This window comes from Taurulus bubalis, assembly GCF_910589615.1.
Source record: "Taurulus bubalis genome assembly, chromosome: 2".
In the NCBI taxonomy this organism is placed as follows: Eukaryota; Metazoa; Chordata; class Actinopteri; order Perciformes; family Cottidae; genus Taurulus; species Taurulus bubalis.
The window spans coordinates 30,383,966-30,456,054 of NC_136590.1; the positions used below are offsets into that span (position 1 = coordinate 30,383,966).

Consider the following 72,089-nt stretch of genomic DNA (forward strand, 5'->3'; position numbering starts at 1 on the left):
CCAGGTGGTGCGGTGCAGTGGGCCCGTAAAGGTGTATCTTCTCACTACCCACTGCTAAACTGACCTGAGAGTTTATTTGTCCTTTGAAGTCCTTCAAGAAAAGAAAAGAAAAGCATTGGAGGAAAAGTATTTGGGAATATTCCAACCATTCTATAAAAAGAACTGTTGAAAAGGAGAGTGATTCTCTTTACTTAGTAATGAGGGAGCCACGGTTCAGTAGCCCACATACACACAGAGACCCAACCGCCACCAAGAGCAAGCCTCCCCATAGCTCTCACATTGCATCAAGTCACTGAGTGACGGGTACATTGTCCAAGGCAAGAGGGGAAAGAGTGGTGGAGAATGTTTCTCCCAGAGAGCTCCTCCGTCAGGCCACCAGCCCACCACAGCCGGGTGCGGAGCACCTACACAAAATATATTTCTGGGACGCACCAATTGGTTGAGTGCACTCTACGAAAACAGGGTTCTTCAGAAGTTCTTCGGGGGCTGAATGGTTTACAGAGTCATTAATCTTTGAGCAATCACTTGAACTTCTAAACGTTTCTTGCATTGCTATTTCTGCACGCACATAAATAAAATAATACTGTTATCGTGCATGTTTCCTCCTTTTCCTAGTGAAAAGTAAACAATCAACTGATTACAATTTCAAGAATCATTTGACCTTTCCTGTTTTTTATTTATGTGTTGACTATTCATAATCAACTTTGCAAAATCTATTTTGAGTTCTTTTTTAGGTAAATATGACTAATTTTCTGCATTTCTGGAACACTTGATTAAGTGACACACTCATCCATTTAAGGGCAATGAGATTTATTGTTACTTTCACCTTCCAATTATATTCAAATGCTGTTATATATATCATTACAATGCATGTTATTCAAATATATCCAACAGTCATAGCTTAATAAATCATGTTAAATACAGTTAACATGTAATAAACAAGCATATATGATAGCATTCAGACCACAACAACTTCCATGTTGTATTTCTCTACTTGCCGTTGCTAATTTTGGATTATTGTTGTTTCTCTGCTGGACACAGTGCTTGAGATGTTACACACATTTGGGAAATCCAATTTTAAAACCTGTACTTGTCCCCACCTGTAGTGGCTTTTCACACTTCACCTGAAAGACAAGACTTCAACAGGTCATAAGTGCTTCATAAGGAGTTTTCCACAAAGCTCCAGTTCTTATGTCTCTGTTATTATTATACATCTTCAGGGTTCTCTCAAGGTCCTCCTTTGCTTTGACAGAAGTCTTCCTGGTTCTGCAGGATATTATGCACTATGCAGAAGAACTCTTCCTGTATGGAACACAAGGAAGAGTATTATTATGTGCAAAAATGTGAGTTGATCATTGCTACGATTAATACAGTACAACAAACTATTTAATTGCCAATCAGAAAATGTATAGACTAACCCAAAGAGGGCCATAGCTTTCATTGAGGACACTGTAAGTATGCAGTAATATTTCTGGGAAGTATTTTAAACTAAATATCTTATGTCAATATTTTTAGGCCAAAAACTACAGACAGTGGTTTCTGTTATAAGGGAATTTGGACTCATGACCTCAGTATTTCTAATGTCATGGGCTGTGCATGCCAAGCACTAAATACTGGTGCTACTTAATAACTATAAGTTCCTATTCCTTTACCAAACAGGCACATGAATTACAACGGCTGCCTTCAGTCAGATGAGATGCATCTTCCACAAACAGTTCCTGCACCACACGATAAGTTCAATTACTACTAAAGCTGTTTGTTTTTCCTCACATAAAATGTATTTGAAAGGTGATGCATTAATAAATGGAAAAGTTCTCAAAAAAAAGAATACAGTTCTCATCTTAGTGATGGATGCTTGGCATTTCTCAGCCAGGTCGTATATCCTGTTTAGATTTTGCTGATCAACAAATCATTGAGGATGTGAAGAGGACTGGCAACAGCTGCGTTGACCAACCACATCAATATCTTTATGATACTAGCTCGATTGTTGACCTCGACAAGAAGCCATTTCAAGAAGCCTTTAAACTGATTACTCAGCTTGTTTCTGGCTGAGAACACAAGGTGTATACTTGCTTTGCTCAAACCTTTGCCATGTTTGTCCACTCATTCAAAAAAGACGATGTCGTCACTCTATAGTGTAAGATAAGATGTGACTGAAAATGTCATGGCTGATGAGCAACTTCACCATTCAATCAAACCATTCCAGCAACCACCGCCGACCGGTCAGAGATTCAGGAAACCAGTCAGAATTAGTAAAACGGGAATAAATGGCAGAGCGGCTGACAATTTTGACATGAAAATGACAAATCAGAGTATTATTTACCTTCTTATGGCATGAAACATCTTTTTTATTTTCACCATTTTGCTCTCAAGCAGTGGAGGTTTATGAGAAAGTTTTGTGTACCGCAAGGCCTTTTGGGTACCTAGTAATACACCCGCCAATTGTTAAGTGGAAAAACGGTTTGCTGTATATCAGTTTCATTGCTTTTACAGTTAAATAGATATCAGGGCGTAATCACTACCTCGCAGAATCGAAGCCACTTGCATGCATGCGGAAACGTCCTGTAAACAATTAATTTTGGATTGCTGTCCAATGCAAGTGGTAAACGTAGTTACCGTAGTCAATTCAGTCAAAAAAGTTATATTGATCAAAGGAAATTATCAATCAATCAGATAGATTAGCAGCCAGTGCTCTATCTATCTGAGTCATTTGGCCTATATTTAAAATTATGCAACGCTCGATGTAAATTGATTGCAAACATCCAGGTTTAATCCATCTTGAAACCAACAAATATCTATTTAAATGCCACTTATACAAGGTCAATACGCTGCATTCATAATACGCTTTTTAAATGGGATTCAACACATTTCAAGGCTTTACTTTTGTATATGACAAGTTGTCAAAGGCGTGAAGCAAGTGGATTAAAGAACTAAATGAGAAAAGATGATTTGTCAAAAGCATCCCCAAAAAGCTATTCAATACATCAAAAATAATCGTGATGAAAAGATTTTTTCTGCAATGGTTTATTAAAATATAGAACAAAGCATTTCCATGCACACTCCACTCATGGGCATTAGGATTTATTTTTCTGTATACATTATTTTTAACACTGTATGGTATTATTACAATAAATATGGAATTCATATATTTAGGAACCTTAACTTATTATAAACACAATGGAAACAATGAAATAAATATGCAGGTGTATTTGGAGACTCGGATCTGGGAATAACCTTTTATCAAGTCGCTACAGTGACCGCTGTGCTGAATAAAAACATAGCTGTTAAATGACTAATTCTAACATTGTGTTGTAGTTTACTACAGTATGGTCTTGAACCGTGCTGGCTGTGCATTGTGCCAAGGAACTGCAGACATAAATTTGCTTGAAAATAATACAATGAAATAATCTTTGTAAATTTACTGTATATAGTTGCCCGTAAAACAAAAAAACTATCAATAAAGTATAAAAGACATAAAAAAAAATAAACAAACAACTTATTTTACCTGTAAAATAAACTAACATAGATCATTATATGTATCTATAATCATATACCCCAATAATGTGCTTCTTATCAACTTCTTCTCAATTAAAATATCATATTTCATTAATTAAGTACTTATTAGGAAAATAAATCAAACACTCAAGGACTCAACATTGACAGTTCGGTGGCAGGTGTGGATGGCATTCAGGGGTTGCTTTTCATTACCCTTTGAAGTTTATTGTCTGGATACATTTGACGAGAGAATTCAGAAGATCGGGAATTTCTGTTTCGCGGCCTGAAGCTGGCAGGTCCTTTTGTAACTCAGCACAGTTTTCCTGAAAGACAAGAAATCAAATTGGTTCAGCGCGAAATTTGACATTTCATTTTGCAAATGTGATGTCAAAAGGGAAATTCTTACCTTTGTCCCACTGATATAACTTTTCAGGTTTTTCACAATCTTCCGCTCGTTTACCCTTCTAGAGAAGTTTTGATGCATTTCCAGGATATCGTGCACTTTGCAGAGGAACTTATTCTGTATGGAAACATAAGCACGAATACATTAGCTATTAAAAATAAACCAGGCACACACATTTGGGTGATATTATGAAAAATGGCCATTGTAATTTGTCTTCTTCAGTTACTGCATTTGGTGGCAATCAGAAAGCAAATATTAGACGAACACAAATAAGTCAAAATACCTGTGTTACTGTCTAACTCAGAGGTGGGCAAACTACGGCCCTTGGGCCGGATCCGGCCCACGGGGCATTTTAATCCGGCCCGCCGAGTATTATAATTATTATAACATTCCAAAAAAAAAAAAAAAAAAAAAGTTATAGTAAAGACCGCTGTAGCGCTTCTCCGTTACAAAGTTCATTTTCCCGAAGCACGATCGTGCTTCGGGAAAATCAAGTCGGGAACAGAGAGGCGTTACAGCAGTTTGTACGCGCCGTGCGGACCGCTGCCTGCCGTGTTCTGCTGAACTAGAGCGACACACAACACTTGCTGTGCTGCGCTGGTCAATTCCACCCCTCCCCCACTGATCCCACAGACAAGGGCGACGATTTTTTATTACCGTAATATACCGCAAACCACTGAAAAGCTCCACTTCTTAGCGGTCAGAATCCTTTTTAATTATGTCGTGAAGCGTTAACTTTAGAAGAATTACGGTAATATGAGTCACTTTCTGTCGCCGGAGACAGGGTTTGTACTACAACAGTTTTAGAGTTGTAAAATGAACTGACAGCTGCATGCAGAGTATTTTTCCTCAGTATAACTAACATAACTAACCACATTCGACCCTGCGCGCTCATGTCATGTGACATATAGGGTTCTGTCTGTCAGCCTCCTGCCATCCTCCTGCAGTAATCCCTTCTGTCACAATGAGTGGACCCAAGAAAAGACAAGTCGACAGTGAGTGCAGAGTCTTTAATGAGGAGTGGACTGCTAAGTTTTTTTTCACCGAAGTACGATCAGAGGCAGTATTTCTTATTTGCCAAGAAACCATTGCAGTATTCAAAGAATACAATATTAGCCGCCACTTTTCCGCCAAGCATGCTAACTATGCTAGCCAACAGTCAACGACAGAACGGGCGGCTACTGCTAAGAGGTTGGCAGCCAATTTAAAGAGTCAGCAAAACAAATTTCTCCGCCAAACTGCTATACAAGAATCAAGCACCAAAGCAAGTTTTTTGCTAGCATTCATATTAGCAAAAGCCAGCAAGCCTTTCTCTGAAGGAGAGTTTTTGAAGGAATGTATGGTAGAAACAGGTCTCTTATGTCCAGAGAGCAAAAACAAATTTGAAAAATTGAGTTTATCACGCAGAACAGTGACTCGGCGTGTAGAACACATTGATGAAGATTTAACCAGCGAGTTGAACAAAAAAGCTGAGTCATTTACGTTATATTCTCACACCGCCCCCTGCCGGCCTCGCCGTCATCCAGTGTAGAGCCACGGGTCTCCCACCGCCCAGCACCCCCTGTGGCGGACCACAGGCTCCCCACCTTCCCTTTGGCTCCAATAATCTGTTTTACCAGATACTCATACTCTCATGTGGTCTGCATTTGGGTCCGCAACATTGTCCTCCCGTGACAGGTTCACACAAACACTCTCCATCCATCTGATAATGGCCCGGCCCGTCTGTCAATTTTTTTTATTCAATGTGGCCCCTGAGCCCAAAAGTTTGCCCACCCCTGGTCTAACTGCATAAGTTAGACATAAATTATAGTAAGTTATATTAATTTTGCCAAAAAAAATATCACAGCACTTGAACTACAAGCAACAATGTTTCAAAGACACAACACTCTACTCACATTGCATCCAGAATTAGCCAGGGCCGAGACATCCTCCACGAACAAGTCCTGCAGCACATAGAAAGAGTTGAAAATATATTAGTTTAGGCAGCTTTTTACAAGTTCATGCACCAAGATTTTTTTTTTTTTTTTTAAAAACAAAACACATAACAATTAGGAAAAGAGTTGTGCTTATCAGCCGATTGTTTACCCTATGGAGAGACTTGTTGTAATTGTGAGCCAGGTCAATTATTTCGCTTAGGGTGGGGTTTTCTTCAGCCGTGGGACGTGGCAGAACTGAACTGAACAGCAGTGCCACAGCAGATACCAGCAGGAAAACCATCTTCTTCATGATACTAGCTAAGTGGATCTTGACCTCTATTTCAAGAAAAGTCTATGAATTGATTACTCAATTGTCAGCTCGCAGCTTGTTCTGAGGTCTTGGCTGAGAACCCAAGATTTATACTTGCTTTGCCCACGCCTTTGTAGCGTTTTTCCCCTCTTTACAATTTTTTTGAGAATGCAGTGTCTGCAGTATGCAAGATTAGATTTGTTTGATTAAGCTGTGGTTGATGAGCAACTTCACTAACACTTAGCTCTGGTTTCTAAGAACTGAATCTATGGGGTTGGCAACTTAAAAAAGCATTCGCTTATCCCAGTGAATAGAGAGGCAGTCACAAATAATAACCCACGTCCTTCACAATTGGTTTAATGACAGATTATTCAGTTTACAAAGTGGCAAACATGGAATATAACAACTTTTTAAGTATAACTCATCCTTCTGTGGCTACTGCTTGCCAGCAGATGGCGAATGGACACTTTGTCAAAACTACAAACATCAGTGCAAGACTATATAAATAAGTCAAGGTCCAAAGCATGGAAACGGTTCATGCTATTGATTAGCGTCATAACTGTCAATGTCAGTTTGAATGTAAATGTTTATAATTTGGGATATCATACAAAAAACTTTTAAGCAAGATACAGATCACAGTTATTCAGGAAGCACTGGATTTATGGACTTTTTGTAGGAAGTCCAGCTAGAACATTCTGGACGGAATGAAGGACCTAATGTAGTGTAGAAAACAAATGTTATTATCAACACAGAATGCTTCCAAAGAGTTTCTGGGAATGTCTTTCCAAGCTGGAGGAAGAACAAGAGAGGAAGGAGATCGCTCTTTGTGTTGAAACAAAAATGTTACATATTGTTTTACAGATATTTGCTCGTCTCTTTTTTTTTCCAGGTTAAGTGCGAATTAATGAACTTTCCAACCAGTTATTGTTTTTAAACTAAATCAACTGAACATCGACTTTGCCGAACAGAAATGAAAACAAGGATAAATGTGTACTGACAACATAGTTTAGAGCCCTTTGTCTGCTCAGTGGAGATAGGTAGAGAGGGAGGTGATGCTGCACTTCGTGATCTCAGAGTTCTGGTCCTGGTTCTTACGGATCCGGTAGAAGTGCTCAATGTAGCTGGACCGCCCCAGCAGCTCCACAAAGTCCTCGTCGTGGGTGATGATCAGCAGCTGAAAGTTGCGCTGGCTTGAGCGACTCTTGATGATTCTGGGGAGAGCCAGTAAGAGGAGATAGTCATACAGTACAAACCAGATCAAAAGGAGCCTTTCGTATTTTGTTGGTGCGGAGCTTCGGTTATAACGGCCTGAAGGCCAAAGCAAGGCTGAAGATGCAGGTGAAATTACAGCCAGCATGTTGCACAGTCACTGTGGGGAGTTGGGAACCCTTTTGTTTCGACACATTGAGAGTGAGAGAATGTAGGTCAAACCTCACTTCCTCAAAGGTTTGTTTGAAGATTTAGACTGTTCTGGGTGATGCATCACTCCAAAGAGGCATGTTTTAAAGGTGAAAACATTGTGTGTGTGTGTGTGTGTGTGTGTGTGTGTGTGTGTGTGTGTGTGTGTACGTGTGTGTGTGTACTGACTCTACGAGGGCGTGTGCCAGTGACTCAATGTTGTCCCGGTCCAAGTTGGTGGTGGGCTCGTCCAGGGCCAGTATCCCGCAGTTCAGACAGAAGGTCTCTGCCAGAGCGAGACGAATGATCAGGGACGCCAACACCTAGACACACAAAGCCACAACGGGAATGAATCAATCAAACAAACAAAAACTCCACATGAACTCTACAGTAGATATACTTTGTTTTGTACGTCACTTACATAGAGAAGCATTCAATGAAAAATATTCCATTTTCTCACATGCAAGAGTTTCATGTGATAGATGTGCTGATAAAAAAACAAACATTTTCTGATACCTTCTGTCCTGCACTGCAGCGTCCTCTCATTTCCAAAGGCGTGTCTCCTTTAACCATAACTACCTTGTAGTTGTAAACCCTCCGCTTGGCTCCAGCGGAAGAGTTTTCGTCCACATCAGACCTGATCTCCACATACTCAATGTCTGGAGAGGGGGCAAGAGGAAAGGATGAAACCCAGAGAGGGAGGAATGAGGCATACAAAAACACCAATAAAGCAGAGCTCTAGAAGTGGGACGCACCTTGACCCCGGTAGGTGCTGCGCCATAGATCTCTGACAATCTTGTTGATCTCGCCCATCTTCATGCTGTGGAATCTCATGATGGTTCTGAGGAAAACAAAAAGAAAAAGCTACGAACCGAATAGTGGACGAGATACTATGTTTACCGTCCCAAACGCCAGGCACCTAGAAGACATCGTTGGGTTCATTTCTGTTGTGACAATAAGTATAAAACAATTGAATAATATAAAACATGTGAATAAGTCACACCGCATAGGATCAAAATGGCTATCAAACATTTCCTGTGTCTTGGAATCTGCGATTACTTTCACACAGTCCACAATGAGCACAACTGCTTTGAATATAACAACATTTGTCATTTAATATGTTGAGGATGAGAGTGTATGGCAGATTAAACTCAGCACAAAGAATTGTGCTGTTGCACATATGACCTGAAAAACTACAAGCTATTTTCAGATCATTTGGAGACAAAATGATAGCTCAGCAATTTTTGTTTTTACAAAATGAATATCATATTGATGCAGGAGAAACATATATGTTGATTTAAAAGATATGAAAGCAGGCAACTCGAGGCTGTAATCCGGCATACCAGGAATCCTTTTGTCTATGATTTACCAAATTGATGAGAAACTCTAATGTGGTTTGGAAACACCAGAGTGATAAGAGTTTCACCAACAGCGCTTCTTCTGCAGCCCATGTTTGGTGGATAAATCGAAAAAGAGGAGGAAGTATGTATTTACACCAGTCATGCAACAGAAGAAGTCATGGAAACACGACTTGGTCATGATGATAAAGAATAAAGTGATTTTATATTTGAGATGTAGCACATTGCTGACAGGGACAATCCAAAGTATTCCTTGGACTTTAATGTTATATTGTTTAAGAATATTGAATTTGAGTTAGATAACATGTTCAGTCATTCTCCCACTGTCCTAAAATGTCCTGTCCTGACATGCTTCCAAAGTAAGACATGGGAGACACAAAAACATAGTCCTTGCTCTGTGCAAAAATCTATTTCAAAGTTTATCAGAAGTCAAGTCTTCAAGTGGATCAAATTAATCGTGTATTGCTACGTGTCAGTGTTGTGTTCTCCCCTCCCCTCTTGTTTTCCCCCATAGGTTCCTATTGGCTAATTGTTTGCCACCTGTGAAGGCCAATCGGCGAGAGGGTCGGCCATTTTAAAAGGAGGAGGTCGGAAGAGTTCAGGGGATTTTGTTTGGTCATTACTGAATGCACACTGACACTGCTAGGTGGAAGGTTTGTGGTGAGAGGTGAGGGCAGTAGGTAAGTTTGGGGTACTCTGTACACTGGTGCAGACACGTAGGTACTTTGTGTCTAGAAACACTAGGTTATTGGTCGGTGCTCCCTCTGTATCTGTTTTGACCACTCTTTTGTAGAGAAGTTAGAGAAGCCATTTTGTTTGTTTATTTTCCAGAGGTAGAGAGCTAGGCCTAGTTTTGTTTTCTTGATTTCTGTTTGTTTGGCACGACCACAAGCTGTCCCCAATCTCTCCCACGTGACAGAACCTTTTCTTTGTGTGTTGTGAACCGCCAGTGTTGAATAAATATTGTTTCTTCGTTACTCCTATTTTCTGACTTTGTTTCCTTTATTCTTTGGACTGACCTGTGTTCGTTCCCCCCTTATCCCCTAGACGGGAAAGGGGACGTAACATGTATCTTCCAAAGTTTGGTCCTGTTTGGAAACCGAACGCTTTTCTTGTTTTCCCTGAAACCGTGTTTCCTTGCTAAGCTTAGTTACATATAGTCAAATGACATGTCTAACCTGGTAGCCCGCTTCAAGATAAATACATTCTTAACACATTGCTCTTGAGCAGGGGTGTCAAACTCATTTTAGTGAAGGGGCCGCATGCTGCCCATTTTGATCTCAAGTGGGCCGAACCAGTAAAATGACAGCATATTAACGCATACATAATGACAATATTTCTCTATGTTTAAATCATTGGTGAAGGTTTTTGGATGATAAACCCCATTTAAAAAAAAAAGAAGGTATTTTTACAATAAACTAGAAACATAAAGACCAAAAATTCAGACATCAGCCCACTGTTCACCTGCCTGGGCTCTCCTCTGCAGATTCCCTCGCAGTTGAGCAATATGTGTAGTAATGTCAGTGCTGAAAACAATTGCGACTCTTGGTCAATGGATAGCTTGCCTGTTTTTCAATCAGTGGATCAGTGGTTCGAGCCCCATCTCAGCTTTTTTTTTTCTTTTTCTGCAATTTTAACAATTATCCCGCGGGCCGGACTGGACCTCTTGGCGGGCCGAATTCGGCCCGTATGTTTGACACCCCTGCTCTTGAGACATTGTGCTAAATAGCTTTACTTGGGCAGCTTTTTAACAATGTTTAAATGAGGTGTTGGGTTGGTCTACGAGGTTACTTATCAGAAGTTTGATAACCTTAGCGCAGAAACCAGATACTAGTCCAAAAGCTATTATTTATTTTGTTTTTAAATCACATTTAGGAAGTTCAGAAGTTCTAAAACAGCAGACACACCACATTATGTGGTTTACACACCTACGGTAAGTGCTCTTTATATGTGACCCTACAGCCTGGTAGCCTTCTTTAGAATGAAATTTATAATTAGCTGTACATATTTATTCTTGTTTTAAATTAAATAATCAGAAAGCTGGTGACTACTGATGCTTGTAGTACAGTTTGAGTTTTAACAGCAATGAACTCAGTCATTTTACAACAAGGAAACAGAGATTATAGGTACATGACAGTCACAGCATTGTCTTGACCGATTATGCACAAACAACAAGTTGTTGCAAAGTGAGTGACAGATACGAGTTTCAAATCGTGTTTTTTTTCTCCGCTTCCAAATCAAAACATCTCACCACTTTCTGTGTATTAAGACAGAAACTGTGGATGTATGGTCTGCTGGAAAGCTGCGAGAGACCGCTTTCAATCTTGATAACAGACACTGCATCAGAGCAGACTCCAAAGCCTGAACCCACACACATGGGTAAAGGCTGTTGCTCTCTTCTCAGATGGTATCTGGGACTGTGAGCTCACACACACTTCCCTACTGAGGCTTACTTATGCCTTTCATTCTTAGTTAGGGCCTCTGTCAGACTTATCCATATATCCAAGAACCAAAGAAAATGGTTGTGATTCCTGAAAGACAAAGTAAATATGATGATGTGTGTTCTGCAGCATGCCGGAAGTGCAACATACAATTTGGTGCAACATACTAATGTGGTCATGTCTATTGATCACACTATTCTGGTCTTATAACAGTTTTCTCTTGATTGACTTCTAAAATGCTGTCTAATAACTGAGACGCAGCCTTTAAAACCAGGAAAAGACAACACATGCCATATTATAATATCTAGTATCATATCTTGATATCGATACATTGCCCAGCCTTATACTGGTTGAATATGACATCACTTGGAAGGCTTTAAATACAATTTATAATTACAAAAAGTTGAGTCCAGAACACTTTGCAAAGCCATCATGTGTTTACCACAACACTTTCTAGTGCATAAGAATGAGAACAGATAAGAGGAAGAGTAATTCATGACTACCGACGTGTCAAACTACAAAGACTTGTCCACCTACACAAAGGAAACTCAACTGCTGCAACGTGTCATCACTTTGTCAGGAATATCGTCACTGCTTTGCTGCGTTTGCTGTGATTCTGTCAACATAACTGATATTACATCTAACAGAAAAGCTGCCCAGTTTTCCGTAATGACACGACTTAATTTGACTAAAATTTATAAAATTATTTGTTAGTGGTATACTGGACATTATGCAATAATATCCCGTTGTATCATGATTGTATTTATTGATCACAGCTGCATTGTTCGCCAGCAACAATGACAAATCCAACTGATTACATCAAATTGAGATCAATCAGCATTGAGTTAATGCTACTGCTAACATGAGAAACTCTAATGTGGTTTGGAAACACCAGAGTGATAAGAGTTTCACCAACAGCGCTTCTTCTGCAGCCCATGTTTGGTGGATAAATCGAAAAAGAGGAGGAAGTATGTATTTACACCAGTCATGCAACAGAAGAAGTCATGGAAACACGACTTGGTCATGATGATAAAGAATAAAGTGATTTTATATTTGAGATGTAGCACATTGCTGACAGGGACAATCCAAAGTATTCCTTGGACTTTAATGTTATATTGTTTAAGAATATTGAATTTGAGTTAGATAACATGTTCAGTCATTCTCCCACTGTCCTAAAATGTCCTGTCCTGACATGCTTCCAAAGTAAGACATGGGAGACACAAAAACATAGTCCTTGCTCTGTGCAAAAATCTATTTCAAAGTTTATCAGAAGTCAAGTCTTCAAGTGGATCAAATTAATCGTGTATTGCTACGTGTCAGTGTTGTGTTCTCCCCTCCCCTCTTGTTTTCCCCCATAGGTTCCTATTGGCTAATTGTTTGCCACCTGTGAAGGCCAACTGCTGCAACGTGTCATCACTTTGTCAGGAATATCGTCACTGCTTTGCTGCGTTTGCTGTGATTCTGTCAACATAACTGATATTACATCTAACAGAAAAGCTGCCCAGTTTTCCGTAATGACACGACTTAATTTGACTAAAATTTATAAAATTATTTGTTAGTGGTATACTGGACATTATGCAATAATATCCCGTTGTATCATGATTGTATTTATTGATCACAGCTGCATTGTTCGCCAGCAACAATGACAAATCCAACTGATTACATCAAATTGAGATCAATCAGCATTGAGTTAATGCTACTGCTAACAGTTCTGACCTGCAGCTACTTGAGGAAACATTCACTTCACACACCGACAGGACAAGCTGCATCACTGGAAATCTAAAATCACAACTTTAAGGTGATGAGCATCAAATGGCGGAATGATTGCTTTTAAACAAGTGTAACATGCAACGAGATCATAATATAACTGCAAACAGGAAGACCGCAGCAGGTTGGCAAGTTTGAAACACAGAACTTTCTTGCCGTGATGTGACACTGCACCACCGTGCCATCATCATTATTAAATATTAGCAATAGTCAAATGTTTAACTATGGAGCCTTCCAGCGAAGACATTTCTAAAGCCCCCAGTGCTACGGTCTGGAAAAGTTACAAGAGATCTGACATCACCGCTCAAACTAAATTTCCCCACCATGAGGCCATGGACTTCCTGGCCAACAATCTGAAGGCTTTGTGGTGGTTTGATAAGGAGAACACAAACTGATTTCTTATAACAGGAACACTACAAGAGATAGTTCAGCAAAGAATGTGCTGAAGCCGACACCAAATCTTACAAACACTACTACCTACTAAGCATTAAGACACTTTCATGAACAATATATTATAATTATAATTATACATACAATTCTTCTGCAGTGTTCTTCTTATTTATACATTCAGGGGGATTCATTTTATAGCTCTCATTGATACTAGGTAAAAGACTACTCAATACAATACAATTGTGTTGTTTATGGTTCTTCTAAACATATCCACCATGGTATGCTACATTCTTCATAAATTCTACAGCTTTTTAAACATATGATGATATTCGTCTCTGCAGTTTCACGCTGAAATTAGTCATTTGGATCATTCAGATCGGTTTTAGTTTGCGTCATTGTATATGTACATATACAGGTTCCCAGGGTGAGTCAACGTCTGACATTTGCTTCTCCAAGTTTACATCCTCCTCGTGGGGAATCACAATAACCACGAGATACTACTTTGATATTAATGTAAGGTTTATACCTTATATTCTCAAGTATCAAAAGTCTGCGAGAAATATCTTTAAGTAATTTATTTATATTTGTTAGTTCAGACAACAAAATAATATATTATAATACACAACATTAAAAAAAACACACTAAAAACACTACTATCAATCTATGCAATCCATTGCAATCTCTGATTAGTTCAACTTGAATTGAGAAATACGTTGTCGTTAACACCGACTTTAAGTGTATGTGTCCATGTTTGGGCAACACTTACTGATCAAGGGCCTTGTAGTAGAGATCCAGGTCTTTAATGACCAGCTCTGTTGTCCTCATGATTATCATCTTGTTTTTGTAGAGCTCATCAGCACTGCTGTACTGATCTTCCCGCAGCTCTTTTCTGTAAGCAATCAATTCAAATAGGAAGTTGAATTCATGACAGACACCATATTATTTAAAGCTGGAACCATCAATAGTAATGAACACTAAAGTAGCCAAATGTTTGGACAGAAACCAATGAAACAATTCACAGTTTTAGTTAGTAATGACAATGTTAATGGAAAAACATTTATTTCCTCATCACTATAGGTGCACTGACAAAGGTCTGCCTTAGATACTAGATTGGTATTCGAACAGCTCACCTTTGTTCCAGTATCTCCTCCTCGAAACCCTTTTGACGACCCAGTGCAATACTGCGGTTCTTCTTCAACTCTTCCAACTTGCGTTCTGCTTCACGTCGTTCTCTGGACAACCACAGAACGTTCATTAAACCATTGTGGGTAACCTCTAATGTTACGACCAGTCTGACCACAAGTAACCTTAACAAGTGTGATACCGCCATGGTAAAAGAGATTGGGGATGTCTTGAACAGTTAGCAAATGTATTGATCTTACAGACGATTAATAACGGTGTAGTGCTCTTACTGGCGTAGCTGCAACACTTGCATGTCGCCCATGTCTTTCAATAGAACCTCGCGTTTAGCCACAACGTCCTTCAACTCCTCAACACGCTTCCTCAAGGTCAAGTTGTCCTGCAACCAGCGCTCCTGGACCTAAATAATAAAGAAAAGTTACCCTTTCAGACTGCTGCTCTCCTCGGTGCATCTTCTAAATAGGGAAGGTTATGCAAAAATGCGACTCTGCTGATGCTTTATTTGCACCAACCAGTACAATGGTGGATTGAATTTACAAAGTAGAAGAAAAGAGACAGAAAGACGAAAATGAAGACAAGCCATACCTTTTGAGTGTCTATGTCCTGACGGACGTTTCCCATCTCCTTGTTGATCTTGTCTTTCGACTTCTCAGCTTCATGGAGCTGAGTGTTGGTTTCTTGAAGCTCAGCCTCTTTTTGCTTAAGCAAAAACGGACAAGGTCAATCAACTTGTTCAGTTCTTTCAAAAAAGCTTATGGCTAACATCAAAAGAAAAAAAAAGTTATTAAAAGGAAAGCTGGTGTTTCAGAGTGAATAAAGACGGCGTAAATGTACCCACATGATAAACATGTGAACGGAATGTCCATCACAAAATAAACAATAGAGGTATCGGACACACAGCTGTATCATGTATGCTAGTAGCAGACATGTTACCTCTTTGTATTCATCTTTGCGGTCATTAACATATTTGCTGATGTCTCTTTCCAAGGTGGTGATCGCCTTCACTCTCTCTTTCATGGTATTGATCTGTCAGAAACAAAGTGTTAGAATAGTGACTAGATGAAGATTCATCAAATGTAGCAGAAAAAAACTGCTTTTATTCCATCCTTACTCGGTTTTTTTTTAAATGGTAACTAACTTGTTGTAGAAACACTTCAATCATTGTCAGGAAATGTGACTTGTTTGACAATGTGCTAGATGACACTACATGTTTTTTACGATAGAGACCAAACAACCAATATTTGTATAACTATCAAGGCATTTTAAAATAATGCCAACTCACTTTTGAATATAAATGTCCACTATCAACTATATATAGGTGTTAAATGTAAGGGAATACAAACAGAAGACATAAAAGGTCCATCTTCAGCTGTTCCTGTTAAATCCGAAATAAAGGAAGTAACACCAAAAGAGGAAAATACATAACAAGGAGAGGAGGATGCAATCTACCTTGTCCAGTCTCATGTCAGTGAATTAGCAGTTTTACACAGTACAGTGAATAAGAGACAAAAGTGAGAATATGTCCACCTTCTCCTGCCCCTCTTCCTGCCTCTGCCTCTTGCGCTCCACCAGCTCCAGCTTCTCCTGTTGCAGCTTCTCCAGAGCAGCAGACAAAGGGGACAGCTGTTCCCTGGCTTCCTGGTTGGACACAAAGTGAGAGGAAGAGCGAGAACGTGTCAAAAAAATAATTAAGCAAACATGTAGAATATAAATTAAAAGAACACCACGGGATTCTTTTTTACAGAGTACGTGCACATGACAGTAAAACTCAGGATGCAGGCCATGCACAAATGAGAAGCTAGCAAAATGATACTGCTTCCCTGCATGCAAGTAAATATATCTTTGTATGGAACAGAAATGTGCAAACTGACAGACAAAAAATAAAATGTGTAAAATCTGAAGTCTAAAAGGTGAACTTGAACTTCAAAAGATGAAAGGACTAAACACTATAAACAATCTTATGCCCTGCATATTTGTGTGTGTTCTACAGTAGTTCACAAGTGCCTCTACATCAACATCTTCCAACAAGTAGCTCACATAAACAAAAAACAATCAAATGTACCCTGATGTCCCTAGTTAAAGATTGTATTTCAGTGGTGAACTCAACACACTGCTCCTCCAGCTGCTGCTGTTTCTGCATATCACTGCTCAGCTGGAGCTTATCTGCTCTAGACTCATTCACAGCAGTTTTCAGCGTCTGAATCTGATCCTGCTGGTCCTGGATCAGCTTACGTTTAAGCTCCATCTTGCTTGAAGCTGCAAGTACAAAATAAAGTTATAAACGGACAAAAGCAACAAAAAAACGCTTACACTCCAGTCTCTTTACCATCTGATTCGTAAAGTCAACAATCTGCAGCTGAGACCAACAAGTGATCTTTAGTGTTGAAGTTGTCGAAAGCACAAATCTTGATTGATCTATTTTAAGTAATGCTTTTTTGAATCTGTGCTTTATTGAGTAGTGATAGCTTGAAGACAAACATTTAAGGCAGGGAAGAAAAAAAGGAACATTTTACTTTGTGTATAAAGTACTGTATATCTACATTATTGAGATATGTAGCCTTTTTTTAAAGTTAGATTTACACTCAGTTGCCAGTTTATTATGTACAACAAGCTAAAACGAATGCAGTATGCAGAAGGCAGTCCTGTAATAAATCATACCTTCATGAAGGTTATAATGTTCAGTTTTATTTTAAGTGTTCTAGAAAGTTGGTGATTCAACTTTACGATAATCTCTGACTGTAGTTTGTGGTGATAGCAAACAGTTTGCATTCTACAGAGAAATGTTTTTGTTATTTAGCATACCCTCACTAATATACATGAGGTGGACAACAACTGTGACGATGGAAACACTTGTCAATATGTTGTGGAACCTTTACATTTAGACAAGAAAAACAGTGTTAAAATTCATACCCAAACAAGCAAATAAATATAAATCATTCTAATGGATATTTTGAGTGTGTTCACAATCATTTTAAGTTAATCAGATAATCAAGTTAAAGTGGACTTGTTTAAAATTGCTCTTCATGTAGTTGCCCCGAGTAAGATGATTAAAATAACTAGTGGCAAAACTACAACCGAACCCAGACTGTAATGTAATTTTCCTCTAAGTGGGGATGCCTGTATGATGTCATCTTACTGGTGTCCAGCTTGTGCTGAGTCTCCTGTTTCTCTTGACTGACTTGCTGGATGGTTCTGGTCAGGTCCACTCCCTGGAGTTTGGCTGCCTGCTGAGCTATTTTCCTCTCCAACTCTTTCAGGTCCATCTGGAAAGAAAATAAGTAAGGTGAAGAAAGACACAAGCGAAAAGGTGTGTGTGTAGGTGTGTGTGTGTGTGTGTGTGTGTGTGTGTGTGTGTGTGTGTGTGTGTGTGTGTCTACTACAGGAATTAGCAATGTCTTCCAGTGATGTTTCTCAAATTAACAAGATTCATCTGTGTCACAACTAAAATGACAATCACTTTTCTTGTTTACTGCCGTTATTTGTAACTTTGATATCCGAAAAATAGGAAAACTGAAAAGAGACGAACACCTCTCACGGGCTCCGTCTGTAGTAGGGTGGAAACACCAGAGAACCCACGACAAGTTTTTACTTAGTTCACTTTAGTCCATTTCTAATAGGCCTATAGCCAATCAACTAAAATATTTATCATCATCATTAACTATTTCCTTTTACTTTGTTTCAGTCATCTATAGTGGTGATTCACATTATAACAAACTATTCAAATGATTAGGAAATCAAATATTTTATTTCAATTGATTGATATTTTTGATAACATTAGTCATTTAAATTATGTAATATATGCTGCTTGGAGCTAATGTTATGAAGTTAAAGAGGTCATCATACAGCTGTGAAACATGTCATTCAGGTCATCATTGCTGTGAAAACATGAATTTAGTTTTTCAACTACTACTTTTTACATTTGAACACATCATGATAATACTAGAGATGCCTCTCCAAAACCTAGTTCTAAACAGTAACAGGTTCTTAATTAATTAATGAAACCTGGAGTATTGATTAGGTCCAGAGTTAACGGTTCTGCTATCGGTACTTTAGAAATCACAGAGTGAGATCTCCGTGGAAAATAGCAGCGTCGCAAACGTCCACTCTCTTTCTCTGTGCCCGTCTTTGTAATGCTGCGTTCACACCAAAAGAGAGAAATATTCGCGCGAGTAGATTACATGTTAAGTCAATGCACAGACGTGAATGGTTACGAAAAAGTGGCGTGACTGAGGCGAAAAATCACTTTTCCGGCAAATTCGCCCGACGCTGACTTGCAAAAGCCAATCAGTGTTGAGAATCTCTGCACGTCATCACCGCCGTCCTGCTGTTGCTGAATCAAACTGCTGCTGGTCCGCCTGAAGGAGCGCTGGAAGCGGCTTCATTCAGACACTTGTCCTGGAGGAGTCGGAGCTGTGTGCGACTACGGATAATATTATGAACCCAGACACGGGGGCGTTTGATGTTTACGACGTTTGTGGGACTTCCACAACAAGTATAAAGCAGAACTAGTCGTTATTTCAATGGTGAATGGCGGGAATAGTAACTGTTTTCACGGAGTAAAGCCACGGAGATAAGCCGTGCCCCCTTTTCGCAAAAAAAAAAAGCAAAAAGTCGAATTAACCACATAAAGTCGAGCGAGTAAAGTCAGGCGAAAAAGCCTGACTTTTGGTGTGAATGCAGCATAAGAGGGGCAGCACACACACACACACACACACACACACACACACACACACACACACACACACACACACACACACACACACACACACACACACACACACACACACACACACACACACACGTTCAGTACAGCGTGAGACACACATCATGGCAAAGAGAAGCAAAAGATGGAAAGTGTGGCTAGATTTTACTCCAGTAGATGCTTTCATTGTCATAAATGCAATAAAACCCTTCCAAGTAAAAGAGGTAATAGTAGCAATTCAACTGTTTGGCGAGCAGCCGTCTATCCTTGTCCACTGCAGGCAACGTTATCGATGCCTTACAGAGTTTGATAATAGGAATAGTTTAATCAATTAAGAATGAGCGCGAATGATAGCAAGCTACGTGACAGCAAGCTGGCCTAGCTTTCCATTAAAAAACTGGTTGGAGAGAAATTAAGACGCTGTAGACATTTTAACGCTGATTGGCCAATACTCGACACGTCACATCAAATATGTTTTATTTGCGAAGATTACAACACCAGCTTTTTTCCGTGTCCCGTTTGTCCAGTTGCCCCCCCGGTCCCCTAAAATCTACAGGATTCACGTGCATGACATTTTGATTTTAAAACGGCGAATTTCGCGAAAAAGTTTGTATGATAAAGGCACTTTTTGGCAGACATAAGGCTTGATTGTTAGTTACCTCTGAAATGTTTACAGCAACTCTTCTGCTGAGCAGCAAGACCGCGACTAATTTAACTGCAATTACAGCCAATTTGGTTAACCCGACATCCCCAATATCGATGTGAATAGTTTATAGAATAAAATAAAAAATAAAAAATCAATACTTGGCGTTCATGTATCAATACAATAATCTCCACGCAAAATACTGCGATACTATACTATCGATTTTTCGCCTCAGCCCTAATCTGTAGGAAGATTGCAGAAGGTGGAAAGGGACAGAAGTTGTCAGAAAGAGTCAGAAAGACAGGATGATGGTACCAGGTATCTGTCCATGAGCGATATGTCCTGTAGGCAGGCCTTGGCCGTTTCCTCCTCTGACATCAGGGTGCGAAGCAGAGTCTCCTGCTCCTCCACGTCGCCCTTCAGCTTCTCGATTTCTCTGTTTACAGTCTGCAAGCGGTTCCTCAACTCAGGCAGCTCCTTTTCCTGAAACTGTACAATGGACTGCCTGGGAGGCATGAAAGAGAACATAAATACAGATGATAAAAGTGTATGTTACATTTATTTTACTGTTATGCAACATTCTTTCTTCTTTGACTCCCCGCTGTTATTCAGGGAACAGTTATCTCTCAAGCCTATGGATGCTAAAAAAATAATCGTATTATATATTTAACTTGAGTTTATAAGACCCCTAAACCACCCCTTTTTAAACTTACAACAGTAGACCATAACCAAAAAATAGGAATTTGTTGCAGTCATTTTTAGGAAAGATTATCAATGAAACCCATATATGAAATTTGTACATTTGTTTCTTCCATCACTTCAATTGTTGAAATGTTAATTATTTTGAATAAAGGGAGTGGTGGCTAAATCTATTCGCTCTTAATTGGAGTGTTCTTCTTAGGTCATGAAAAGACATTGGAGAGAAACGGAGGTGAACTCTCACTCATATGAGAATATGGCTCCATCTAGTGATGGTTCATGTCTTCAAACCTCCTGCGCTCGGTTCTCTGGCACGCCACACAGGTGTTTTTTAGTTAATCTGGTTTATTAGACCTCTTTCCTGATAAATTCTCATCAAAGCTCCAGATCAAACTTGAACCAGAGCAGAAATCTAATCAGCCAGAATAACTGAAACACCTGTGTGGGTGTTCAGAGGCTTTTAACAAACGAATGGGAAGAGAAAAAGGACAAGAAGTAGTTAACTTGTATAGTCTCAGCACTCCAGGGGGTACGTGAGATTTAAAGAAAATATCTATTTTAAATTAGCGTCGATTAAAAAAATCCTTTAAAACATTTTTATTTAATAAATAGTCAATACAATATATGTGTATGTTAATAAACAGAATTTTATATATTCTATATTAAATCAGACACTGATGGCACAGTGCTGTGTAGTACATCTTTTTTTCAACAAAGAATGCTTTGCGCTGGTTAGGGGTACTTGGCTGGAAAAAATAATTTACAGTGGGTGCAGCACTGAAAAAAGGTTGAGAACCACTTCTCTACATTATATACTGCTGGAACGAACAAGTCTACATTCTGTTGTGTGTGCACAACCGGGTGAGTGGATAAATACATCAGGGATTTTTGTTTCCCCTTTAAAATTGTCTTGATCATGGGTAATTAACTAACCCTAATGCAAGAGACTTAAATGGGGAACTGCAGCCACTGATGAAGATGATACCCGGGCTGATCTAAAAAGTAGAATGTAATTATGCCCTTTACTGGCACATACAGTTTGAAATATAATTTTTAAAATACTGCAATCATTAATTCATCATTGTGAAAGTAATACAAAAGTAGTGTAATCAGCAATGCATTGCTCTACACAGACAGTATATTATTGGAACTAGTAACTTAGTACTTTCATAGTAACTAGTAATACAGTACATTTTGAAAGTAACTTGCTGTGTAACACTGTTAACCACTAAAGTGTGAGAAGGAACCGAGTGCCACACAGAGAAGGAAAATACTGTTGCTAAAATGAAAAGATATATATTTTCCGACTGTTTCGCAAACAAAGGACATTCATTGTGTTGCTCTATGAAAAGCATGAAGACGTTTTAGTTGCAGCGCTATTTAAAAGTACATTTATTTCTTCTTTTTTTAAATATATTTCCAGAGAGTGCAGCACACTTGTTGCACTATCACACAATCTCTGTCTTGCCAGAGCCAGCCGTCTTCATACCTGATAGGTCTGAGAGCCATCATCTCATCTCTCTTCTGCTCCTTCCTCTTCAGGTCCTGCTCTGTGTTTTTCAGCTTGTCTGGCACCAGGCGTAGTTTGGACTGCATGTCACTGATAACTTCGTGCAGATCAGAGTCTGAGGGGAATGTCCGCTGGCACACAGGGCAGCAGGGTTCTCTCTCCTCTGTCAGCTGGCTGATGAACTGGGTGTACACGGCTGTGGCTCCTGCTAGCACGGCTATAAAAACACAGGTGGAGGAAGAAAGAAAACATTTCTTATTACTTCCTTTACTTGTACCGTGTCTGCTACACATTAGAGCAGGGGTGTCAAACATACGGCCCGCTGTTTGGGTCCAGTCCGGCCAGCGGGATAATTGTTAAAATTGCAGAAAAAAAAAGAAAAAAAACTGAGATTGGGCTCGAACCACTGACCGAAAAACGGGCACGCTATTCTAAATTTATGTGAGACTGAGACCATCATCTAGTAACGTCCCATCATGATGCGTTTTGTTGTTGTGAAACTTCAAATGATGTTTCATCTCTCTATATCAGGGGTGTCAAACTCATTTTCACCCCGGGCCACATCAGCATCATGGTCGTCCTCAAAGGGCCGGTTGTAACTGTAACACTGTATACATTTAACTCCTCCCGAACATAATGTTAAATAACTGTCTTTGTATTAGATTATTGTTTATTCAAGTGTAAAAATATTGTACATGCATTTATATAAATGTAAAAACATATGGAAGCAAATTTCTCTGTTACTATGACAGAAGTCCATTTAATTTAGGGTTACGAAACCCACATTGCTAAAGATCAAACTTAAAACAGAAGAAAATAACAAAGACAAAGATCAAACGCATGTTATTATATGAACTTTTCTTCAAAGCTTTTTTGTCACAGTTGAGAAGGACATAACTGGTCCAACAAATAATTGTGAGTAAATAAAGACATGCATGTGGTCTGGGGCAGTGGTTCTGAACTGGTCTGGGGCAGTCAGGGCTCCAGACTGCGACCAAATGGTCGCATTTTGCGCCTAAAATTAGACACAGTGCGACTAAATGTTTCATCTACTCGTACTACCAGTAAATTACCTTTTTTTTATTAAATATTTTTGTTGCTGACAAACTTGTTCTACACTTCAGCCCACTATAGTTAGCGGTAATGCCTGAATGACTGGTTTGCCAACCAACATTAACTCCAGGAGAAGAAGAAAGGAGACAAAAACAGAAGAAGGCTGGCCAATGTGTGAGAGCGAATGACCACTGTGATAGGCTAATGTGTGAAAAGAGGCGGGTCTTGGGGGTTATCCCGCGAATCCACAGATTTCACATAGCGGTGTCTCCTGTAAACAATGGTGAAGCGGACTATCAGTTCGAGTGGCTGCACGTGTTAACCTGGCTGAGGTGTTTCAGGGAGACGAATTCAATGAACTGCAATTTCTGCTGTCGATACCTACAACATGCGGGGAACACGAAATTTGCTGATAAGACTGGCACTACACAATTAAAACACGACACGCTGATCAAACGCAACGCCAGTCAGAAACATAAAATGTGCCGCGACCTGTCAATGAAAGTGCAGCTCCACTCCCAGTAGCTAATTACAAGGGCTTGCCAACACAGGCACCTTATCCCCCACCAAGGGGCGATCTTTTGTGGGAAGTGTTAATGAACAAGTTATGTCTACAACTTGTTCTGTTGTCAGTAAAGAATAAATATTAATTTTGTATTTTTAAGCTGTATAACTGGTGTATGTTATTAAAACTATTGTACAAGTTTATAAGAGTGTAGTTTATGCATTTATTGTCAAAGTATTTATCAGTAATACAGTGAAAATGATAGGAAAACTTTGCAAGTCGATTTATAGTGTGCGCCCCTAAATGTTCAGCTTGCGCCCCTAAAATTTTAAGTTAGGGGCCACTGTGCTCCTAGTAAAAAAAGTTAGTCTGGAGACATGGCAGTGGTTCTGAACTGGTCTGGCTGCAGGACCCACCTTGACCCCTTAATGACAAGCTGAGATCCAATGCGAGGAACATTTTCAACTTTTCAAATTGATTTAATGATATGGTGCAGTTTAAACCTGAGAAAGTACACAATATCTGCCAAAGTACACAATCCAACACAAAACAAAATAATTTGAAATATTCCCTTTTACACTCAATTAAAAACCAAAAAGTGCATCTTAAGGACATGAGGTAATACAACACACATAACATTTTTATAACTTCAGCCTTTTTTAACAGACTCAGTGTTTTCATGCAGAAACATAGAATAAAAAAAGTCGGTAATGAAGCTTAACTATCACAAATAGTCCAACGTGTAAACTCACGCAAGTAAAGCGTGTTGTGAACGCAGCATTGAGGAGTGTGAATAGATGGCGCTCCGCTGAATAGAAAATCTCCTTCAAAATAAAAGCACATAAAAAATCCCCTTCAAAATAAAAGCCCATGCAAAGGTCCGCGATTCACTGAAAACGGGTCCGTGAAGCCGTCGCGGGCCACATAAAAAGACGCGGGCTTTGAGTTTGACATATGTGCTCGATATGAAGGTTTATTTGTGTCTAAGCCACAAAGCTTATTTTCATTTTCCTGTGGACGCACTCACCTCTCTGTTTGGAGCTCTTCTCCAGATCTTCTCGTAGCTTGCCCAGGTCCTGCTCCAGATCCTGACTGCCACACACGTTGAAGAACTTCTCTTCGTCGCTGGCTAACTGCTGCTCCTTCTTCCGTACCTCAGCAGCAATGTGGCTTTTATTCTGCTCACTCGAAGCCAGGTCCTTACTGAGAATGATTAGGAGTGATTATATTCACATTTTTGTTTATTATGCGCAGGTTATAATGTAAATAAATCTTACTAACTTGAGTTTGGAAAGTCTGTCCCTGGTACTGTTGATTTCCTTAGATTTGGCATAGATCCAGTCCTCCAGTTCTCTCTTGTTGGGAAAGTGTCCCAGCAATGTCACCAGCTCCTCGCTGTGGCGAGACTTGATCTTACGAACCTGCTCATCCTTCTCCGCCTGGAGGAATTAATTAAGAGGAAAGATGAGAGGGGATTCAACAGAGAAAAGAAAGGAGCCCGGAGCAGGTAAGGAAGTAGGAGTGAAAGATGAAGAGGAAAAGTAGAGAGATGAGATGAGCACACAGGCTTAAAGTACCACCCGCATGGGGTCACTCAGTTTTACTGGGAGAGGGGGAAAAAGAGGAAGAAATAGTATAGGAGAGTCGAGCGAGAGGAGAATGTTCAACACCAGTTGCCTTCCAATGAATTTAGGTTTTACCTTGTCCTTTTTCAGCATGTCCATCTGGGTGCGTGCGGCGGTGTGTGTGTTGAGCATCCCCATCTCTTGGTCGAGCTTTCTCTGTGTGCGGTCAAGTTCGGCCTTTTCGCTCTGGAGCTCCACCACCTCTGCCTTCAGCTCCTCCACGTTGGTGCTCTGAACTGCACTTTGTAGCTCACGCTCCTGAAAATGAAAAGACACACACAAAGTTTTGCGACTTCATAAAAATAATTCACGTCACAAGTTCACGCTCATGTACTTATCCACATAGCTGATTCTTCATACTGTATTAGAAAAGAGGGTGAGGGGAGAGTGACTTCAAGAAAACAATACACTTAAATGTGCAAGACATGCAGGCATAGTTTAATACACACTTACCAGCTGTGGAAATTTACACAATCTAAGAAAACCTCATTATAGCTTTTGTGTGTACACTCACCACTTTAGCCAGTTCATTCTCCAGTTCTTGAAGACGGCTAGACGAACCCTCCAGCCTTTGCAGCTCCTCCCTGATTTTCCTCAATTCTTGCTGCTTCTTTCCCTGAAGGTCTCTCTTTAACTCCACAGTTCTCTCCAGGCCAGTCTTCTTATCCCTCATTTCATCAATGGATTGCTGCTTCTGCTGCTCCTTTTCCTGCAGGTCCGCCTGAGTGTACAGAATAATAATAAGAGGAATCAAGCATTACATTAATAGGACATGTGTTCATAAAATATTTATTGCAGGTAGAATTTACTTTTGTATTTATTTATGTGAAATAACACAGCTGTTTAATGGTATTAAATGCCACGGCTGCAAAACATAATAGTAGATATACGTATTGCGATCGGGGCATGTCTTACCATAACCTGACTGACGGTCACTTTTTCCTGCTCAAGTCTCTGTGTGGCATGACGATTAAAGCTCTCAAGCTGAAGGGTAGTGAAGGGTGGTCGGTCGTAACCCTCCATCTCCAGATAGGACGACAAAGAGCGAACCTGAGAAAGAGATATGCAAGTACTTACATCAAACAAGTTTCAAAACGATATATTCCTTTTTTTGTGATAAATGTGTTTTATTTGTAGGTACAATCCATTCACTGAATTACAATAATGGTGTTTTCAATTCTTAATTGAATTTTTAAGTAATTTCCAACATATCGCAAACCCCGAACAGTTTTTGTGTCTTTGTATGTAGGACAATATTAGTTTTTAGTGTAGTTAGTGTACATAAATACAACTGATAGTGTTGACTTTTCACCTGCTCTTTATATTACATTAATGTGGTCATTTTTGTCCAAAGCGAATTACAATAAGTGCATTTGACCAAACACAATGTACCATTAGAACACTGAGTGATAGTTGCTGGAAATGAGATATTTCATTAAAAACCAGACGTTTCCACCTAGAATAGTCATTTACCATATTAACAATGTATAGTGTATTTCTGAGTAATTTAATGTTATCTTCATTGAAAAAAACAGTCCTTTTCTCTGAAAAATAAGGAAATTTCTAAGTGACCCCAAACTTTTGAACGGTAGTGTGTGTGTGTATATATATTTTGTAGACTTAATACTTACAATATGCAATACTGCTATACTATACTGAATATTGTTTTGCTACTACTACATTTCACTTCATAATATTACACTTATATGCCATAATATGTATCATGTACCAGCCTTTTTATTTGACCATATTATGTCATACTGTTATACCACTTTACTTTGAGGAGACGTCACTGTTAGTCTAGATAGAACACTGAATAATGTTTCCACCAGTAAACCTGAACATGCACACCTCTCTCTGTGTGACAGTGATTATAACCGCATAACTATATAGATTATAATTAACTAGAGGATCCACTTTTTCCTACACGTAGATCTTAAACCCTTAAATATAAACAGGAGCCCGGCCACCCTATGGAAGAAACTCATTTTGTTTTTTTTATTAAAATAAAAGTTGGATAACATCTCCATTGTCCTCTCCTTGTAGTGAGGTGTCGGTAGGTAGAACTGCAGCGCCGCTGACTCGCCGCTCTCCTGTCTGACGTCACACGCTGCCACGGACTCTCCGCTGCCAGTAATCTCACTCGCTGGCTCTCCAACAACGTTAGCTAACGTGTTAGCAGGCTGACTAGCTTGTTATTATTAAACTGGTGGGAGGGAAATGAAGCCGCTGTAGACATCTTAACTCTGATTGGCCAAGACTCGTGACGTCAAAGATCTTCTATTGCTAAGATGATCACGACTTCAGTTTTTTTTCGTGTCCCACTCCAATCTCAGAAACAGCGTTGACCCCTCCCCCCCCAAAAACAAAAACTCTTCGATCTACGTGATTCACGTGGATGACATATTTTGGTTTCAAAACGGCGTATTTCGCCGAAAGGTAAGGAATTTTCATGTCTGACAAGTGGATTGAGGTCGATTTTCTTCCCTCTCACCTGAGTGTCGCGATCCTTGATGTTTTGAGTGTGGCGGTCAGCCTCCAGCTGTAAACGACCTGGGAAAAGAGAGGGGGATTTCAGCAGCCAATTTAGTCTTCAGGAGATGTCCCTATTTATCCACCTGTCTGTCCATCCTTCATTGTAAATATCTTGAGAGAACAGCAGAGTATTTTAAGTCCCCCTTGGACTTGCTTTTAGGATATAATCTGACATTCTGCCGGTGCACTCAAAAGATGTTTGACATCAGATAATGCTGCATCAATAAGATATTTCGAATAGAGGGTGTGTGGTGGGCTTAACGATTCGGCAAAATTCTATTTTGGACAAAGTTTACCCCGGTACTTAGACTGGTGAATGTGTGTGTACCTTGTTCTACCAGGAGATCAGCCTTGACTCTGTTGAGTCTCTGACACTCCCGTCCAGCTCTCTCCAGCTCCTTCTGGCACTCTGTCAGCCTTCGCTCCTTCTCTCTCACGGTCCTCTGGTGGTTCTGGTAAACCTCCTGCAGCTGCTCATTTGAACCCTGGAACACCTGCCGCACACACAGTTAACTGGCTTAGGAGTGGCTCTGAAGATCAATCAGGACGGCTTAGCAAACTGTCTGGGACAAAGGTTTGACTCCACTAGGGCCCTCCATGATAAAAAATAAGTGCACTAATGGATCTTTGAAAACAATCTGGACAAAAGATGCAGCCTACGTCTGCTACCTGAATACAGTAAGAACATTACACAATTACTACATGACATTAGTGCAACTACAGTAAACAAGCCAGACTTGGAGCGCCTTGGTAGCCGAAGGGTCGATTCCAGCCAGGGACCTTTGTTGCACGTCATATCGTCCCTCTCCTCTCTGTCTCTTCACTGGCAACTGTCCACTAATGACAAAACTATGCCACACGTTTCATTTTTTACAAAAACAAAACAAACAATATTGACAGCTGTTTTACCTCCAAGGGAGAAACAAATGACTTCGGGCCACTTTGCAAGTGGCAACTGTGGCCAAAAATCCCATCACACTGACAATTCACCAAAATAATACGCGGCAACAAATACACAAAAGGATGCTCGGTTTGTGACGCTTTCGCTCTCTCAAACAAAAACAATCGCTCTTCAAATGCAGACATATATGAGTGAGAAGCAACAAACAGATGGGATGAAGAGATTCCTGGCTCCCGTAAGGCAGAGGAGTAGAAACACCCAACAGCAGTAAAAGACATTCATGTCGATGCAGAACAGTGATGAACTGGCATGATTACAGAATCAACTACAACCTCGTTCACCATCTGCATTTGTTCTGATAGTTTCCCATTTAGGTGAATGACACTTACGGAGTGGAGTCTGGAGTATTATTTCACAGGTGTTCTCAGACACAAATCGGGGGACTTGCTGCGTTTTCCCCTTTTGAAGCTCAGCATCTTCGTTCATGCATTTATTTCTCTCTCTCACTTTTTGTCTTTCCATCCTTAATTACCTTTCAAACATCTTGTCAGGTTTCCAAAAACATGTTAGCAAATGTGTGTGTGCACAATTAGAATTATCTGTGGAGGGTGAGTACTCCTTTTAGTGCTGGAAACTAAATTATTCCTTCATAACAATACATAATGTGGGTTTTCATGTGTGTATATTACCTACTGCTATGTTACCTGTTCCATGGTTTCTTCCAGCTCTTTGTTATCCACCTCCATCTGCTTCTTCCTGCTGTCTAAAGCTTTGATGTCGTTGTCCAGCTTCATCACTTTCCCCAATTTTGTGTCAATATCAGTGATTCGATTCTGAAAAAAAATCATTTAAAAAGGTCAATTAATAACTTGAATTACAATTGCCCTTCAGATGTGCCTACACCTGTAGACATGCAGTAACCCACCTCAGCTTACTGTATGTTTCACTTAAATCATATCATTTTAGCTGCTGGGCTTCATCTCACCTTCTTAAAGAGCGTCTAACATAACTGTTGATCTCTTTCAGAGTGATACCATATCTAGTGCTGAAACTAATAACTTGACGAATCGATTAGTTGATTAGTTATTTTGTAATTAATTGCTATTGTAAAAGAATTATTTTTGAACTACATTCGCTTATTACAGTTGTAAAATGAAAAAGTTTCTCTCTGTCTATCGTTAACTTGACTAGTGATGGCGAGCTGGCATTATTTTTGACATTCAATAGTCTATTAATCTGTTTAAAATAGTAAAAATTATTAGATCAAAACAAGTTGTCTGTCGATTTATCAGTACACGCCCTAAAGTGTTTTATTGGAAGAAACATATCTTACACTACTTTGCATAAAATTCCAGAGAATGTATAATCTTAAAATTATCAAAAGATCTAGGAAAAAATAATAGTACAACGTTCAAAAGCTTACTAAATCAACTTTGCATCTGAGAACAGAACTATGTGGAAAAAATATCTGACCGACAACCATCGGTTGGCTTTGTCTTGAAACGTGTATTAACACACACAGACACACACACACCACCAACTAACCTCCAGTGGCTCAATCTTATTCTCTGTCTGCTGGATGCTGTCTCTAGAGGCCATCAGCTGAGCCTCCTTGGTGGCCACAGTTTCTCTAATCTGCTGGGCTTTCTCCTTATTCATTTTCAGGTAGCGCAACTCTGTTCGACAAAGTGCGACTGTTTGATTCTGTTTGAGACGCAACTGACGCATCGTCTCCAGAGCTTTGATATACCTGAGAGGCACAAAGAAATGGTAATACTGAGTTTTCCCCTCTCATACCATCTGAATGGCATATTATGTTGGTTCATATTTTTGCTTTGCTTTGGAATGCTTACGATTGTGATGCGTTACATTAAAACAAATGTGTAAGAAGGAAACATGTAAGACTGAGTGGTCTTTACTTGGTTGCAGCGAAGATTGAGTCAAACTTTTCTTTGAGCGCTTTGCCCTCGCAAAGTGGCCAGTTGGACTCTTCTTGGTGACAAAAGATGACATTATTCAGCACAGGCTTCGACACCCCCAGTGAAGAAATCATCTCCCGATCCAGCTCACCACACTTCGCTGACAGGCTCACCTTCTCACCGTCCCTGGGTGAATGATGAAGGAGGTCACATGTCAAGAAAAAAGGTTAATTACCAGAAATATCAGTCCCGAATCTTTTTTTTCATGAAAAAGTGAGTAAAAACACTTGTGACTGGCTTACTTTATCCTGGTAATGACCTGGTCCAAGCTTTTGAAGGTGTAGTTCTTTGCCTTCTGAGTGCAGGACATGGAGCGATGGATAGACACTTTCTCACCGTTGACGTCGGTAAATAAGAGTCGAATCTGTGCTCGCACGTCCGTCTCATGGGCGTCCTGGAATTCAGCAAGATTCACACAATTCAAGTCAGAAAATGTTTGTTGTTCTTATCACATAATTTTCAGTGTTAACGCATAAGACTATTCAATAGAGTGAGAAACTTTACAATTTTCAAAGTAAGAATGAAGCACTGTGGAAACCGTAACATCCCTGCATAATAAGCAGTGAGGTACAATTGAGCAAGCTCACCTTTGGATCATGAACAAATGCACCTCCTTTAGATCCAGGGGGAAGTTCTCCTGTGGTTGCATACCTAAGGCACTCAATAATAGTCTGGAAAAAGAAAAGAAAAATGTTCATGCCACAAAAAACTTGAGTTACAGTTATCATTTGTTTGTACTATTTGTTCCATATTTTCCTGTGGCTTTATGCAAAATATATAAATAAATGAAATAGTAAAAATCACCAGACCAGTTAGTCTAATCACAATGCATACTGTCAACGTTCTTGTTCCTTCGTTCAGGTCATGCTTTAAAGTCAACCTTTGCTCTCTTCAGAACATGTTCTCATACCGTTTTCCCTGCTCCGTTGGGTCCAACCAGCACGGTCAGCGGACTGAAGAATGAAATGACTTGTTTGTCTTTATCCTCAATCCCAAAGCTCCTCACCCCAAGGATGCTCATCTTGTCTATCTTTGACATGTTTGCTTTCTGAAAAGAGAAAACAGGAAAGAGAGGAAAAACAAGACAAAGCAAAGCATTTCACTGTGAGATCTACTGAAGAGCACATGCAACAGCAGGAGGAATATTGACTTCTAATTTGCACTGACAAACAGGATAATAATCGTCACCAGTGATATCAGTTAATCTTCTGACGGTGACACATGGTTTTGAAGTTGCTATCAGTTTACTGAATTCTTGAGGTAGTTTTTCAAAATTGGCCTTAAATGTGATACACTTTATCAAAAGTTACTGTGCTGAAAAAGTGTACAATTCTTTTGCAGTGTCCTCAAAAATGCATGTTTGAGCTGCTGTGTTTACAATCATAGAGTGGTCAAATATGGGGACCAACAGATTTGCAATTACATTATTATTTTTTCACTATAGTTAAACTGTGAGAAACACAGCATTTGCATGCAAGAGCTCCACAGTGTAAACAAACTCAATAAACAGTCAACGTTACAATTCATTTTGGACGTTTCATGGGATTTAGTGACGACATGGACATGTTATAAAACCTGTGCAACTTAATTACTCTTTTTATATGTATTTATAATCTTGGCATGAAAATTATTGTGAACCGCCGATTGAAAATTACATTAAATGTGCATTGTAATTCATAATCACCATATATCGCTTCTCTATAAATGATGTAAATAAATATGATCGAGATGTCGTAAACTGAAACGGTTTCATTTACGACATCTCGCTCATATTTAGAAATGAAAGAATAATACAAAGTTGATGACTCAAATACTGGTCTGAACAAACTTGAAATGACTTATTCAGAAATGACCTTTTAATCTAAAATATCTCCGTATCGTTTAGAGACGAGATTATCACCTTGAACAAGCCAATACCTTTTAATATGTCGAGACTATTGGTTTGAATCATCGTACACAACCGGTGTTACGGTGTAACAAGCGACCCTGTTAACTGGCGACTTCATAACTCTCTTCCTATTTTCAACAGCTGTCGTAACTACGACAACAACAGAACGTATTCGGCTGGAAGTCGCCAGTTAACAGGGTCGCTTGTTAAACCGTAACACCTGTGACACGTTAGCTTACGTTACTCATGGCTGCTAACTCCTCTAGAGCTAGAGTTTGGCTCTATGTGCTGTGTTGCGTGTATTTTATAGTTAGCAAACTCACTGTCCAACAAAGGGCTCCTCGAGCGCAGTAAAACGAGAATGATGTTCGTTGCTAGCAGTCGACTCCAGCCATGTGTGTGTGCCCTGGGTGTGTGCCCTGGGTTGTGGTTCACACGTCGTGGTACAGTTTTCGCGCTAAAGGGAAAGTGACGTGGCGGCGACTTCTTACTTCCGGGTCTGGGATCGTGAATATAGAATACAAACCTATAGATCTGAAATGCACGCAATCGTGAGAGTCACATCATCATCTCCGTTCACGCCAATGGACCTTTTTTGTGTCTTCTTCTTCTTCTTCTTCTTCTTCTTCTTCTTCTTCTTCTTCTTCTTCTTCTTCTTCTTCTTCTTCTTCTTCTTTGATCTATAAAATCTTTCCTTTGGGAAAGTCATGTTAACCCTTGTGTGGTGTTCGGGTCTGTGGGACCATTTTTCTATTTTTATCAAAAGAAAAATGATACGATTAATACTTTTTTCAAACTCAGTCTCATATGTTTTGGCTCATTTTCTGTCGAGAACATAAATCAAAACACGTTTTCAATGACGACACACTGTACTACACATTTATATTACACACAGGATGTTCGGGTCCACTGGCCTGGGGTAAATAAGAGTGTGGAAATTGTAGGTCCTGTGTACCTTCACTCTGTCCTCTGATTTTCTTTTTTCAAAACCGCTATCTGGTGTCTGAGTACACCTCCATGTGTGGAGTTTGCACCAATCAGAGCATTGTGTTAGACATTGTTGTTCTTCTTTTTATTTTATTTTGAAAAAATGAAAATTTGAAAGCTCCAGGGCTGCCAGATTACTTAGAGGCCAGATTTAGAGTCCACGCAGTTTGTCATTTTTATGTATTCAGTCTTATAGTACACCTTACTCAAGCAACTAATACAAACATAAACCACAAAACTCAAAGTAATAATGTAAATTTATACATTGTTGTCTGGTTTGGGCAGGCAACTGTCACACAAGAGCTTCGGGTTCGAAACTGGGTTGGTACAACTGAGCGTGAAGTACTCAAGTGAGTAGGCTCCCTTAAGGGAGGCTCCCCTCAAGAGAGTGCACCTGTGCTCAAGTGAGTATACTACATAGTATCCCTGTATGGAGTTTGCACTAATCCAAGCACCGTGTTAGACACACACAGTGCTTGGATAAGAGAGAGAAGCTTTTGATGATGATGTAGAGGAACAGGTTACAGAACGTGAGGATCACATTTATGAAAATTCAGAGTCTGACAGTGACTTTGAAGAAGAGGATGAGATTGAGCATCAGCTAGTTCCAAAATGAAGACGAGCACCAGAACCAACCCGTCAGCAGCTAGCAAGTGAAGAAAAATGGATGATCTGATCTCAGGGTTCTATGCTCTAACCTTAAGGTTCTATGCTCTGACCTCAGGGTTCTATATTCTGACTTCAAGGTTCTATGCTCTGACCTCAAGGTTCTGTGCTCTGACCTCAGGGTTCTATATTCTGACTTCAAGGTTCTATGCTCTAATCTCAGGGTTCTATACTATAACCTGTCGTGTTTTTAAAGCTTAGTTGGTCAACTGTAGACTTGCACAGTGTAAAATAAAGAAATGTTTATGTTGTGGTGACCCACATACGGACTGTGAGACATTCACCTAAGGGCTACTGTGCCTTTAAGAGCTGGGGGGTTTTCGGGGTCTGAGGTTTCCGGGAAGCGTGGGGGTTGCGCTGCCGCTGTCGTGATGCACAAGTATTGTACATTTTATGTGGAGTTGTAGTAAACTATCTCAACTGCAACTACGTCTACTGTCTCGCTGTTTCACAACTCTACACTGGTGACCCTGTGAGTGAATACGGCATGTCCGACAACGAGAACGGCGGCGCTGCCGCACCGAACGCCGGTGCTAACGACATGGCTAACGTCTACGCCGCTACCGTCAAGTTGCCGGACTTTTGGCAGCATAACCCACGGCCGTGGTTTCAGCATATAGAAGCCCAATTCCAGCTCAGAGGAATAAATCGGGATGTCACGAAATACTTCCACGTGGTGGCCGCTTTGGATGCTTCGACGACGGCACGAGCGATGATGCTGCTGGAGGCTCCACCGGCTGCCGGCTGACATTTCTTCTGAAACTCTTCGAACTGTCTGAACTGGAGAAGGCGGACCGCCTGCTCTCCCTCAACGGCCTCGGCGACAGCAGGCCGTCGGAGATGATGGAAAAAATGCTAGCCGTGCTAGGATCGGCTGATCCCTCCTTCCTTTTCACGCACATTTTTCTGAGGCAGCTCCCAGTGCCTGTACGCACAGCTCTGGCCAGTTCCCCCCTCGCCGCGTCCAAGGACTATCGCACCCTGGCTGCTGAAGCAGACCAGGTTTTTCTGGCCAACCGGCAGCAGTTTGTCCATGCCCTGCTACCCCACCAGGGCACCCCGCCCCCGCCCATGGAGAACTATTCAGACACTGCGGCTGCGGTGACGGCCCGCCGCCAACCCGACGACGGACTCTGTTACTACCATGCCAGGTTTGGGGCCAAGGCCAAGCAGTGCCGTAAGCCATGCAGTTTCAAGCCACAGGGAAACGCCAGGGCCGGCGCGGCTATGGGCGCCGGCCGTGACTGCAAGCTGTTATTCATCGCTGACTCCTTGTCTGGCCGGCGGCTGCTGGTCGACTCGGGCGCACAACGCAGCATCCTGCCAGCTCAACTCGTGGACACCATGGCCGGCGGACGCGGCCCCCAGATGGACGCCGCTAACGGCACGCCCATACGTACCTACGGCACCAGGTGAGTGGAGGTGTGTTTTGGCGGCCGCCGTTTTGGCTGGGACTTTGTTGTGGCTGCGGTATCCACGCCGCTCCTGGGCGCAGATTTCCTCTCTGCTTTCAGCCTGCTGGTGGACGTAAAGAACTGCCACCTGATTGATGCCCTTTCTTTTGCCTCGTACCCCTGCACGCTGGGGCTGGGGCGCTCTGCCTGTCAAACACGCTAGTCACCGGGGACCCGTATCAACACCTACTCGCCCAGTTCCCCGACCTCACCACACCCACGTTCACACCCAGGCCTGCCGCCTTGACTCAGCCAAGCTTGCGATCGCCAGGGAGGAGTTCTCGACCATGGAGCGCCTCGGCATTGTGCGCCGATCAAACAGTCCATGGGTGTCCCCCCTACACATGGTTACTAAGGCCGCCGGGGGTTGACGCCTGTGCGGCGATTTCCGTCGCCTTAACAATGCCACCGCTGCTGACCGGTACCCTGTCCCGCACATACAGGACTTCTCTGCCCACCTGGCAGGGGCCGTCGTCTTCTCCAAGGTGGACCTGGTGCGGGGATACCACCAGGTGCCAGTCCACCCACAGGATGTCCCAAAGACGGCCGTCATCACGCCCTTTGGGCTTTTTGAGTTTTTGCGTATGCCGTTTGGCCTCAAGGGGGCGGCGCAGACGTTTCAGCGCCTGATGGACTCCGTTCTTCGGGACATGCCTTTTTTGTTTGTTTATTTAGATGACATTCTAGTGGCCAGTGCATCCAGGGAGGAGCACAGGACTCACCTCCAGCAGCTGTTCGGCCGCCTCAGCGAACATTGCCTCATCGTCAACACAGCTAAGTGCCAGTTTGGCCTGTCGTCCATCACCTTCCTCAGCCACCACGTCACTCCGCGGGGAGTTGTCCCCCTTCCCGCCAGGGTGGAGGCCGTCGCAGGTTTCCCTCGCCCCCGCACCGTACGGTCTCTGCAGGAGTTTCTGGGCATGGTGAACTTTTACAACCGTTTCCTTTCCCATGCTGCCCACCTCATGCGCCCTATGTACGAAGCCCTGCGGGGAAAGCTGCCCAAGGATGTGTTGGACTGGTCCTCGGAGATGGACATAGCCTTCACTGCGGCCAAGGCCGCGCTGGCTGACGCTGCTCTGCTGGCGCACTCGTCTCCCGCTGCCCCCATCGCCCTCACCACGGACGCCTCTGACTACGCGGTGGGGGCGGTGTGCGAGCAGTGGGTGGGGGGCGCCTGGCAGCCGCTGGCGTTCTTCAGCAAACAGCTCCGGGAAAACGAGCGCAAGTACAGCACCTTTGACAGGGAACTGCTGGGACTTTTCCTTGCCACCAGACACTTTAGGCTCTTGTTGGAGGGCAGGCGTTTTACTGCGTTCGTGGATCACAGGCCGCTGACGTTCTCCATGGCCAAGACCACGGAGCCGTGGTCGGGGCGTCAGCAGCGTCAGCTCTCGGCGATTTCCGAGTTCACCACGGACATCCAGCACGTGTCGGGCAAGGACAACTTTGTCGCCGACTGCCTCTCTCAGGTGGTCGTCGGGTCCGTCCACTTGGGTCTCGACAACGCCGCTATGGCGGCGGACCAAGCCACGGACTCAGACATTCAAGCCTTCCGGTCGGCTCCTACTGCGCTACGGCTGGAGGACGTGGTGTTCGACACAGCAGACGCCACCCTCCTCTGCGACACCTCTACCGGTCAACCGTGCCCGCTGGTGCCTGCTGCCTGGCGGCGGTGGGTTTTCGACACCATCCACGGCCTTTCTCACCCTGGGGTGAAGGCCTCGGCTAAGCTGGTGGGCGTCAGGTTCGTTTGGCCCGGTCTTCGGAGGGACGTTAGAGCCTGGGCTGGCTCTTGCGTTGCGTGCCAGCGTGCTAAGGTGCACCGCCATACAAAAGCCCCTTTGGCACCGTTTGTGGTGCCAGAGAGGCGCTTCGACCACGTAAATGTGGACCTGGTGGGCCCCCTACCCCCCTCCCGCAGATATACTTACCTTCTCACCATGGTGGACAGGACCACTAGGTGGCCAGAAGCTGTCCCCTTGTCCTCCACTACAGCAGCGGAGGTCGCCCGGGCATTCATCGGGTGCTGGGTGGGCCGCTTTGGCACGCCGGGTGACATCACGAGCGACAGGGGCCCACAGTTCACCTCGGAGCTCTGGACTACAGTTGCTGAGCACCTGGGGGTAAAGATGCACCGCACTACGGCGTACAATCCGCAGGCTAATGGGCTTTGTGAGAGGTTCCATCGTGACATGAAGGCCGCCCTTCATGCCAGCCTTACGGGCGCCGACTGGATTGACCCCCCACGCCGGGGGCGCCCCCCTGTTTCAGCCCCGCACCCTGCCCCGACCTCTGTCCCTGCCCCGGCCCCACTGGAGCCCCCTGCTGCGAAGCGCAGCCGTTTCGGCCGTTTGGTCCGCCCCCCGGCACGTTGACTTTGCCTTTTGGAGTCGGACTCTGTTCACTGACTTTCGTCTATTGCACTTTTGGTTGGGTGAATTCTGGGGGGGCCTGTGTGGTGACCCACATACAGACTGTGAGAGACATTCACCTAAGGGCTACTGTGCCTTTAAGAGCTGGGGGTTTTCGGGGTCTGAGGTTTCCGGGAAGTGTGGGGGTTGCGCTGCCGCTATCGTGATGCACAAGTATTGTACATTTTATGTGGAGTTGTAGTAAACTATCTCAACTGCAACTACGTCTACTGTCTCGCTGTTTCACAACTCTACAATGTGTACATTACAATGGATGAAATATGATAATTAATAAGGGATGTTATGAAGGATTTGTAATTGTATGCATATTAAGGTCACTGGTTTTTATTACTGTATAATGACTAATGTGTGAATGGATGTTAGACAATGTTGCATGCTGAAGCCAGTGAACTGTCACTTTAAGGAATTGTAGTTCTCTTGTTCGCCTGAGGCGGCGGAGCTGAACATTGACTTTCGAAGTAACATAATCAACCTTTTCTGTAGAAGCGGGGAAGAAGAAGAATAGCTCCGCCCCTGAAGCTGCAGGCCCAATGAACAAGTAGAGTATTGCAAAGGTGTTATAATAGGAGATATTAACCAATGGAAGGTCCTTAAGCTCAGTGAGTGAGAGTATGAACTAACTCGTGCGAGGGACGGAGAACGGGCGCTCTCTCTCCGGTGACGCGAGCGAAACGGACGTGGTCCATAGAGTTCTCAGAGGAAGGAGGGACCCCGATCGGGATTGAATAAGCGGTTCTGTCATCATTCTTTTATTAAATAATTATTAACTCATTTTGGACTCTGGACATTATTCCCCACAGGATTTTTGTTCACATTTCTTCAAACCTAAGGGTTCTCTGATCTCAGGGTGCTATGACCTCAAGGTTCTATGCCCTGATATCAGGGTTCTATGTTCTGATCTCAGGGTTCTGTGTTGATGCAGGAGCATCACTCATATCTTGATTAAACCGGAAAAATGTGGGTTATAAGCCGTCACATTTTAAGGTATTTTATTTAATTTCTTTAAATACATTATATAAAAAATAAAAAAAAACGGGGAGCACATTCATTCATAAATGTTAAATCTAAGGTAAAGGGCAAATATTAACCATACATGCTGTTAATATTGCTTGTAATTGGGATGAAGTAAACATCCATTGAGTATTTTAAAATAAAATTGTGTGATCGTGTTAAATGAAAAATAAATAAAATGCAGCGGGTCCACCAGACCCATGAACGCTTGCTGAATAACAAAAATATGAACACCACACCAGGGTTAAATGGTATTTTCATAATAATCACTTAACAAATTTAACGGCCCTATTTTTTATGAATTTAATGTTTCTAATGAATTACAATTTAAGACAACCATGTCCCTGACAATCTCTCATCTTAGAACATTATTCCACAAGAGGACAGTGTTTCCCTGTGGAATAGCCATGGCTTCCAAATCCCACAGATCACACCATGTCTGCTCTCTCCTCTCCGCATATTGCGCGGCACTCATTTGTTAAGAGTATTGCTTTGACAGTTCTAGGCTGTTGGCCATTGCAGTATCTCAGAAGCCAGTTAGATCCAAACTGAGATGTCTAATTTTCATAGATAAATCTAATTGGGATAAAGGGACATGAGTTATTTTGAGCCTGTGTTTGGGGTTTGAAGAACAGTTTGCAGACATCCACAGGGACCTGCAGGACTGGTGTTCCACCACCTGCAGCTAACCCCAAAGAAACCGAGAACATCATATCTCTGACTTCCTCTCTCTTCTCTGTTCAATCCCCCCTGAAAGAATTCACACGCACGCACACGCACACACACACACAAACACACACACACACACACTCACACACACACACACACACACACACACACACACACACACACACACACACACACACACACACACACACACACTTCTGCTTTCGGCCCACTGATTCAGTCTGTCTGTGTTATCAGCCCACTGACTCATTGTGCCTCAGTCCATCCAGCTCATGGCCCTTTTTCTATTTTCATCCAGTCCCGTCATGAAAATGCCATGACCTTGTGTCTTGTGTTGGACCACTGGAGGTATATGTGTATGTGAGTGTTATTATGTTTATGTGCTTGAGTGTGAAAGCCTAATCTCACATGCCCACGGTCACCCTCCCCGTCTAAATGGCTAATGGAATTGGTTTACTTGGCATTTTTGATAATCACAGGGACGAATCGGGATCAAGCTACTTCTCTCCTGAGCAAATAAGAATAGAGCAAAAAGATGAGGGGGCTCAAAAGAGCAAGTTGGAGAAGCTAGAAGGCAAACAATGCAGATTAATTAACAGCAGAGAAAAGCGTGAAATCCATAATTTGTCTCCAAGTAAATAAATGAGATGTTGCGGACTGACAGCAGTCATCAGTGGTAGACACAGAAGCAGAACTGGCACTGAACCGTCTGTTTGTCATTTTATAAACTCCTTTCACAAGAATTGCTGCGCCAATATTGCATTAAATCCTCAGAGACTGTTTTGATGGCAAATTGGTCTCGCTGTGTCCTCACGCTGGAAAACGTCTCGAGAAGGAGGGAGAGAGAGAGAGATATGATATGAAAGAAGGCGAAAAGCTCATTGATTTGATCCATTTGAAGGTGCTCTCTGGGTGCGACTGCTGCATGAAGGATTGAAATAATACATTACGTGGCAAATTTCACGGCAAAGTATAACAACAACAACAACAATTCTTGGAACCAACTGTTTCTCAAAAAACCTCCCCATTGAGTGCTTAGAGTATAAAGCCTATTTTGGCCAGTGGCCTTAAGATGGTTGTAAGATAGAGACGGATTGAGTTCTGAAAGACAACATCTCCCCCTCATATCCAGCCCCCAATGAATAGTGACTGGACCTCTTCTTGCCACGCTCAGCTCTGCTTTCCTTGGCGTTTCCTTTTATATCCATTTCCTGCGTTATAGTCTTTTATTTACACATACTGCTTCAATTGAACCTGCATCGGAGTATAAATCATTTCCCTAGCAAGCTATCAGTACATTCTAGTTCTTTCAAGCAGGGTTATTCTTTTCTTTTGTGTGGCTTTGTGAATGACATTTTTATCTGTTAGACTTCACATTTATGCTCAGGGCTTAAGGGTATGAGTACTGGATTGTCTTCAGTGCCTTTCATTCCCTCTTTTTTTATTTTAAAGTAATGCTTCTTGTACATACTTTGAGCGGAGGAGGCTTTAAGAAACTCCAATATAAGCTTCTGTTGCATTGTATTCTCTTTTTCTGACCTCACTTCCCTCCCATCAGCTAATAAACAGAAATATTCTGTTGGCTTATACCAGCCAGTTTTTAAACCACTTTCACTGTGCTCTTTAATAAAGACCCTGCTCTTTGTCTTCATGCATGGCTACACATTTATTCGCTCAGTTTGGGTCAAAAAGGCAGTCAAGGACATGACTGATGACAGTATTAAATATTATGTAAGCTAAATACTGGATACATCTTGACCGTTCCCAGCTGAATATGCCTTCTTCAAGAGAATTGATGTTGTTGGCTAATGTGATACAAATCATTGAATGTTATCAGAGTAAAATCTGAAACCCCCTTCCACTAAAACTTTTTCAATTATGTAAAAAAAAATGTGAATTGGTCAAGCACCTTCATCCCAGCTTACTTGATCCCCACTCTAGTATATTCCTGGCAGTGTTCACAGACACGAGTTGGATGCTTCCTTATCATATGTGATGTGCTGTGTAGCTTGCTGTATCCAATTATTAGTCTTGCCACCAACACTTCCTGTCTCTTGTTTCCTCCCCTGTATCTTGCACTGATCACTTTATTCTGAATTGCGTGTGTTTTCCCCTCGTCTCCTGGTCCCATTGTTGTTGCCATACTCTGATGATATTTTTCTTGATGATGCTCTTTCCCTCTGCTTTGGATAGCTTAATATCTACGTGTACTTGGTTTTCCTTTAATGCTTGCTTGGCTAGTTTGTCCACCTATATAAATATAATTGCAGTGCCTCGTTCTACTGCTCAAGTGCAAAGACATTATTTTATAGATCAGATCTGGCCGAGTAATGGACCTAGCCGCCTTCAGACTAGCCAGTGCAGACATGGAGTCACTACAAATAAGGACTTACCCTGGCGCGCACTGTTCAACCCACTCTAATGTCAAAACAATTGCATACAATTCAACTGTGTTGAATCAACACAGCCAGATAATTCAATGTGTGTTTAAATACTTCAACATTTTTACTAGGGATTGCAACAGCAGCTCCTGTACGGTCTGTGCCTGGGTTTCTTGATCCATCTGTAAAAACATGCACATGCTCTGCATATTTTTCATCTGCGTATTCATAGAACTCATTCACTAGATCAGTATTCTTTCGTCTTACTTTAACTTGCAGCAACTCCATGTCCACCTCTAGTTCTTTAAGTAACCACACAGGAGTTATTGACCAAACGACAGTAGGGATAAACTCTATTTCAGAGACTCCTAAGCTTCTTGCTGCTGCTTCTCCTATCCAGCCAAAACCTTTCTTTGGTACTGTTTCCCAACATGCTTGTGGTACTTTTTTCCACCAGATGCCCTCTGACTCTCCCTCGTTTTCCTCATTGCATGGTTGCCACACCCATCCACACACCTGTTCTCACTTCCTTAATCAGCTGTCCGCCCTTCTCCATCCGCCTCTTCACCTGCATCTCACTCCCTTGTCAGCCACTCTCCGGCAATCCACTTCCTTTGCTCCATTGTCGGGTTCATCAGGGTTGCAATGCTGCTTCGTGCCTGCCTGAGGGCGTCTGGTGGACGGACGGAAAATGGCAGTGGTTTGGAGACAGAGTGTGACAATAACTGAAAGATAATCTCTCTCTTAATCTCTATGGCTGCTGTCTTTACAATATGCCTTTGACTGTGGCTAACTAAGTGACTGCTTATAACAGTGTACAGCTATAGAACCAGGCAATTATGAGAAGGTGGAGAGAAAGAGTTAGGTGGATTCGGAGGGAGATAATGAATACACACCTCCTGGTTGTGAATGGCAGTAATGAGGTTATTAAAAGGGACCTCTCTGTTTGTGTCTCTGCATGTCCAGCAGCCAATATGTATTTATTTCACCGTCTGTGTAATTTCCTAAATAAGATTAATGACAATTTAACCTAAAATCCACGTAAACTGTATAATAGGCAGCTGCAAGCAATTAACGATGGGTATTTTGGATTTAAGTGTGACCATTACCAATATTTGCCTGACAATACAATTGAATATTCTAAATCACATTGACCCATTATTCATCGTATTAGCTGCAGCTGTGCTTATGACACAAAGAAAAAAAAGGGTCTGTTTATTAGGCGTTATGTGGTCGTGCAGCAGGTTTTCAATATGACCCCGGTGCCAAAGCTATTGGCTTTACTGTCACTCCTGTTTACTTCGCATGCATAAACTCTTAAATGTTATTCCAACTTTATTGCATTAACGGTTGTATAAAACAGCCAGCAGTCCAATTTCTATTGCTTGGGCTCAGCTATGAGACCATTTTACGTTCTAAAAATAGTGTGACATTTTGGGAAATACGCTTATTTGCTTTACTGCCCAAAAATGTATGAGAAGCTCCATATACCACGTGTGGCACTGTGGACCGGAGATTGTTATGAAGCATAAAGACAGGAAACTGGAGGAAAGCTGTAGCCTGGCTCTGTGTCAACCACCACTTCTAAAGCTCGTTAAGCATTGTTGCATGTTGCATCTCGGGTCTGGTGTCTAGCTTTATACCTAGCATAGAGACAACTCAGGGATAGAAAACAATAAGGTGCATTCCCCAAAAGCAACACAAATGATGATTGATTATTAACAAGGCTTCTGTGAGCTGCTTCCTTCAGCATGAATACCTGATGACAGCGACAAGAACAATAGTCAAAGTTTTCTCTTTCCACGTGTATAGCTTCAGGCATTATTAGATCTAGATTTGACATCCAGCTTATCATAGACTCTTAATAATGTTTTATTTTTTTAACAAATAATTATTTGTAGAAAATAACAACCTTTTTTGTTTTAATTTATATAAATTCTCAGACAGTAAATGCTGTGAATATGTCTTAAACAGACATTCAGGGCAAATTACATATTTCGTTTGCACCAGCTGATCACAGAAATAACATTCGATACAAAGAAGACTCAATAAACCTGCTTTTCAGCACAGACCTGACCTCTAAAGTAGGTCTTAATTTAGCCTACTTGATATTAAATGGTCGGCTAAACAAGCATCTGGGTGCATTGTTAAATTTGAGGCACTGGACAGGCACTAGCTGTCGAGTTGAAAACACTTCATCACTCATCAAAGATGCTTCACCCCTTCTGCTGATGAAGGGGAAGCTGATGAGAATGAGTGGCACTCTATTCAGGTTTTTTTTTTAATTCCGCTTTCTGTGAACCAAACTTGTAATATCAAACAAATGCTATTCTAAGACATAACTTAAAGAAAGCATGCATCAGCTTTTAAAGGGAAAGACAACAGTCACGCCAGAGACAGAAGCAAAAAGCACCACAGAGCAGAGTGGTCACAGATAGCGTCCTCCACTTCTCTTCTAATAACAGAATTTGCCTGAATCTAACGAAGTAATTCGCAATGTTTTCCGAAACCTAACCAGATAGTTGTATTGTCTAAATATAACAGACTAGTTAAGATGGAAGTTTATGTTGAAAAGGCCTTTTGCATGTAATGAGCGGGAAGTGACACGTCGGAAAACGCATGAAAATTAAGGAGTAACTTTTCGTAAGATATCATCGTATGAAAATACGTTGCATTGATGATATTAACAAAGGCCCTGCTTTATTGAACAGCTAGTGTCCAGCATGCACAAAAGCCCAGGTGTTACTAATAACATTACCCATGCCTCCATCGTAAGTGTCCCAGTTAGACATGACAGCAAACACTGAAATTGCAACATTGAAATTGAATTCAGCTGTCATTAATTACATTAGTTACGCCTATGTTTGTCAAAATGTGTTATGCGAGAAATTGCTTCCACCAAATGGAATGCGGACATTATAAATGTTGTTAGTCACACCTGAGTTAACATGTCCTCCATGAGAAAGGCCTTTTGCACAGGGATTTGGGAGGCACAACACAGCACAACACACAGCACCTGACTGAATTATGGGTCTGCCAAATGTATCATGCGTTAAATTTATGCGTGGCAAACTGTCCAAAAGATAAAGGTCAGTAATTATGATAATATACACATTACTTGTTGAATAATAAAACCAAGGAGGACAAAACACACACACACACACACACACACACACACACACACACACACACACACACACACACACACACACACACACACACACACACACACACACCAGTTTTTATGGCACCAAATACAGAAACTGAGACTACTGCAGAAAGAGATAGAGACACGAGCACAAAAAGCCGGTGACAGAAGGGGGAAATGGGCCAGACTTGGTAATGGGAGATAAATTAGCCTCTCTCTGCTGAGGCGTAGTGGTGTCAGGAGATACAGCATCGATAGCACAACATTGAACAACTGGAACACGCAACAATGAAGGGAATAGGGAAAAGGGGGGTGGAAGACCGAAGGACGAAAAAATATATATCTGCTTTGAATTAATCTGCTCTGGAGGTGTTTTTACAGTATGTCAATGCATCAGTAAATATCAGTAGATAGCCACCCCGTCATTGGTACAGTTTCAGCTGTGTGGTGATTCAAGCCTTTTTTTAAACCTTGATAAAAAAAAAAAATGCATTTACAAACCAATTGACGTGTGCTGTTTTTTTTGTAAGTCTGTTTGTTTTTATTTGCTGAAACTTTCACGCTGCCATCTTAACCATGGACTCCCTTGTGAAAGAGATTCAAAATGTCAATGGGAGTATTATGGATAAATAAAGGTTGGATTAAATACTTAAATAAATTATTAAATTCTTTGGGTGAATCAGGTTTCTTTTTATTTCATTGTTCTGCATTTTAACTCCTGCAGAGATGGTGCGCTTTAAAATGAACGTGGGTTTATTAACCTCTTCGCGTCCCTGTAAAATTTGACGAAAAACGGCTATCCAGGTATACCCAAAGTAAATTGCAAGCTGTACTTGAACTATTTGGAGTAAATGCATTGGTCTCTTTTGAAAGGTAACACTCTGAAGCTTTTTTCCCACAATAGTCAGAATCACTTTAAGTGCTGCTGACACTGAGTTATATGAGTTTGAACACACTAAAGTATAAGGTTTTCTATTTCTGCCTGAATATTTCTTTGTAAATAGATGCCTGTAGATGACTATAAATGGGACTTATGGACTGGAAAACACAATGGAGCAATAGCCTGAAGCCTTATCTAGTCTAAGTAAAAAGCAGATAACAATATGACTATGTTTTTCTCATGAAATGTCTAGGCGTTTTTCCATTTTGAGACTGAAAATATTCATGATATATATACTATATACCTATTAAAAAGGCTTATAGTCTTGCAAACTTATAGAGGTAACATTCATATTTACTACCAGTATTGCTGACACAGAGAAAATTAAGTATAAATGCATTTTCATGCTAATTCAATGCCAAACTGAGGATCTGTGAGCAGCTGTCTGTTCTGGTGAAGTTGAAGGCTGTTGGAATCTGCTCCACTGCCACTTCCTGATATTCGTTTTTTTAGGCAATTTCATTGGCTGTACGAAACGCCTGCCATCCGAGCTGTATGGGGTGACAGGCTTGAGCCACGTAAGAAAATAGAGCCTGAGCCTGAACTTCAACATAGCTTCTGGTTGGGTAATGTAGCCTGTCAGTCAGGACATGAAGCTCCGTTTGGTTCAACTGGGGATCCAATACAAAGCTTAGATTCCGGCGGTCACTTTGGTGCCGAGCTTGTAGCTGTGCTCTCATGCAAACTTGCTTTTCTTCTAAAAACAAAAATGTTTTCATATCTTCCAGCTGATATGAAATGATGCAACGCCAGTTGGTGGATATTTATCTTTTAAGGGATTTTTTTTTATTGGACCTTTACGACGTAACAACGCCGTTTTTGTTGGAATGTTATGGATTTATGGATCAATATGAGTCGTCATCGGTGATTTTGCTATCGTTTGTTTGTTTGTTGTTGTCTGACAAAAGTCTCGTTTGAATCTGCTGTGGTGGCCTGATCTTGAAACGAATTGCACAGCTGGAATCACAAGAATCATGGTTTCCAGAAACATATGGCACTCGTACCAAACTATAAATAGGGGGTACAGTGTACACTAAAATGTCCAGTAAAGGATGTTGGAATCTCTCGCCATATTGTTTGTTCTTGCCACCTTCTCTCAGCTTCGGGCTCAATGCCCCATTTTGATGGAACTTGCATGATGAAAAATGAGCTGGTGCGTGAAATCAGCAGAGGTAAAGTTGCCAGGTGAGTTTACCGAAGACAACTAGCTTGAAAGGGAGCAATTATTATGAACAAGAGAGGTGACTACGCTGTCTGGCTTTTGCTGTTACGGATCAAAGGCACTCATCCGTTCTTTGTGTTGTCATTCATTGAATGAAATTATATGTTTTATCTCCTAGAAACTGCGCTGTGTGGGGAGAGGACACTTTGACATGCGAACTGGAGGAACCTGTCGCAGACATCTGAAAAACTGAATTTAGATATACATAAGTATCAAAGATACAAAATAAATGCTAATTCAATTTGAGTTTTACCTGGAAAGAGTAAAAATGTAACAAAAATATAGAGTATAAACATACCTTCACTAACAGTAATAAAAACAAAACATTTTGCACCAGAGTTGTGAGGAGATTCTATGTGGAATAGAAGATAATGTAAATGTATATCTGCCATGCTTCCTCCTTTTTAAATCACTGTTTCTCATAACCTCTCTTGCACCCATTAATTATCTCATGGTGAGGACATTCATTTATCATGTTCCAGCACTGAGCGTGTTATTTCTATTTTAAAGTGTACTTATTCAAGGGTTTACAGTTTTTATAGAAATGTGTGAAACCAGTCAGCCAGCTGAAGTCTAACATGATTCATCAATGTCACTCTTTGTATCCAGCATCCCACACATACATTTAAAATTACTAACATATTTTCAGTGATTTTCATCAACACATTTGTTTGCTATTTGTATCAATCTTTCTGAGCATGCATGTTGTTGACAGTATCTCTGAAGCTTTATTCAAGACATTGCTCCAGGACACACTGTAGTGGCTGTATCTGAGTGACACCAGCATTGATGAAAGCCTAGCTTTCACAGCTGTGGATGAAAACAGCTGGTTTGATGTCTTTCTGAGTGAAGCTTTGAATTGTCAGAGCCCACCCAGGTTCACCTCTTCCCCTGAAAATTCAGACCAGATGAAAAACAACACTACCATTGAGACTGTGATGGAGGAATGACAAGCTTGTAGTGAATGTGACTTCATAATTCACCCTTGTTCTTATGCCGTGTTCACACCAAAACAGTTGCGAAAATTCGCAACGCTTTTTCGCTTCTATCGCGCCGCTGGTGTTTTTTAGTTTTTCGCAACCATCGCTGGGGAAAGGGGGCGGGGCTTCAGTCCCTTTTCGCCGCGAAAATCTCCTTCTTCATTTCCGTTACTCGACCATGGAAGGAGTAAAAACTGTTGCTGCGTTGTACTTGTTGTGGAAAGACCACAAACGTCGGAACGTCGGTCCTCCATTTTGCTGATGCAACATAGACGACCGGAGCTTCTCAACGCTGATTGGCTTTCGCAACTCCGCGTCATGCGAATTATTCGCTGGAGTTGAAATATTTGAACGCCAGCGAAACAGCGAAAAAGCGGCGTTGCGACGCCGTTTCGCTTCTATCGCGACGCTCGGCGAAAAATTCGCTTTAACGCAGCTGTGCATTGACTTAACATGTAATCTGGACGCGCGAATATTTCGCAACTGTTTTGGTGTGAACACGGCATTAGTGTGGTTCTATACACTGTTGTTTCATGCAGTTAATTAAGTAATGTGTTATACACGTAGGTATTACTGTTTCAGGATCGCGGTTCCTTTAAGAGTTCGGCTGTGGTTGATGACGTGAGCCCCGACGCTTGTTAGGTTAGAGGGCAGCGCCATCTTGTGATGTTTTTCGAGATGTAAAATAAATAAGACACGACTTGTGTTCTCAACTGAAGGAATTGCCTTTTCCTTTTAAATGCAAGTTCCTTACTGGTGACCCCAACGTTTGTTTGCTCGGCGTATTCGCAAACACGACTCGACCATGGCCGCGAACACCGTTACCCTCAAACTCCCCGAACTCTGGGAATCGTCAGCATCGGCGTGGTTTGCCCAGGCAGAGGCGCAGTTCGCGTTGCGGGAGATAACCGCTGATGCAACACGGTACTACTACGTTGTGTCGGCTCTCGGTAACTCAGCGGCGACCCGGGTGGTGGCTCTCCTTAAACAGCCTCCAGCTACGGAGAAATATGCAGCGCTCAAAGCCCACCTGTTAAAGACTTTTGAACTGTCTGATGCTGAGAGAGGTAGCAGGCTTTTCTCCCTCCAAGGACTGGGTGATAGCGAACCGTCTGAGCTCATGGACCGTATGCTAGATCTCCTGGGTGAGCACAGAGCCGATTTTCTTTTCATCCAACTTTTCCTACGTCAGCTGCCTTCCCAAGTCAGAGCTGCGTTGGCCAACACCACAATCACTGACTGGAGAAAACTGGCTGAAGAGGCTGATCAATTTTTCCTGACAAGCCAAGGGCACTTGGTCATGGCCGCGCGTTTTCCCGCGCACGTCGCTCCTGTGACAATGGAGGATTCCACACTTGTCGCAGCAACCTTTTCTCGTCGGCAGCAGTCTTCTTCAGGCTTATGCTTCTTGTAATGGAAAATTTAACTTGTTAATTTCCTTTAGTGGAAAGCAAATGCGATGTGAAACACTTAAATGTCTTTAAGTATTTATTAAACAGAAACTAGTAAATAATTCAATTGAATGGGCAGAGCTCTTCCCCACAAATGGTTTGGAGGTCTGACCCGGAAAAAATAGTTCACATGAGTTTTATGCATCGACAATTATTCTTTGAAATGGTTGCCCTCTCCCTTTTCCCCTCCCCCCACACTGCCATCCGTGTGCAGACAGGAGACAGTCCACGTCACCCAGCTGGCGCCTGCCGCTTGGTCGCGGCCTTGAGAAAGGAAAAGTGATAGCCCAAAGAAAGAAAACAAGAAAACAGAAGAATCCAAACAATAGAAAGATACCCCTGCTATCATTCCAAGATGGCCCGGTTCAGTCTGAGCGAACTGACCTCACTAAATGATCCACACGTTTAAGAATAATGCCTTTTAAATAAAATTTCCACCACACTTCTATCACGAGAAGTTCGGACCGAAGGCTCTTAAATGCCGCTCACCATGCAGTTCGGTGGGTTGGGAAACGCCAGGGCCGGCGCTCATTAGTGGCCATGAGTGACGGCCGCATAGGCAGGCTGCTTTTTATCCGTGACAACATCTCTGGACGGCGTTTCCTGTGCGACACCGATGCACAGAGGAGCTCTGCTCTTATACGTGCACGCTCAGCGGGGCTGACCCCATACGACTGTCTGACATGCTCTCCACATCGGATGACTTCCACCGTTTAGTGGCTGGTTTTCCAGCACTCACTCAGCTCACTTTCTCTTCGTCGGCCGTGAAGCATGGTGTGGAGCACCATATCGCCACTACTGGTCTACCCGTCTACGCCCGTGCTCGGCGCCTTGACCTGACCAAGCTTGCCATTGCTAAGGTTGAGTTTTCTAACATGGAACGCCTTGGAATAGTCAGCTGATCCGACAGCTCGTGGGCGTCACCCCTTCACATCGTCCCCAAACCTGGTGGCGGCTGGCGCCCGTGTGGCGACTACCGGCGGCTTAATGAGGCAACGACACCTGACCGATACCCGGTCCCGAACATACAGGATTTTTCAGCACACCTGGCCGGTATGGTGATTTTTTTCTAAGGTAGACCTCGTGCGGGGCTATCATCAGGTGCCCATGCACTCACTGGACATTCCGAAAATGGCCGTTTGGTCTTTTTGAGTTCTTAAGGATGCCATTCGGCCTTAAAAACTCAGCCCAATCTTTTCAACGCCTCATGGACTCCGTTTTACGTGACCTGCCTTTTCTTTTTGTGTATTTGGACGACATTCTGGTGGCGAGCACGTCCAAATCTCAGCACCTTTTGCACCTCCGAACGCTTTTCGAGCCGCTCAACCAACATGGCCTGATTGTTAACCCTGCCAAGTGCCAGTTTGGTCTCTCCACCATTGACTTCCTGGGACACAGAGTCACCAAGGACGGTGCAGTGCCTCTCCCATCGAAGGTGGAGGCGGTCACGCAGTTTCCACGCCCGCTCACCGTGAAGGCCCTGCAGGAGTTCCTCGGCATGGTGAACTTTTACCACCGTTTCATTCCTCGAGCCGCTCAGCTCATGCAGCCCCTGCACTAGGCCTTGAAAGGTAAGCCCACGCACGCTGTGGACTGGACTGAGGGCAGAGACAAGGCTTTTGCTGACACTAAGGCAGCCCTGGCGCAGGCCACCATGCTGGCTCATCCTTCAGCCACAGCCTCCATCGCCATCACCTCGGACGCCTCGGACTACGCTGTCGGTGCCGTCTACGAACAGTGGGTAGGCAGGGCCTGGCAGCTGCTTGCTTTCTTCAGCCGCCATCTGCGCGCTAACGAGCGTAAGAACAGCACTTTCGACCGGGAGCTGCTGGGTCTCTACCTCGCCATCAGACACTTTCGTTTCCTGCTGAAGGGTCGACACTTCACCGCCTTTGTCGACCACAAGCCGCTGGTTTTTGCCATGGCCAAGGTGGCCGAGCCGTGGTCCGCCTGCCAGCAAGGTCATCTGTCCTACATTTCCGAGTTCACCATGGATTTACAGAACGTGGCCGGTAAGGACAATCAGGTGGCGGACTGCCTGTCACGGGCTGTGGCAGGGGCAGTCCATCTTGGTCTGGATTACAGCCGCATGGCAGCGGACCAGACCACAGACCCAGATGTGCACACCCTGAGGACCTCGACTACAGGTTTGAAAATAGAGGATGTGGTTTTTGGTGAAGCCAGCACCACGCTCATGTGTGACGTCTCCACAGGCAGTCCTCGGCCGATCGTTCCCACGGGGTGGAGATGACGTGTCTTTGATGCCATCCATGGTCTCCCCCACCCTGGTTCGAAAGCGTCACAGAGGCTGGTGACGGCGAAGTTTGTTTGGCACGGCCTCAAAAAGGACGTAAGGCACTGGGCTACCACTTGCCTTGAGTGCCAACGGGCCAAAGTACACCGCCACACTAAAGCCCTGTTAGAGTTGTTCCCGGTGCCAGAGAGGCGGTTTGACCATGTTAACGTGGATCTAGTGGGCCCTCTGCCCTCCTCTCAGGGTTTCACCTACCTGTTGACCATGGTTGACAGGACCACCCGTTGGCCTGAGGCTGTGCCACTGACGTCGTTGGAACGCGGTGGCCCAGAGCCTCGGAACAAAACTCCACCGCACGACTGCATACCACCCGCAGGCTAACGGGCTCTGTGAGCGATTTCATAGGTCGATGAAGGCTTCTCTTCGTGCCGGTCTCAAGGACAGCAACTGGGTCGACAAGCTCCCGTGGGTGATGCTTGGCATCAGGACTGCACCGAAGGAGGACCTGCAGTCCTCATCCGCGGAGCTTGTTTATGGCCAGCCACTGTGGGTTCCAGGGGATTTTGTTCCTACCTCCACTGTTCCCTGGTCTGCGACTCTCCAGCGGGCCGCACTGCTGGACAATGCAAGATTTTTCGCACCTGTCCCTACTTCCCGTCACGGCCTCCCTCAGTCGCACATCCCTGCTGGGCTTCAGATGGCTGAAAGGTCTTTATTCGCCACGACGCTCACAGAGGATCACTACGCCCGCCCTACGAGGGCCCATTCCGTGTTTTGGAGACGGGAGACAAACATTTTGTGGTGGACATGGGTGGTAAACCGGAGTGACTCTCCATTGATCGCCTCAAACCAGCTCATTTGGACATTGATAGGCAAATTGAATTGGCCCGGGCCCCACGACGCAGGCGTCCTCCAGCTTTGCAACCACCCCGTTTCTCTCCCTCCCGAGACTTCCACACTCCGGGCCCCACACCCGTGTCATGGTGGTGCATCTGCCACGTTGGTCTCTCCTCGACCTCCTGTAAAACACAGTCGTTCTGGCCGGTTAATACGACCGCCTCTCCGATGATGGTTTTCTTATATGGTGAATTCTGGGGGGACACGTGTAGTGAATGTGACTTCATAATTCACCCTTGTTCTTAGTGTGGTTCTATACACTGCACAAAGGCAGCTAGTGATCTGAATGGAGAGTATCAAAACAAAACAGGACACACGACACAAGACACACTTCACATTAGTGATTTAAATTAAATAAGGAAAAACTGGTAGCAGGTAATGGAAAGTCTAAATTTATTTTACTTTGAACATTACTTGACCAAATGTTGGCCATCACATACATTTGAAAATGAGATCAAAGCTCAGCTCATGCTGAATTCAGAACATGCAGAATACGCATGAATAGAAAGCTGTACAACTTATTTTGAAGTGGACTTTTCAATAAACTGTCTGTGGTCTTTCTGAATCTTTATTTGTCCAACCCACACGTTCTCCCTTCCAACGATCTTGATAACCCCTATATCATCCGTGTTGGACGTTGAAGGGACGGCATATCAATTTCCACTTGTTACATAATGGCATTGTGTCTTTTCAAAATAAATGTCCATCTTCAGAGGAAGTTAGGGTGAGGCAACAAAATCACTTGAGAGCGGCGTTCCAAATCGCATACTTGTACTTTTAGAACATACTGCAGCTGCCCTTACAAAGTATATAGTTATGCATGCAGTATGCTTTAAATTGTGACACTTATTTTTTTAGCACCAACATTGTTGACCCTTATGCTGCGTTCATACCAAAAGAGTTGTGAATTATTCGCGTGAGTAGATAACATGTAAAGTCAATGCACAGATGTGAATGGTTGCGAAAAAGCTTTCCGAAAAATTCTCTTTTTCGCAATGCTTTTTCGCCGGAGTTGAAATATTTCAACTCGGGCAAAAATTCGCAACGCTTTTGGTGTGAACGCAACGTTACAGCAGTGGTGGGCCGTCAGGACCTGCTAAGCCTTCTCTACTGGCCTAAACAGAATCACAAAGTTATAGCTATTTTATAATTACATTTTTAAATATATATATATATTTTTTAATAATTAAAAGTTATAGCTATTTTATAATTTAATTGTTTTTCACAAATACACTACATGTATTATATTGTTTCCCTATTAGCTTATTTTCTCATTGCACAAGCGCTTGTCTTGTCTGTTCCTCAGCTCAGGCCAGCAGCACGGCTTGCTTGACAGCTGGTTAAGTATAGCTCATCATCCAATCAGATTGCACCTCTGTTTCTCTCTATGTTTCTCTCTCTCCGCCGGTTAAACACATGGGGTGCATCCAAAGGCTGCGGTCGAATAGTCAAATAATTACCTCCTAACGTCTAACCCTAAGCACTTTTCCTTAACTTCTGTGGAAAACGTCACGGGGTTAAGGAAAGATGGGAAGGAGAATTCATGAGTTGTAAAGAGAAGACAACCGTGGTGTTTGGCAAATCCGACTCCAGTTTCCCTAAGCGAAGTAGTTATGACGCGACGGCAGGCGCATGTTAGTGACGTCAGTCTGCAGCCAGCGGTGAAACTACAATGTTCCGAAGATGGACTACAAAAAATGCAGCTTAGATAATTCGTCCATCTTCTTACAGTGTTGTGTCATAACGACATAAACAACCTGGTTCATAGTATTACTTTAAAAACGAGGTTGGAATAGAAATGAACGAAGGAATATGAAAGTGAAACCAACGTATTTTTCACAGAGAATACAAAGCTACTAAACTGTCTCTGTTTCAAACATGCTGAATTAAATACGTTATCCCACAAACGATGTGTGTCATATATGTGTGTCTCAAATCCCTTTATGTTGTTATGGTTCATTTACATGCAGATTATAATCTGATCATAAAATTATGCAGACAACAGTTTATGAAACACCACACAACTTGTGTTGACTTGATATGTTTTATTGTAATGTGGCAAAATAGTTGATTTAAAAATATGATAATCAGAAACATGACAGAAGAGCTCGTCCAGTTTAACTCTTTCATTAAAGCTTCTGTAACTGAAGTCAAATAAAATAAAAGAGTGAGGGCTGAAGCTGCAGTTCAACACCAGAGAGAATATCAAATACGTCAGATTCATCACTTTACAGCAGTTTTCAGCAACGTTACGTTTGTAGTTTGCCAGCAGGTTCAACAGATTATTGAAAGTATTCCCAAATTATAGCAACGGTTATTTACATGATCTGCGTTTGTCGGTCATGATCGTCTGTTCTCGTGAACGGCCGAATAATACGTCAGCATTAAAGCTCCTTTCCTTTGCGTTTGGACAATTTGACCGACACTTATCATGGCGGCCACTTCACTCAGTTAGGAAGGTTCCTAACCAAAATGGACTATTCGACCGCAGCCCAAGTCTCTAAATTGTCGTTTCCTCGCTCCTTGATTGAACCGGAAGTGGTTCTGCGCCGCCATATTGACGGCCGTCCCAAAGCTCTTATTCGGTTCGGAGGAGCGAGGAGCGCAGGCTGATCCACTAAAGTTGCAAGTACAAAACCCACGGCCCGCCACTGCGTTACAGAGTCAAGAACATACTGCTGGTGGGCCATGCACACAGGTAGAAACAAAGACAATCTGGCACCAGAACAGGGAATGCAGGGGAGTATACATGGGGTTGGCAGAGGGAAAAACCAGAGGCAGCTCATTGAGAGCAGGTGAGGGAAATGACCAATCAGGAGACACACATGGGATGTTAGTGACAGAATGACAATCTTCACTTTTAATATGGCACCGGACACAAACAGCACTCTCCTGGATGAAAGTCCTGTGTTTGTTTACCCGCCACACTCTTTATAGCACGTCAGTGGCTTCGATCAACGAATGATGACAAACGTGGGTTTACATTGGAGTTAGTTGAAATTGGGGTGCATCCGTGTCAGACGCAGAGAGCCACTGACCAACCGTCAGTATTTTACGAGTTGGTAGTGAGACTGTGTTTGCTGTGGTGCTGCAAAAGAGTAGATCCCAGCTTGTTTCTAAAGCTCATCATTTGCTCATCCAGCCAGCAGCCCAGACTCACAAATGAAGCAATTATTATGTATTTGATACACTTCCAGCTCCTAATGGTAGAAGTCACTTCCATTTTGTTATTATAATAAAGTATTATCCGGGATCATCATCTTTGGAAAAGTTATTCTCTCCCTGTGCCACTTCCAGTTCAGCATTTTCCCACAAAACGACTGCCCAATGTACCTTATTCTCCTTTCATTGCTCATTTCTGATTATTTATACCCTGTAGCTGCTTCTGTAAACCCCTGAGAGGCACAGGTTTCTTGCATTTTAGTGTTCCAGCCAGAGGCCGCACTGCAAGGTCTTCATTAGAAAGAAACATATTAAGCTTGTCAACAAGGAAAGGTTTCAACAGACGGGGGGCTTAGGGTGCTTCATTCATCATCGTTTTCTGTTTAATACCTCATTTCATGCCACTGTTACCTTGTCTCCCTCATTACTTACGCTACAACCAATAACACACACACACACACCACCAAAAGCAGAACATCCCTTGCTTGGAATTAAGTGAGGTTAAACTTTTTGTGCTCAATCCACATCAGAATGTAAGCTGCACTAGCTTGGATTTATAGCCGTGCACTAGGACTTAGCTCCAAAGCTGTCTTGATAAAAAGCATGCAATATTTTGTAAAGCGTCTGGTGGGTAGCAATCCTAATTCATAAAGGATGCAAGGAAATTTTCAAACAATCTACAAACAGACGAGGGTGTCCTGCCAGGCCGCCACAGCAAGATCAAGAGAAAAAAATATGTTCCTCAGTTTTCTGATCCTTTGCTTTCATGCTTTTGAGACATATCTAAGACTAAGATTCGGTCAGAGCAAAAACAAATGTGTAGACAATCATGTGAAAGCAAATGAAAAAGAAGAAGTTTGCATAATCATATCCAGTGTCTTGTGACACAAACGTCTAATATCTGAACAAAGTAGTGGCAACAAGGGAGGGTCCCCTGTCTTTTATTTGCTGGAAAAAAAGACAGACAATTACTGATTCATTACAAGCACAATCAAATGGGACATTTGAAAGAGAAGAAATATTCTGTTTGTGTACTTGAAAATAAAACGATTAGGAAATTGAACCAGTTATAAAGAGATAGTATAATCTTATTTTGCTGTCATGCTTTCTTGTCAGGTTGCTTTTTTCTTAGCAGAAGCTTAAAATAAAAAACACCTTTTTAACATGTGTAAAAAGTGAGGCAGCAAATAATTTTTGCATGGCAATGCTTATATTCACCGTAACAAGGACATTTGCTGTTCAATAATAATGTCACTAACCCCACAGCAGTAAATAATCTCCATGCAATGCTGCAAACATAAACCTGCCACTGCATAAAATGAGGTGAAAACAGGTGAGTAAACTCCAGTGTATTGAGCAATTTATTACGAAATTCATTATTGCACGAAGCAAACATGCTGTATAATATAGACAGATAGATAGATAGATGTGAGTGTGCACACAATATGTTTAGAGATTGACCTTTTGCATGACTGGTGACTCGACTTCTTTATAAACCTACTTTATCATATGAAACTCCCGACAGATGGTCCAAATATCATCAACTACTCTGATTCATTATCCTGACATACAAAAGGAAGAGACGAGGGAGGTTGAGAAGAAAGGGAGATAAGAAGATAAGTGCTTGCCAGCATGTGTACGTGTATAACTAAGAATCTAAACACACACATATTACAAAGGTGCCACATATTTAATGGGTCCGCCATAGTAATGGTATTTTTTAAAAGATGTGAAACTTTTACATGTATTTTCTCTCTATGTACATATTATAAGGTAGACTTTTTAATGACCAAGCCGAGCCACCTAAATGCAATTGATGATGAAAGGGTATTGTTTTATCCTGCTCATTGCCTGTCAACTCCTTATCTCTTATGTCTTATCTCTTGTCTTAATAGTGTAGTAAATACCCTTTTGGATCTGAGAGATTTCAAGCAAAGCACTAAATGAGGGCCTAATAACGGAAAGAGATCCAAATAGAGGTCCCTTCAGAAGCAGCAATGAACTTTCATCATGGGAAAAACTACCAAATGCATGTGGTGACACACACAGGTCATACATTAGGTTTTTGATTACGTTGCCTAAAATTACCACAATGAGGAGAATTAGGTTTAATCTGTCTGTGTATGTGTGTCAGATGCTGAATTTCAGTGGTGGGATTAGCACAACGACAACCTGGGAACTGATGTATGGCACACTGTCAGAGAGAGAGAGAGAGAGAGATCAAGAGAGAGAGAGAGAGAGAGAGAGAGAGAGAGAGAGAGAGAGAGAGAGAGAGAGAGAGAGAGAGAGAAATGAGCTTATGTAACTACAACAGCACTTATTTGGCTCCTTTGCTCATTCCCAATTTAACAGCAGGAAGCTTCCTTTCCAAAACTCAGAGCAGTCCACATTTGCTGATAAATTTGATACAGATGGACCAAATGATTAGAGTCTGAGATAATATTTTTGGGAGAATTGGGGGAATTATTTTCCTGATGGACACTCTAGCCCAGCATGTTTAGAGAGCCCAGCAAGTGAGAGTCTAGTATCTTTATTACTAAATCAATTCCGCTTACATTTGATACTGCTTCTTAAAACCTTACAACAAAACTAAAAGAATAAATAAATAAATAAAAACAACAACAAAAAAAACACAAATCACAAGTTCAGAATCAGAGCATTGTCTCTAACTGAACACAGAACATCCTTCAGGGCCCATATGCTCACAAAGAGTTCTGTCTTTTTTGTCAGTCTGTAAAACCCAAACTCCACCCTGAGCCGGGCAGTCAGCAGCCCCGTCAGCATGCAACTTGCATCCTCTGACCCTTCACCCCTCACACGGTTTTTCCTTGTTTTCCAAATTGCTAGTTTGGCCAGTCCTGAAAGGAAGTTCATTAGTGTGTGTATATTTTTTTTTTAGCAGAGTAGTTTGGACCATAGATAAATAGACGGAAAGAAAAGTGTTCTCCTGAGCCCTGAAACCACACCTTCAGGCAGCTGAAGAGTCTGACAAGTCTGGAGCACTCAACGAACAGATGGTGGATGGTTTCTGTTTTAGCGCAGAAAAGGACAGCCGTCTCCTGAGCCAGGATTAAGGTGCACCAGATACCTGTTTGTAGCTATGGCCCCATGTACAACCCTCCACTGGAGGTCTCCTGTCCGTTTGTCTATAGGAGGTTTGTACAGGGACCGCCAACAGCCCCCCGGGGAGGATCCTCTGCCAAAAAACTCAGTCCACCTCGATACCCTCACCCCCCCCCCAGAGAACGCAAGTTTGAGACCTTCACAACGCCCTGGTACATTGCTTTCCTCCCCAGAGTCTCAAAATCTCCCAACTGGGGTGTCCTTAGAGACCCTCCTCATCCATCCACTGTCCCACAGCAGGACAGACAACTAGGGGTGGGAAGACATACTCACACTCATCGTCCCATTGGTGAGATAATGTGGGGTCTCCAACAAACACTCTAAGAGCTCCTGGCAAGGAAGCACAGACCTCCTCCACCAGCCTGAGCAGCAGCCTGCTGGACCGGATGTTAGTCAGCTCCGCCAGATGAGGGATGGAAATCTTCATCAGATGACCCAGCTTCACACACTCAGCCTCTCTTAGTCTGGACCTCAGGCTGACCGACGGCAGGACCTGGGACGTGATGTAGCTGCTCCCAAACAGCGGTTCTTCAAAGAGCCACTTCCCTGGTGTGGTCACAGCTCCCCAGTGGACCGTAAGAACCTGCCACGCCTGTAAGACGGACTGGTAGAAAGGTGTCAGACCCGTTAAATCCACTGCCTGGAACTGAAGTAGGAACAGGTGTTTGTCGTACCCTAATCGTCCAGCCCTCCTCAGCAGCACACAGGCAGTATCCGTCCATGGCAGGCCGAAACTGTAGAGCAGTCTCTGAGCAGTCTGCAGTCTGAAGGCTTTGATGCGAGATGCAATATCCACCAGGCCCTGCCCTCCCTCCTGGACCGGCAGGTACAGCACCGCAGCTCTCAGCCAGTGACGCCCGGACCAGAAGAAGTCCACCACTGCCCTCTGGATTCCTTCAATCAGGCTCTGTGGTGGAGGCAGGACTACCAGTCTGTGCCAAAGGGTCGAGGCAACCAAGTTATTGACAATTAGGACCCTTCCCCGGTAAGAGAGCTGAGGTAGCAGCCATTTCCATTTAGACAGCCTGGTGCACACTCTCTCCATCCCTCCCAATTCTGTTTTTGAAACTCCTCTGTTCCCAAAAAAACACCCAAAATCTTTAAGCCCTGCCTTCCCCACCTGATGTTTCCTGGCAGCTTTGGTGTTGCCTTGCTTAACCAGTGCCCAACCTGCAAAGCTTCACTCTTCCCCCAGTTTACCTTTGCTGAGGATGCCTTTTCAAACAAAACTAAACTGCTACCTAGGACATTAACATCCTCCTGGTCTTTGATGAACACATTAATGTCATCGGCATATGCTGACACCACCAGCGAGGGACGCTGAGGCAGCCCAGGTAAGATGAGTCCTGTCAGACGGGATCTTAACCTGTTAAGAAGAGGCTCGATGACAATGGAATACAGCTGTCCAGAGATAGGAGATGCCCCTGAACTGGACCTGAACTGGACAGCTCAGCGCGCCCCCCACCTTCAGCAGACAAGAAGCTTCCTTGTACATCAAACCTAACAGTGGCACAAACCCTTCACCAAAACCAAAAGCCCTTAAAGTGGAAAAAAGAAAACCAACCCTATCAAAAGCTTTCTCTTGATCTAATGATATAACACCAACATCAATATTGTACAGTTTGCAAAGGTCCAACAAGTCTCTCATGAGAAAGATGTTATCCATGATGGATCTATCCGGTACGCAGTACGACTGGTCTCTGTGGATTATAGTCTCTAGAAAATTCTTAAGCCGGTTGGCGAGCACCTTGGAAAGAAGTTTATACTCTGTGCATAAAAACGCCACCGGTCTCCAGTTTTTTAATAAGGATAAGTCACCTTTCTTGGGTAACAGGGAAAGCACTGCATGCCGACATGTCGTCGGTAACAGGCCTGTCTGTGAACACTCTAGAACAGAGGTGGGCAAACTACGGCCCGCGGGCCGGATCCGGCCCACGGGGCATTTTAATCCGGCCCACCGAGTATTATAATTATTATAACATTCAAAAAACAAAAAAAAAGTTATAGTAAAGACCGCTGTAGCGCTTCTCCGTTACAAAGTTCAGTTTCCCGAAGCACGATGACCACAACAGACCAGCGTTGATGTTTCTTCATGCTTATTTATTGCACAGCGCTCTTTTAGGCTTTTCGTGTGTGTGTTCTGCTACAGCAGAAAGACCGCTGTAATGCCTTCTGCTGCGCACACGGCGCTGCTGCAGAAGAACACACACACGAAAAGTTTAAAAGAGCACTGTGCAATAAAAAAGCATGAAGAAACATCAACGCTGGTCTGTTGTGGTCATCGTGCTTCGGGAAAATCAAGTCGGGAACAGAGAGGCGTTACAACAGTTTGTACGCACCGTGCGGACCGCTGCCTGCCGTGTTCTGCTGAACTAGAGCGACACACAACACTTGCTGTGCTGCGCTGGTCAATTCCACCCCCTCCCCCACTGATCCCACAGACAAGGGCGACAATTTTTTATTACTGTAATATACCGCAAACCACTGAAAAGCTCCACTTCTTAGCGGTCAGAATCCTTTTTAATTATGTCGTAAAGCGTTAACTTTAGAAGAATTACGGTAATGTGAGTCACTTTCTGTCGCCGGAGACAGGGTTTGTACTACAACAGCTTTATAGTTGTAAAATGAACTGACAGCTGCATGCAGAGTATTTTTCCTCAGTATAACTAACATAACTAACCACATTCGACCCACGGAACTGCGCCACCCTGCGCGCTCATGTCATGTGACATATAGGGTTCTGTCTGTCAGCCTCCTGCCATACTCCTGCAGTGATCCCTTCTGTCACAATGAGTGGACCCAAGAAAAGACAAGTCGACAGTGAGTGCAGAGTCTTTAATGAGGAGTGGACTGCTAAGTATTTTTTCACCGAAGTACGATCAGAGGCAGTATTTCTTATTTGCCAAGAAACCATTGCAGTATTCAAAGAATACAATATTAGCCGCCACTTTTCCGCCAAGCATGCTAACTATGCTAGCCAACAGTCAACGACAGAACGGGCGGCTACTGCTAAGAGGTTGGCAGCCAATTTAAAGAGTCAGCAAAAAAAATTTCTCCGCCAAACTGCTATACAAGAATCAAGCACCAAGGCAAGTTTTTTTGCTAGCATTCAAATTAGCAAAAGCCAGCAAGCCTTTCTCTGAAGGAGAGTTTTTGAAGGAATGTATGGTAGAAACAGCAGGTCTCTTATGTCCAGAGAGCAAAAACAAATTTGAAAAATTTAGTTTATCGTGCAAAACAGTGACTCGGCGTGTAGAACACATTGATGAAGATTTAACCAGCGAGTTGAACAAAAAAGCGTAGTCATTTACGTTATATTCTCACACCGCCCCCTGCCGGCCTCGCCGTCGTCCAGTGTAGAGCCACGGGTCTCCCACCGTCCAGCACCCCCTGTGGCGGACCACAGGCTCCCCACCTTCCCTTTGGCTCCAATAATCTGTTTTACCAGATACTCATACTCTCATGTGGTCTGCATTTGGTTCCGCAACATTGTCCTCCCGTGACAGGTTCACACAAACACTCTCCATCCATCTGATACTGGCCCGGCCCGTCTGTCATTTTTTTTTATTCAATGTGGCCCCTGAGCCCAAAAGTTTGCCCACCCCTGCTCTAGAAGCACCTCCCATAGGTCGGCTCCCAAACAGTTCCAGAAGTGTTTATAAAAGTCTGCAGGCAGTCCGTCCAGTCCAGGAGCTCTACCAGCAGCCATCTGACCCACAGCAGCGGTCAGCTCCTCGAGGGAAATGTTGGCGTCCAGGACAGCTCTGTCCTCGGGGCCCAGCTGAGGAAGGTCCTGAAGCAGCTCGTCCACACTCTCTTTGTGGCTGTCCTCCTTCCTGAAGAGGGCGCTGTAGAAACTTACAGCATGTTGCCTCATTTCCATCGGGTCAGTCGTCATCTTGCCATCAGGGAGGCGGAGAGACACCATTTGCTTGGCCCGAGAGACAGACTTCTTTAGATTGAAAAAATACGAGGTAGGAGCATCCATGTCCCTCACACTGGTGAACCTAGACCTGACCAACGCTCCTTTAGCCCGTTCTCGTAAAAAAAAACCTAGATGTTGCTTCTTCTGTTGAAGCCTGTGAGTGTCTGTCCTGGTGTGCGTGAGTAGACTGTGCTCCAAATCCCTGATTTCCTTTCCTAAAACCTCAATGAGCTTTTTGATTTTACCCGTGGAGTGACTCGTAAACTGTTGTACAAAGACACGTATTTGTGCCTTTCCTACGTCCCACCACTGACTCAGGGACTCAAAGTCGCACTTCTTTCCTCTCCAGATCCCCCAGAAAACCTCAAACTCTTGACAGAAATCACTGTCCTGAAGCACCTTGATGTTAAAGTGCCAGTAAGAGCTGCACTTGGTGGTTGGTGAGATGTGCACATCTAAAGTGACTAAGTGATGGTCAGTGAATCCAACAGGATAAATGTGACTGTTCAATAACCGGTTACTAAAACTCTGAGATAAGTAAATCCTGTCCAGCCTGGCTGCCCTAATGTTCCCATCCAGCACCTTCACCCACGTGTACTGCCTAGCCCGGGGATGTTTAACCCTCCATACGTCCACCACACCGGACTCTGCAATCATCTGTGATAAGGTGGCAGATGACTGTAGGTGTGGCTCCTCTCCTGTCCTATCCAATAAGGAATATATGGTGCAGTTCCAGTCCCCCCCCCCCGACCACTACACACTCGTTCTGATCACACTGCTGCAGGACATCCCTGAGTTTGTGGAAAATGTCCATCCTGTGTGAGCCCTGGTTTGGAGCATAGATGTTAATGAAAACATATGTAATGTTCTGTATGGATGCTCTAACCAACAGAGCTCTGCCTGTTACTATCTCTGTGGAGGAGATGATGTCAACATCTAGCCCAGGTGCGAACAGAACGGCTACACCTGCAGACCGGTTGGTCCCATGAGACAGGACATACTGGCCCCTCCACCACAAACCCCATTCTACTTCATTATGTGGGTCGCTGTGCGTTTCCTGCAGGAACACTATGTCCAGTTGTTTCTGTTTAATCATTTCGGCAGTTAACACTCTCTTCTCCTGGTCCCTCCCACCGTTAATATTTAACGAACCAACCCTCACCTTGTGCATTGAAAAAAGAAAAAGAGCGGTGATGTAAACAACAAACAGTAACAGACAAACTAAGTGCAGCACATCCATCACAGACTCACTTGAGGCTTGACCTTTTGGAACCTTTGTTCCTCGGCATTGCTTTCCTAAGTACCGTCAGATGTTTCCTCAGACGGAAACGTTTCTTATCATCTAATTTCCCCTTCTGTATAGCTAATACACTCCTTATAAATTTTTCTGCATCAGGGAAATGATCTAAAACTTTAACAGCTTTACCGAACGTTTCGTCCAGGAAGTTATTGATCTCCTCTAGCCTATACAGGTCTCCACTGTAAGCCTGCGAGGTAGACAGAGTCAGAGTCAGACTCGTACTCCATCTCCTCCTCCACAATACAGGCCTCACTGACCTCTGGACCAGCAGCCTGACTCTGGTCAGCTTCAGCAGTCGGCTCTTTACTGCTTCCTGCTGCACATTCCCTCATCCCCTCCTCTGCTCCTGCCTTCCGTACTTTCTCTACCTTCTTTCTCCCACCTGTTGGACTCAGAACAGCTGAGTTCCCCTCAATAATTTTTCCTCCGGCCAACTCCGCCCTCTGTTTCACGACCTGACCGTCTATCTGTCTCTCTACCTGCCTGTCTGCCTGCCGGTCACCTGCCCGGGGCCGGTGGGCGGGGCCTCGGGGTCAGTGGGCGGGGCTTCACCTCCTTGCGGAGCAGCGACCTCCGCCTTCTCGCTACCCAGCGGAGCCCCGGCGTTAGTCCGCTCCTCCGCCGGTGTGGCCCCCGGTTCAGGGTGCCCTTCAGCCGGCCCCTGCTCCTCCGCTGGTGTGGCCCCCGGCTCGGGACGCCCTTCAGCTGGTCTGTGCTGACAAGCGGCCCGCTTGTGCCCCACACCCTCACACTCAAAACACTTCACGCTACCCGTGCTAGCATACACCACATAGTGCCCCTCCCCGTGTTTCACCCTGAACGAGACCTCCAGCGTCTGAGACGGACAGGTGAGGAACATAAACACCTGTCTCCTGAAGGACTGGACATGCTTTTCATTCTTGCAGCCCAGCCCAACAGTTCTGAGGCTACCCGCTAGCTTCCCGTAGCGCTGCAGCTCCCGCACCTGGTTGGGAATGAACGGGGGGACCCCGGACACGGTGACCCGGGTGGAGGGCACTGCCAGCGGGGAAACCTGCAGGTAGACGCCGTTCAGCGAGACGCCGCTCGCTATTAACTGCGCCACGTAGCGCTCCTCTTTTAAAAACACCACCACCCCTCTGTTCATCTTGGAAGCGTAGCTCAGGTTAGCGTGACCCACACTGTCTCCCACAGCCAGGAGAACCGCCTCCACCGGGACACACGGGTCGGGCTGAACCCGCACTCCATGCCTCAAAGACAGGGACGACGTCTCAGAGGACGCCATCCCTGACAAGAAACACGAGTTTCTGTCTGCAAAACACCAATACACACCCCAAAATACACACACAAACACACACACACACACACACACACAAAACTCCAACAACTCAATTACACTGTGAACTACGAAAGAAAAAAGAAGAAACGTTTGGTAAAAATCATCAAACATTTAGCGCCGCTCACGACGCTCTCCACCACCACGCTCCACAACCTCTCAGAGAGAGAGAGAGAGAGAGAGAATGAATGTGTAGGGGCTAGTCTCCTGTTCATCCCTGGCCCTTTTCTCACACACACATACATCACGTCTAAACATGTCTCACTAATGTCTGGCCGGTCTCGTTTTTTAATGATATTTTTATTTGGTAATTTTACAGAGAATATTCTAAAGCTGTCACTAGGCTTGAACAATGGTGTCATTTCACAGTGATCACTTTGATAGAAGTCTCATCAATTCCCACTGATGTTTTATTATTGTTGTTCACTGTAAATCAGATTTCTTGTACGACACAGAAAAATCAATGCGTCTTTAAAAAGCAATTTGTTCTGACAGCAAACATCATGTCTAAGAGGAGGCATTAACGTTTCTTTTAACTACTTTGTTGACAGAGGGTGTCGCTTCTGATTGTGTTTTGGCTTGTTTTACTCTCTTGACTTTAGTTAAAGATGTCAACCATCCTGATGATGCCTTTTCGTCTCAATAATTTCAAAGACTAAATTATGGCAACACACATATTGATACAGCTGATTGGATATTCACATTGACTCTAAACATTTGCTGTGTCATCCCTGATCACTTTAAGGTACATGCCAATTTTAATTACAACTTCTGAACAGATCTGTATCACATGAAGCTAGGTATTCACTGTTGTGTTTGTAATTTTGTAAGTAATTGCTCAACTTATTGTGCAAGAAAATAAATAGGCTCCAGCTAATGAGTAATGAAGGCTGCCTCTGGTAAATGTCATGAAAAAAGCTATAATTTTAAGTGGTTGCTACAATAACTGCTGTAAATGTACCGCACCAGATGTGAATTTCAAATGAAGGCAGCCACCTAACATTTGGTAGACACACTCGGGAACATCCCTTAAATATGATGGTACACGAAACAAGCTTTGTTATAATTTAAGAAACACAAATTAGAGTCTGAATAACAATTGTCATAGACTCATCTGTGTGCTGCTGAATGATGCATTTTGGCTGCACACATCCCTTCCGACTGCATCCTTTATGATAGCTTTGATATTAAAGTATATGCATGTAAATCATTGTTGTTGGAACCTTATTTAATAGTCAAGTTTTTGAAGAAAGTTGTGGTGAGGACCAGCAATTCAACTTTAAACTGTCCCCTGCAGTTTCTAGCCCCCCCGACAGCTTTAAATGTTTGGCATTTGGTTTCTTTGCTTGAGGTAGTGTTAACAAATTGGACTGGGTTTAAAATGAAAGAATGGCATGTTCCCACCCCCACAGTGAGAAACCTCTCCGGAGAGTTTCAGGATATCTCATCCGATTCATTGCCTGTAGAAATGACAGAAGGTCAGCTGATGGGGCCACTTGATTAACTTCCTGTCAGCAGGCGAGCTGACACACTCTCTGAGCATCATGAAAAGTTACACAAAGTTTTTTGACGCTGGCTTCATTAGCAAACTTGCTGCATTAATTTGAATTAAACCAGCAGATGTGTGTCAGAAGACTATTGCTGCTCATTTCAAATGCATCAAGGACATTCAATGAATCATAAGAGGCGTACGCCGATGTGAATGTTGATGCACAATAACCTAATAACTAGAGGGTATGCTTTTGTTTCTAATTCTGGTATTTTTAATATAGTCCACCACATGGGAAAGCACAGAGAAAGCAAATACTATAAAGTCATGTTTGGGAAGATTGAAGGACAAAATGAAACATCTGACCCATATATGTACGAGGCAAAAAGTCATCCCAAAAAGACATTTCTATTCTATTCCATTTTATTCTATTTTGTTTGCTTTTTGGAGCAGACATAAATTACCCTGCATGGCTGGTTGTGTATGCGTGCGTGCGTGAGTGACTGTGTGTGTGTGTTTTTTGTGTGTGACGTGGTCTTGGTTTGAACTTTGTCGGCTGCACGCACACCCTGGCTCTGTGCTACAGGGAAATGTGGGCGTTGTGTCTGCCAGGCCTCTTACACTTGGCTTGTCTACATGCATTACTCACACACACACACACACACACACACACACACACACACACACACACACACACACACACACACGCTCAGTCATAGGTGCACACGTACAGAAAGTCCGACACACATGCACAACAAGAGTCACAAACAGAAGGACGGAGTCCATTGAGGATTTCTGCCAGGCAGCAGCTAACGGCATAATAGCATTAGCTTTTGTAATACACACACACACACACACACACACACACACACACACACACACACACACACACACACACACACACACATAGCTCAACACTTGCTGTCTCTCGAACTCCATGGGTCTTCCTGCTGCAGTGGCTCATGGGACTCTAATCTAATTCAGAGTTGTTCAGTCATGTTTATTGAGGTGACGTTAATGCAATGGCGCTGCAGCTCACTCTCTCGGCTCCCACTCTCACTTAATCTCCCACAATCTTGTATCCAGTAGATGGCCTCATTGTGCCTCTGTGTGCATGCCTCCTGGCTACAAGTTCATCTCAGGACATCAAGACACCTTCATTTTTAGCCCTTCTGTTCTTTTTGGGACTTTACAGCAGTGATATTATCCCAGCTTTTTTCTTCTTTTTTTGTCAGTGGAGGTCACGTGTGAAATACAGTGCAAGCAGATGCAATCAATGCTGTTACTATACAACTCGTAACAGTGAGTTTGTGTTGTAGCCTATTTATGAGTGAGAAATATCAAATATGACACCAACCCGGTAAAAAAAGTAAGCGAATGTTTTCCCTCTGTAATTGTCCCGTAATAATCCTTATTTGTCCTAAATATATGTAGGTCGAACAGGTTTTTCTCATGATGTGGCTTAACTCTTCAGCAAACGAAATTAGTGCTCTATGGTGTGAATTTGGGTGGCTTTACCCTTCACAGCCTCCCTGGATATATGGAGCCGTTGTGGCAAAGACCGTGGCGCACAGCAGCAGGCTGCAGTTGAGCGGCGAGAGAGGAGCGCGCATGAAAACGGGTCTTGGAGAGACCGAGTCATTCCCATCACTCTCCGCCGGCCAGTCAGACTGCAGACACATCACAGGGCAACTGAATTTCTCCAAACAGAGGATGTACCTATAAAGAGACTCATGTGGACTGATAAAACACCTGAGGACCGGCGCAACAGGGGAGCGTGACTGACTTCCCACGGAGGAGTGCGCACAGAGAGCTCCGTCTCCTTCACGTGGTTCCAGGATACAAGTTGGATGTAAACCTAAGAGATGTGGATTTTGGCGGGACTGAATTATTTGTGTTGATCTGTTCAATTAACAGAGTTTCTTTTTGGATTCAATTATTTTCACGTGGGTCCTCGAGCTGACCACATCCACAGAGCGGAGCGCACGCTGTCTAAAGATTTAGAACATACGATAAATACACTGCGACTCTGTTGTTAAGACGTCAAACCAGGGATTTCATGGCCAGAGATACTTAAGGTGGGTGGCCCAAATAACTCCTGAATGTTTTTGAAAGCTGAGCGGCCGTTTTGCTGTGTCCACACAAATGGGCACGCGAACTGAAGCCAAAGGGGGAAAAACGACCTCGCATCTGGATTACAGCGACATGTCAGCACAAAAAGAGCGGTGAGATTGATGTGCTTTCCTACATGTGATGAATTAGATATTTAATTTGTATCTCATTGATCTCAAAATGGACTGTTCAGACTTTTGAATGCAGTGTTTTTAGCCACATTTTTTGGCTCGTTTTTGGAAATGCTGTGCCATGTGAGCTGCATTGAATAAATAAATAATAATAATAATTTTAAAAAAAAACACGACGCCTAGTAGCTGTGGTGGATCAGCTTCTATACAGGCACCAATATAATCACATGGACACGCCTAGAAGATCATTAAACAAATCAAATAAACGCAGCGCGAAAACCATCGATACAAGTTATTGATGAGGTGGTATATAAGGCTAATGATTGGCCAAGCCTCTGTTTACTCAACAGCTCACCAACAATATGGTGTGGAACTTTGAGGCATCCAGAGAGAGGAGAAAAACGAACAAGGACTTTACTTTTAATTTAATTTAATTTTTACTGCTGCTTTATACTATTTCATGACGACTGTGCTCGGAAAAATAATAACTGCAAACAACAGCTGGAATATCCCTCCTCCTCTTCCATCTAGAATGTCTGCTGCAGCAGGAATTTATGAACCAGGTATTTTTGGGGGTCAAGATATATTTTTGAAATATTTTTAGCAGTTCTCCTGCAAAGATGGTGGTTGTGACAAGGAGCTTATGGATGACCCAGTCTGTGGGAGAGCTGGTGCCGAGACAATTGACCTCTCCACCAGCTACGCTGTCCGTCTAAAACTCCTCCGGAGAGGCATAGCTGCTGCAGGCTGGGGATGTGATGGGGTGACTGTTGACACCCCCCTCACCCACCCCCTATCTCACTTTATTAGAAGCGTAATATAAACAATGGATCAGAATTTCTCAACGGTTCGAGATGGAAAGCAGCTGCTGCCAGAGCGGGACTCGTCTAAACGTGTGCTGACGGGATGCTTCCTCTTCCTCCTCATCTTCACCACGCTGCTAGGCAACACGCTTGTGTGCGTAGCCGTCACCAAGTTCCGACACCTGAGGTCGAAGGTCACTAACTTCTTCGTTATCTCGCTGGCCATCTCCGACCTCCTGGTAGCTATCCTGGTAATGCCGTGGAAGGCGGCGACTGAGATCGTGGGCTTCTGGCCGTTTGGCGCGTTCTGCAACGTCTGGGTGGCGTTTGACATCATGTGCTCCACTGCCTCCATCTTGAACCTGTGTGTGATTAGTGTAGACCGTTACTGGGCCATCTCGAGCCCATTCCGGTATGAACGCAAGATGACCCCTAAAGTGGCATGTCTGATGATCAGTGTGGCGTGGACCCTGTCACTCCTCATCTCTTTCATTCCTGTTCAGCTAAACTGGCACAAAGCTCAGACCACCAGCTACGCAGAGCTGAATGGAACTTACACCGGCGATCTGCCCCCCGACAACTGCGACTCCAGCCTTAACAGGACCTACGCCATCTCCTCCTCCCTCATCAGCTTTTACATTCCCGTGGCTATCATGATCGTCACCTACACCCGGATCTACCGCATCGCCCAGAAACAGATACGGAGAATATCTGCCCTGGAGCGGGCAGCAGAGAGTGCCAAAAACCGCCACAGCAGCATGGGGAATAGTTCGAGCATTGAGAGCGAGAGCTCATTCAAAATGTCTTTCAAGCGAGAAACCAAAGTCTTAAAGACGCTCTCAGTCATCATGGGAGTGTTTGTGTGCTGCTGGTTGCCCTTCTTCATCCTTAACTGTATGGTTCCGTTCTGCGAGCCGAACTTGCCAGACGGGACCACGGACTTCTTCTGCATCAGCTCCACCACCTTCGATGTGTTTGTGTGGTTTGGCTGGGCAAACTCCTCGCTAAATCCTATCATCTATGCCTTCAACGCCGACTTCCGCAAGGCCTTCTCCATCCTCCTGGGCTGTCACCGGCTCTGCCCTGGTAACAATGTCATCGAGATCGTCAGCATTAACAACAACATGGGCGCCCCCACCTCAAACCCCAACTGTCAGTATCAGCCCAAGAGTCACATCCCGAAGGAGGGCAACCATTCAGCCAACTATGTGATCCCCCACAGCATCCTGTGTCAGGAGGAGGAGTTACAGAAGAAGGATGGATGCGGATTGGAAATCGAGGTGGGAATGGTAAACAACGCCCTGGAGAAACTCTCCCCAGCCATCTCTGGGAATTTAGACAGCGACACTGAGGTCACACTGGAAAAGATCAATCCCATAACACAGAACGGACAGCATAAAACCGTGCCATGTTGAGAGAAGGCAAAAATTGATCGGAGTACACTGAAGCATGGATGTACACACAAAGGGAAGAAAATCTCACACAGGAGGAGAGCAAAAGTAACAAAAGAGACAATTATCTTTAAGAATGCGCCTGACAGGGAAACACTGAGTGGGAT

At 43.2% G+C, this 72,089-nt stretch overlaps 2 protein-coding genes across 2 annotated transcripts; one reads left to right on the forward strand and one right to left on the reverse strand.

The window, feature by feature from the left end:
• Window positions 1-6,530: 6,530 nt before the first annotated feature.
• Window positions 6,531-31,809, reverse strand: rad50 (RAD50 homolog, double strand break repair protein; the record flags this gene model as incomplete). The annotated part of the gene is made up of 27 exons (XM_079214019.1): window positions 6,531-7,335; window positions 7,712-7,845; window positions 8,039-8,181; window positions 8,278-8,363; window positions 14,245-14,367; window positions 14,609-14,710; window positions 14,891-15,018; window positions 15,204-15,317; window positions 15,552-15,644; window positions 16,146-16,256; window positions 16,681-16,874; window positions 17,755-17,881; window positions 20,279-20,468; window positions 22,152-22,389; window positions 24,758-24,933; window positions 25,012-25,169; window positions 25,431-25,613; window positions 25,870-26,076; window positions 26,271-26,405; window positions 27,850-27,908; window positions 28,219-28,384; window positions 29,496-29,624; window positions 30,337-30,541; window positions 30,711-30,896; window positions 31,013-31,164; window positions 31,358-31,441; window positions 31,681-31,809. The coding sequence occupies 27 exons, from the start codon at window positions 31,807-31,809 to the stop codon at window positions 7,149-7,151; spliced, it is 3,939 nt and encodes a 1,312-aa protein (XP_079070145.1). The 3' UTR covers window positions 6,531-7,148.
• A 38,745-nt stretch (window positions 31,810-70,554) lies between these two features.
• On the forward strand, window positions 70,555-71,946 carry drd1b (dopamine receptor D1b; the record flags this gene model as incomplete). The annotated part of the gene is made up of 1 exon (XM_079214100.1): window positions 70,555-71,946. The coding sequence occupies one exon, from the start codon at window positions 70,555-70,557 to the stop codon at window positions 71,944-71,946; it is 1,392 nt and encodes a 463-aa protein (XP_079070226.1).
• Between the last annotated feature and the right edge of the window lie 143 nt (window positions 71,947-72,089).